Raw genomic sequence first — 72,089 nt, forward strand, 5'->3', positions numbered from 1 at the left:
AGTATCTGTTAGAAATGGTTTTTTGGTTGGCAGTCAGGTTACCCGCTGCCCAAGCAAGGACCCTCACTCTAGTCAAGGTAAGTCACGGACAATACAAATTATCCTGTGCTCACCCTCTGGTAGCTTGCCACTGAGCAGTCAAACTTAACTTAGAAGGCAATGTGTAAAGTATTTGTGCAATAAATCATGCAATAACACAGTATAGGACCACAAAAATACACCACACAGTGTTTAGAAAAATACCTAATATTTATCTGATAAGATGCAGGTTAAAACGATTAAAATGCAATAAGAATATGTTGAGATATCACTGTAAAAGTGATATAAAGGGTCTTTAGTCTTTTAAAAGCAAAAATTGTCTCTTTCAAGCACACAGTACCTGGTTTGCATTCAAAATCTCAGCAAAGAACCACAGAGGAGGAGATGCGTGGAAAACATGGAGGTGTGCGTTGATTTCTCTGGCGTACATGGTGGTGCGTCGTTTAGTTTTCACGCAGGGACGGCTGTGCATCGATTTCCAGTGCTTGGTTGTGGATCCTCTTCAGGTTGCGGGGTTTTCGGACGCCCCGGGGACGATGCATGGATTTCCGGCACTGACTGGACGAAGTCACAGGGGCTGCATCGATCTTGTGGGTGTTGCGTAGAAATTTCTACCGCAAGGCAAGTGCTGCATCGATTCCTCTCTTGAAGTCGGGCTGCCTCATTCTGGCTCGGCTGTGCATCGATCTAGTGGGCTCTGCGTCGAATTTCCAGTCACTACGCTGGCGCTGCATCTATCTTCTTGTTGCAAAGTCGGGCTGCGTCATTTCAGTTCGGCATGCAGTGAATTTTTCACCACAATGCAGGTTATGTGTCGTTTCTGGCAGGCTGTGCATTGATTTTCACTGCACAAGGAGTCCTTCTTGTGGAGATGAAGTGTTTTTGGTCCTGAGACTTCAGGGAACAGGAGGAAAGCTCTATCCAAGCCCTTGGAGAGCACTTCTCAGCACAGCCAGAGAGCAGCACGGCAGCAGAGCGAAAGCAAGGCAGGAGTCCTTCACAGAAAGCAGTCAGGTGAGTCATTTGGGCAGCCAGGCAGTTCATCTGGGCAGATTGCAGATTCTGGTTCAGGTTCTCTTCTCCAGGAAGTGTCTGAGTTGGTATGGGCAGAGGCCCTGTTTAAATGCCCAAATGTGCCTTTGAAGTGGGGGGCACTTTAAAGAGTGGCTTAGAAGTGCACAATGTCCCCTTTCAGTTCAATCCTGTCTGCGAGGGTCCCAGTAGGGGGCATGGCAGTCCTTTGTGTGAGGCAGGCTACTGCCCTTTGACATGTAAGTGTCAGGCCCTCCACACTCCCAGCCCAGGAAGACCCATTCAAAATGCAGATGTATGCAAGTGAGGCTGAGTATCCTCTGTTTAGGGTGTGTCTGAGTGAACGCACAAGGGAGCTGTGAACTGAACCCATCCAGACGTGGATTGTAAGGCACAAAAGGATTTAAGTGCAGAGAAATTCTCACTTTCTAAAAGTGGCATTTCTAAAACAGTAATATTAAATACAACTACACCAGTCAGCAGGATTTTGTATCACCATTCTGGCCGTACTAAATTTGACCTTCCTACTCCTTTCAGATCAGCAGCTACCACTCAAATAGTATATGAGGGTATCCCCAATGTTAGCCTATGAAGGGAGCAGGTCTAACTGCAGTGTAAAAACAAATTTAGGTGTTTTACACTACAAGGACATGTAAACTACATAGGTACATATCCTTCCTTTTGCCTACACAGCACCCTGCCCTACGGGTTATCTATGGCATACCTTAGGGGTGACTTTTATGTAGAAAAAGGGGAGTAGGCTTATCAAGTACTTTTAAATGCCAAGTCGAATTGGCAGTGAAACTGCACACACAAGCCTTGCAATGGCAGGCCTAAGACAAGGTTATGGAGCTACTTAAGTGGGATGCACAATGAGTGCTGCAGGCCCACTAGTAGCATTTAATCTATAGGCCCTGGGTACATATGGTGGACTTTACTAGAGACTTATGGGTAAATTAAATAATCCACTTAGATATGATCCAATGTTATCATGTTTAAAGGGAGAGAGCATATGCACTTTAGCACTGGTTAGCAGTGGTAAAGTGTGCAGGGTCTTAAAACCAGCAAAAACAGTATCTAAAAAGTGGAGGGAGGCAGGCAAAAAGGTAGGGGTGACCACCCTAAGGCTGTCAGGTCTAACAGTATCCATATAGCCAGCAACATTGTTACCTCCAGTTTCATTTTAATTGGTTTCTTCCAATAGTTCTGCACCAGAGGTGTGCTCACTGCATGGAGATGTTCTTGTTTTCTTGAATTCCCTGGTTCTGCAGCAGAAGATGGGAGCTGAGAGAGTTGCATAGAGACACTACTATCTTGAAAGGCATCCATCAGCAGTTCAGAAAAAGTAGACACAGTTGATACAGCAGTTTTTACTCTAGTAAGTGAGCCCAACTGTGTCACCAGATATGTTTGAGCCAGCCTGCCTAATTATGAGCTTGCTGGTCTTCTCTCATCACCATCTGGATTGCTCTGTGACCCAGCAGGTACACTTTGAACTAGACTCTGAAAATAGGTTTGTATTGATCATGCTCATCATCCACTGTGAGCACTGTACACCTTAGTATTTACCATAACAGTAACATTTCAGATGGCAGATGAATCTTGTAGATGCAGGATTCACAGCAGTAGGAAAGCTTACCTTTAAGTACATTTCTAAGTCAGTTAGCCGAACATCTGCAAATGGTTTGAGCTCTTGAGAAGTGGAGGGGTGTAGCTAAGCACTTGCAGCAGCCTCAGCCTACCATCATCTTTCTTTGTCCCAGATCACATCTTCAGGCAATTGACCACAGCAATATGTATTCATATAAGTTGTCAGAAGATTACCCATTAAATCAAACTTCCATAGGAGCAGATGCCTTTTACCCAACTATCTCCAACAGATGCGTGCTCAGACTTTAACTGATTATCTGAACCCTGCATCCGCTAGGCGGAAAGGGGAATGGGAATAGAAAAAGAGAGACGTCCTCCAGATCCAGTTCCAGTCTGTGTTTCCCACTTGAAGATAGGATATTCAGTGTATGTCTCTGAAAACCTGCACCTTTCTTCTTATTGGGATTTCTTTAAAGGAAGGACCTGCAGTCGGGTGATAAGAGCATAGATAAGTGCATTCCTACTGTGCATTCAACTGTTCAGCCATTCAAATTCACCCATTCTATCATTCTCTTAACCTGGATCTTTTGAGAGACTAGCCTCTCTCTAAGAGAACAATGTTAATGTAATATCTTCTTTTCTCCAGGAGACAGAGGTTTACAAGGTTCTCTGGAGAACAGTTAGAAAGTTCATAAATATACTAAGTACTAATGTCTTTTACAGTAAACAAAAACTCCTTCTCAAGGTTCAGTTTTCTCAATCACAGTCTCCAGGAATTAGTCTGAGCACTGAGGTTTGTCTCTAAGATGGACAAGTCTGCAAAGCAAAGAGTTCTAGAATTTATCTGTATAAATGTATATTGGCAAGTCTGGAAATCATACCAAAGGATTCCTTTCTGCTGATAGCCAGTTGTTGGAAGAAGGAAAACATTGAGCTTCTTCAAAAGGGAAAAAGTAGCTGGTGTGCACGCTGTAACAAGAAAAAGAATGAATTACTCAAAACTGAAAGAATTCTCTATAAAATGAAGAACCTCAGTAACACTGCTCATTCTCCTCAGGATGACAGTTGAAGTGCAAGGCTCCCAGAGAGAAACAGCTGGAGGGAAGCTCCAGCAAGAGAGTAAGTTAGAAACACTAGAGCGCTGACCTCACAAGGATTTGCGGCCACCATCTTGAGTGGCAGTTAAACCTGAATATGCTAGTTATAAAAACAGCCTCCTCAAGAGCCACCGGGAATGAGGACACCGCTGCAACCAAAGTGGGTACAAGAAAAAGGGGAATAGTTTTTGCTGAGGGAAGAACTTTAAAAAGTTGATAAAAGTTTTCCTGACATAAGTGAAGTTTTTGCTGCACCAGGCAATTTATATAAAAGTACATCCCTCTGCTCCATTAGCTGTCAACTCGGTTTCCTTCTTTGTATGCTTTAATTTTTGTAAGTCTACTGTAAATCACAGATGGTGATTGTGGCAAATGTTTGATCTCTTGGAGGCAGCAGGGTCCCATCTGTTCCCACAGAAACCAGCTTGATTCAAAATTCAGAGAATGCTAAAACTCCGCTCTACTTCACTGAACGAGATCAAAAGCCATTCTGAACCAGTGGCATAAGAAATATTGGTCTTGTTGATGGTGAATAAAAATAAAATATTTTTTGAAGTACCTCAGATTTCTCAGAAAAGCTTAACTATAACTGTAACTTTCTAGCAGAATAATGACTCAACCTATGTAGCACTTGGTAAGCCGGAGGCAGTGGTCACATTGGGCTGTCAAGGTCAGCTCACAATGAAAGTATTCGGATGATTTTATTTTCCCAACAGCTCGGACGTGCGGGAGTGTCCAGGAGCAGGGGTAAGATGGATTGTTTTGTGGATTTTCATGTTCACATAACTGGCCGTATCCTAGCAGATTGGTAAAAATGATTCAATGTTGTCACCAAAATGTGGTTTTCTTTTGATATCAGTCAAGGTAAACATACGGGTAATGACACGTTAAGATTAAGAAACTACGAGAAATCACCAAAACAATAGTCTTTAGCATCTAATAATGTATAAGTTTAAAATAATGAGCTGGAATGTTTCAGGTTTAAATCGAAGCTTGGACAGACAACTGCTAAAGGAGGTAGTATGGATGTATAAGCTCCAAATAGTTTGTCTAATTGAAACCTATCTGGCCTTTGAAAATCACTCATTACTCCTCAAGGTAGGTTATACTTTAATTGCATTCTCAACACAGCGATTCCAATATGAGGGGTCATTATTTTTGGTTTTAGGCTCATAGGTCTAAATGATATTCAGACCAGACCAGATCTACGTGGTAGCACAAATACCATTGAACTTGCGATATTTCATATGTTTAATGTGTACCTGGCAAGATGGGCCAGCAAATGTTTAGTTAATAGATTTTAGTACCATAATGAGCTATAAATGTGGCAATACTAACCTCCCACTACTTCATGTATGAACAAGAGAAGACATTCTAAAACGTGTATAATCAGAGTACATGGCTTAATAGATGTGTGGAGGGCAGTCAAGAATTACAGCTCTGGGTACACCTAATATTGAGGACGATGCTCCTCAATTCACTCCGATTCAGAAATGTATGCAAAAATATTAGCAACCATATTGCTTCATTTACCCGTTATTTGGTGAGCCCACAACAACGTAGGCTTATTCCAGGTAGGGACACTACTAATCACACAAATGTTCCAATAGAATTTTTTCATGCTGCTGGCCAGTATGTGTGTATGATACTGTCAGACACAGAAAATTCATTCAACGGGATCTCATTAACATATCTCTGGGTAGCAATAACAACATGGCTACTAGGAAAAAATACTTGAAATGGGTTAAGACTGTATCAAATTCCCATAGCTAGACTGTTCGGAGCAGGGCAAAAGCCTAAGCTGTTTAGAATATTTAAGGGCATACAGTAGGGGGTGTTGGCTATATCCAATGCATCTTGGGCTTTATACTTGCCATCTAACCAATAGTCAAGAGATATCAGTGGTTGCATCAAATGAGGTTATGATCAAACTCAGCGCTTTTGCTTATGATGTGGCACTTTGCACCTCGAGCTGTTAACTATATTGCAACAGAGTCCAAGAGTTTCGGAGCAATATCGAGATATAAACTGAACATACAAACTACTCAGATAATTCTTAAATGTGTGACAATCAACAAGGAAGCATATGTAGCTGGGGCAGCTACTTATCTTGAGATCAAGATTACTAGCTGTAAAAGTCATACATATAGGACAGCACAATTATGAGCAATTGTTAAAACAGTGTATAACCAAAATGCAGCTATGGAATCAGATTCCTATTAGTATCAAGTTCATGCCATCCCATTATGTATGCCAAACTCTTTTTTACGAGCTTGATGGGGCTGTGACCATCTTTATTTGGGGATACTGGAGAGCACAATATGCCTTCATATATATTTGGCTGCCTTCCAATAAAGGGGGGTGGTCACAACCAGACTTTAACACATGGTTCTGCATGGCTTTTGGACAGTGAATGTATTTGCTTGACTGATGTAAGGAATATGAGACATCCATTGTACATTTATACACAGCTCTTTGGGGTTATCCTTCTGTACTACCTATCTTCCAACTCTTAATTTCCAGGTCATGGTACTGTCACAAAGTAAAATATGTAGCAGAATTACATGATCATTTAGGTATCTGTACTTCTGCTGAATTACAATCAAAGGTTCAACTGGTTTAAAACATGTTTTTCAAATATCTAAAAAACGTGATTATGTGCTTCATAATTTGTCACGTTTCTCATGACTAATAAATCAGAAGATTGTTATACTCTACCAATGGCAAGAGATCTAGAAGCCGATTCTATAAAATAATGAACAAAAACAGGGAAGATGATCTAATTGACTTGGCTCATAAATGGAGCATTGAAATTACATAGACAGTCCAACTAGTAGCTGTTGCGCAAGCTCTTAAAATTACTAATTCTCTGTTTTTTTTAGTCAACTCGAAGGTCCAGAATTTTAAATCCCTGTGCATGCATTACCGTACTCCAGAGAGAATAGGTAACTGGAGTCATAATAAAAGGGACGCTAAGAGTTGGTGTCCAAAGTGTGGGCTGCAGGCAGCTGATATAATACATATATTTGTTAGTTGCTCACAACTAAGGGAGTACTTTTCAGACTTTACCCAGTTTTTATCAGAACACTCACAAAATGACCTCAAGCTTACCACAGCAGATACTAAGATGATAAATAAACATGATATTGACAAAGCATATCTGCTATCATGTCCACTGCAGTTAATGTTGCACTTTAACGTATTTCGTGAGAATGGATTAATTGAATATGCCCATCTTTGTCCAATTGGTGAACATTGTTCTGTTAGATCTAGGAAATTGAACCAGCTATTTTGAAATTAAAAGACAATAGCAGGATTAAGCAATGAAATCAGGTCTTGTCACAGATGTTCTGAAACAGGTCATAGCTTTATAACTTTTGCCACAAATGCAAACTATGCTGTAACTTTATGTACATATACTCATACACATAAGAAACTGACCATTCTTAATTTAAAAAACACAAATGCTGTATGTTATAGCATATGAAAATGAGCTATTGGTTTAGTTAAGTGGATGGCCCACTCAGACAACAACCATTAGTTTATGTATTTATTTATTTATTTATTTATATATGTATGTATTTATTTATTTATTTATAGAGTTTTATATAGTGAGACATGCCCTTCATTTGTCAGAGCACTGTACAAAGAAAGCTAATGCTGGTTGCAGTACAGAAAAGACATCTTTCACTTAAAATACGCTGTAGATAGAATTTGAAACGAAGGTTATATTAAAAAATCGGATACAATAACTGATAAGGTGAATGACAGATTTGGAAGAGTTCTCCTATATAGAGTTTGAGGAGCGAGGCATAATAAAGGCATAATAAAAACAGGTCAAAATAACAAATAGAGCAGGTGACAATTCCACAGAACAGTCCTTCTTTGAGTGAACCTAAATTAACCTTTGCTTAGCATTTGTTAACCTGGCACAAAAGCAGTCAGGCTAAACTTAAAGGCAATGTGTGAAGTATTTATGCATCACACATACAGTAGTAGAGTGAAAAAACAACACAAGAAAAATCCCAAACAAATCTGGAATAATAGAGTAGATTGCATTAAATAAAATAATTCCAGAATGACAGAAATCCCACCAGTAGAACCAGAAATATTGACTTTATTTTTTTGTTTAATAAGAATAGCTGCAAAAGCATTAAATGTCAACTGTGTCCATGTGGTCATGTTGGATTGGGACAAAGTCACATGTTCAGGCCGACCAAGATTGAGTGTGGGCTAGATACAGGGGCCAAGTTAGCCCCACTGAGAGTTGTGCCTTATGTCCTTGATACAAAGCTTTGCGTGCTCGGCATTCGTTCTGATCAGGAGCTGTATAGTGGTGTGATGCAACTCCCTATGTCAATCTGCATTGCACTGCGTTGTTTCTGATCAGGAGCTGCAAAAGTTGCAATGTGAGGTCCTGCGTCGAATTGTGGCACACTGTGTTGGTTCTGAATAGGAGCTGCAACAACTGTGATGTGAGATCCTGCATCAAGTTGCATGAGGCTGCATTGGTTCTGATGAGGCTGCTGATCAGGAGCTGAGAGGGGCTACTATGTGAGGTTCTACATAAAGTTGCAGTGCACTGCATTGGATTTTATAGAACCTACAGTTATGCAAGGAAGAGTACACCTTAAAGCCACCCAAGGGTCCAGGACCTGTTGGGTATTCATGGGGTTCCGGGTGCATTCCAGACAGAGGTCTGCAGCAGGACCAATGGCAGGTAGTGCTGGAGGCCCAGGCAGGTCAGCTGGGCACTTGCAGGGAGGCCTCTGAAGCATGTTGTATCTCTGTAGCTCACACAGGAGGTCACTTGCTTGTCCCTTGGAGTCACTCTGGTTAGCCTGCGATGAAGGCAAGCCAGTCCAGTGTCCATTCTCAGAGAGTAGGGCAGTCCTCTGGCAGCAGAGCATGCCTTCTTCTGTAACTTTCACAATTCCAAGCTTGTTCTGGATGACTGGCTCTGGAGGTCCAATATTAACATCTGGTGCTAAGCACTGTGTTAGGGAACTCCTTTCCATATCTCTACATCTAGGTTTTTGGAAAGTTCTCCCTCTGCCAAGGTTCAAAACTGGGGGTGATAACAGACAGGGCAGCTCTTTGAAGTGTAACTGGGAGTGTGTAGAGCCACTCCCCAGTCATCCTATCCATACCTACATCCCATATGTGTTACTGCCTTGAAGCAATACACAAACCCCAATAGGAAAGACATTCATAGTCATGTGACCCAGGGCCCTGGCAGAACGCAAAAACAATTCAGGCAGGAAAATGCCAACTTTCTAAAAGTGGCATTTTCAGAACTCTAATTTAAAATCTGACATCACCACCTGAGCCAATTTTAAATTATAGTTTGTTTGAGTGTAAACAGCCTATCTCTATCTGGTCCCAATCCAAAGTTATCATGTATTAAATGTAAAACTTAAACACACATGTCCTAGTTTTCAAATAAAATGCACCCTGCCCTACCAGTCGACAGGGCATACCTTAGGAGGGGCATGTGCATTAAAAAGGATAGTTTAGGCCTAGCAAAAGGGTTATTTAAAACTGCACTACCAAATGCAGTGTTTTCAAAAGGCTACTTTAGTGGGTGACACAATAAGAGCTGCCACCCTACTAGTAGGATTTAATTTACAGGCCCTGGGTATATACAGTAACATTTATTAGGGACTTAAAAGGAAATGTGCCAATTAGGTGTAGGCTAATTTAACCATGTTTGAACGAGAGAGCACACGCAGTGAGCAGTTGATCACTCGTTATCAGTAGTAAAATGCTCAGAGTCCTAAAGCCACCAAAAACAAATTCAATAATACAGGAGGAGTGAAGGCAAAAGGTGTGGGAAAATACCACACCAAGGATGCGGGATCTAACATAATGTATATGTGATCACATCAATTCTCATTAAACAGAGTTTGATCTTGGCTAGTGGAGCAGTAGTGATGGGAAGTTGCTTCTTTGTTATTATCAATCATCATTATTGTTCATTATTTCTGATGCACAGTGTGCGTGTGTCTGTGTGTGTGTGCATGTGTGTATGTGTGTGCGTTGCATTTTGTCACCTGCAATCGATTGTAGTAGTATTTTTCAGGCAGGCAGTGTTCATGTTTTGCACCAAGACACAAATACCGTGGTGAGCAGATGAATGTGCTTTACCAACAACAAATTGCTTAAAGTGAACTTAACTGGGTAGAAATATTAATAATAAATTCCAGTTGAAGAATAACAACCCATGATCAGCTCGATTATAACACTAAAAGCAACGCAACAAAATTGCTGAGATATAAACGATGGCATGATGTTTGTAAGTGTCGTTTCTGCTTCTGCCTCTGATGTTGCTTTAAATTCCGTGTGAAGCCAATCTCATTCAGACGATCAATACACGCTTGTTTTACACCAAACCTACTTCAGGCTCATACTATAATCAATTGATCTTATCAAACAGGGCAGAAGGCCCAGACTGCAAATTATGTTTCTTCAGAACTTGAAAGGAATATTAAGAAAGTGCTTAAAAACACGAGCTAGAATTGAGTGTAAATCCATTTAGTTTCAATTAGAGTGCAATTATGGTGGCTGATCACTTTGCTTTTTACAGAAGATTAAAAAATGTAGGACGTGTTCAACGGAAACACATTCGAAAATTAAATATAATTAAATATAAGTACATATCTTTCCAAATGTAGCCATCATTGGAACAGTTCCTGTTTTTCAAAAAATAGTTGCAAAACATAAAATCTTGTCTTCTGTGGTCCTCATAACAGGATGCGGCCCAGGGTGTGGAAACCATCACCTGTTATCAGTTCACCCCTGAAAATGGGGCACAACATGCAGATCTTTGGGTTACTTTACCAAACTCCGCATGTTCAGGGGTTTTCCAGGAATTTTTATCTCGATTAATTGAGTACACGCAGATGTTGCTGGAAAACATGGAATAATGAGGGCAAATGTGTCTGGGTATATGAAGTGCCATATTTATACTTTTTGACGCGAAACTGCGCTAACGCAGTTTTGCGGCAAAAAAATTAGCGCCGGCTAACGTCATTCTGAAGCGCCATGCGGGCGCCGTATTTATTGAATGGCGTTAGCCGGCGTTAGCCGACCGGCGCTGCCAGGTGTGCGTGAAAAAAAACGACATACACCAGGCAGCGCCGGCGTAGGGAAAAATGGCGTTTGGGCGTCCCAAAATGGGTCAAGTCAGGCTGAGGCAAAAAAATCGTCTTAACCCGATTTGCGCCATTTTTTTTGGGCGCCCAGACGCCATTAACATGACTCCTGTCTTAGCAAAGACAGGAGTCATGCCCCCTTGCCCAATGGCCATGCCCAGGTGACTTATGTCCCCTGGGCATGGTCATTGGGCATAGTGGCATGTAGGGGGGCACAAATCAGGCCCCCCTATGCCACAATTTTTTTTTAAAAAAAATACTTACCACAACTTACCTTTTCTTCCCTGGGATGGGTCCCTACATCCTTGGGTGTCCTCCTGGGGTGGGCAAGGATGGCAGGGGGTGTCCCTGGGGGCAGGGGAGGGCACCTCTGGGCTCATTCTGAGCCCACAGTTCCCTTAACACCTGCACTGACCCAGGCGTTAAAAAGAGGCGCAAATGCGGGGTTTTTTGCCCCGCCCACTCCCGGGCGTCATTTTTGCCCGGGAGTATAAATACCACGCACATGCCTGGGAGTCATTTTTTAAGACGGGAACGCTTACCTTGCATCTCATTAACGCAAGGAAGGTGTTCACGCAAAATAATGATGCTAACTCCATGAACTTTGGCGCTAGACGCGTCTAACGCCAAAGTATAAATATGGAGTTAGTTTTGCGTCGAATTTGCGTCGTTTTGTTTGGCGCAAACGGAGTATAAATATGCCCCTAAGTGTGAACAACTAAGAATCATAGACATCCATTAGGTAATACATTTTTTAAGCACCCTAGACAAATTAGTGCTGGTGCATTTTTGTCTGGTTATGACCTCAGTGATAAGCAGAAGAAACGGTTGTTACAACATTTTTTCTGAGATATTACTAAATCGCTCACTATTTTGAAAAGATACATTTTAGCAAGTGGTGCTAACTTTTTCTGCAAAAAGGAGCAAGCAAAATATGCGTCCAGGTCTTAATGAGAACAGGTCTATATACAACCAGTTCCACATTTACTCAGAGATACTTATGACAATGTAAGACTATGTAAGGCACTCAGGCCCTGATTCATACTTTTTGGGGCAAAACTGCACGAACAGTTTTGCACCAAAAAGTTTAGCACCGGCTTGCACCATTTCTGTGCACCACCCGGGCACCATATTCATGGAATGGTGCAAGCCGGTGCAAAGGGTAGGCTAGTGTAAAAAAAATGACGTTATTCAGATGGGGCTAGCTGTATGGAAGAAGGGTGTTTTGCACCAAAAAATGGCGTTAGGCAGGTTAGAGTAAAAAAAGATGACTCTAACCTGCCTAGAGTCATTTTCTGATGCAAAACCATCCATACCACATGCCTCCTGTCTTAAAAAAGACAGGAGTCATGCCCGCCACCCCAGTGGCCAGCACAGGGGACCAGGCTCCCCTGTGCCTGGCCATTGCACCCTGTGCCATGTATGGGGGCCCATTTCAGGCTATGGCACTTTAAAAAATAAAATAAAATACTTACCTGTACTTACCTGGGATGGGGTCCACCATCCTCTGCTGTCCCTCTGGTGTGGCTGGGGGTGTCCCCGGGGCCTGGGGAGGGCACTTGTGTGCTTATTTCATGGTGTTCCACCATGGAAATAGGCCCACAGGTCCCCCAACGCCTGCTCTCTGCCAGGCGTTAAAAAATGGGGCAAAGCAAGCTTTGCACCATTTTTTGACCCCTCCTCGCTCCCATGCACCATTTTTGCATGTTGAGGCCATAGAGTCATTATTTGCATGGGAATGCCTACCTTGCATCTCATTAAGGCAAGGTAGGTTTCCACTTCCAAAAAATGACTTTAACTCCGTAAATTTGGCTCTAGATGGGTTTAGCGCCAAAGTATAAATATGGAGTTAGTTTTGCACTGAATTAGAGTGAAAAAAAAATGGCGTTAATTCAGTGCAAACAGAGTATAAATATGCCCCCTCGTCTATCTTTCCTTAGAATTCTGATTCAAGCTTAGATGGTTTTTATCAGCACAAATATTAACAAGTGAAACCTGTTGGAATCTGAGTGGGGACAAATCTTTATGAAAATTTAAGCCGAACCTGCTGGTACTTGTCTATGTAGGTGTGGTAATACCACATCAGTTTACCACAGGTTGAATGTGAGTTCCACAGTGTCCCAAAAGGAGATACAGTTAAATTGTCATACATTATAACAAATCGTTTTTATATAGTTACTTGTATTGAAGTAATTATAATTGTTGTTAATGAGCATCTTTTGTATGATATTCCCCAGGTTTTCGGCCTCCTTTTACTGAACCCGTTTTCACTACCCAAAGGACTCTGCACACTTAACCCTTGCTAACCAGAGGTAAAGCGCTTGTGCTTGCCCTGTAAAACACTTTAAAATTGGTATGCACCTCAATGGCACATTTAGGGCCTGATTTATACCTTTTTAGCACTGCATTTGCGTCATTTTTGGACGTGTGGTGCAAACTTACAAAACATAAGTGAATTTTGTAAGTTTTAGCCGCTTTTGCATCAGAAAATGACACAAATGTGGCACTAAAAAAGTATAAATCAGGCCTTTAATTTACTTGTTAGTCCTTAGTATGTGGTTCTACATCTGCAGGGCCTGTAAATTAAATACTACTACTGGGCTGAAACACTCAATGTGCACCCACGAACCTAGAACTGTATACATCTGGCTATGGTCCTGACATTGCAGTTTGAACTACCATTTTGATCTGTTAAAATAACTATTTTAACATTCCTAAACCTTCCTCTTTAATACTTATAAGTCACCCCAACGCAGGCTTTAAAGGCCCGTGGGGCAGGGTGCATGATATTTAAAATTAGGAAATGTATACATAGGCCCTCATTATGACCCTGGCGGTGAGTGATGAAGTGGTGGTAATACCACCAACAGGCTGGGCGTCAGTTCTGCCAAATTATGACCATGGCAGTGATAACTTCCATAGACAGTCAATGTACCACACCAACCGCCAGGGCAACAACAACACTCACCATGGCAGTAGCCACCAACAGCTAGGCAGAAGACAAAGTACCGGCAACCATATTAAGACACAGCATACCTCCACCTTTTCCGGGGCAGTACCAACGTCAACAAAAGCCTGGTGGGAACAGAGCTCATAAGTGAATGGACTCACCACTGGAGACACAGGGAAGAAGTAGGTCTCCATGGAACCCAAAGTGCAAGTTTTTCTATGATCTTCTATGTAATGCTCCACTCAACCTGGAACACCAACGCCAATGAAGACAACAACGGTGAATAAAGCCACCTAGCACACAAGGGAGGGTGGGAGGAAAACAAGAGTGACACACACATGCATGACACACACCTGACATACACACACAACACCGTCACCCTCTGCGCCCTCAATGCCGGCTGCTCCCCCGCCTGCCTTCAAGGCTCCCTGCAGACCACCCGCGGACCCTTCTCTTGCTGGAACTGCACCTTCACCAGCCTCCTCGTCAATGACTCACCCACCAAGGCAGGAAGGAACCATCTCAGAGGTATCATCCTCAACACCCGCTCTGTCCACAAGCATGCAGTAGAGCTATAGAATCTACTCGACTCAGTCTCCCCAGACATCACCTTCCTGACCGAGACCTGGATGAACTCCTCCTCCATGATTGACATCGCCATAGCCATCCTGGAGGGCTACAAGATCACCCGCAGGGACCGCGCCAACAAACCAGGAGGAGGTATTGCCATCATCCACAACAAGATCCTTAGGATCACAACCAGCACCGAAGACACCCTCAGCACCGTCGAACACATGCACTTCCAGATCCTCACTGACCCAAACACCACCCTCCGGCAGGACCCTTATCTACCGGACCCCGAGCCCCCGACAGCAGTTCAGCAACTCCATCACCGACGTCATCAGCACGCACGCTCTTGCATCCACTGACTACGTACTCATCGGGGACTTAAACTTCCACCTCAAGAACACCAATGACAACAACACCTCCACCCTGCTCAACAACCTCTCCAACCTTGGCCTCAAACAGCTCGTCACGACGCCGACCCACTCCACAGGACACACACTTGACCCAATTTTCTCCACCAGCAATCATGTCTCCTTCAGACACATCACCAAACTCTACTGGACACACCACCAACCACAATGGATCCCCCGCAGTTGGAACAAGGTCACTGAAGACCAACTTATCATGACCCTCTCCTGGAACCTACCCATCAACACCACTGACAATGATGAAGCTGCCCGCAACTTCAGTCAATTGGTCTACACCTGTGCCAATTCTCTCACCCCAATCAAGAATCCCTCCTACAGATGCACCGACAGAAAGGCCTCCTGGTTTACTGCCGACCTCCACAAATCTAAGCAAACCTGCCGAAGACTTGAAAGAAAGTAACACCAAGATCAGACTCTGTGCAACCACACAGCCTTCAAAAACACCATCCGCAGAAACCACCAACTCATCCGAGCTGCCAAGAGAACCACCTTCAAAGACCGAATCAACAACAACGCACACAGCCACAAGGAGCTCTTCAACGTCGTGAAGGAACTCTCCAACCCCAGCTCCAACGACATCCTGTCATCCCAAGACCTCTGTGACTCCCTAGCCTCCTACTTCCACCAAATGATTGCAGACATCCACAACAGCTTCAGCACCCAGACTCCCCCCGGCAACCACCAACACCACAGATTTACCTCTGACCAACTGCCTGCTCTCCTGGACCCCCATCAACGACAACAACACCATCGAAATCATGAACACCATACACTCCCGCTCTCCATCTTACCACTGCCCTCACCACATCCTTAACAAAGCAAGCTCCATCATAGCACCCCAAATACGGAAGATCATCAACAGCTCCTTCGAGTTCGCCACCTTCCCAGAGAGCTGGAAACATGCCGAGGTCAGTGCCCTCCTCAAAAAACCCAAGGCGGACCCAAAGGACCTCAAGAACTTCTGGCCTATCTCCCTGCTCCCCTTCCCGGCAAAAGTAATTGAGAAGGCTGTCAACAGACAACTAACCTGCTTCCTCAAGGAGAACTGCACCCTGGACCCTTCCCAATCCAGATTCCGCAGCAACCACAGTACCGAAACCGCCCTCATCGCCATCTCCAACAACATCAGAACCATACTGGACAACAGTGAAACCAACACCCTCATCCTCCAGGACCTCTAGGCTGTAGTTGACACATTCTGCCATCACACCCTACGCTCATGCCTCAGCAATGCAGGAATCTGTGACAGAAACCTGGACTGGGTCACCTCCTATCTCACCGGCAGAACCCAGTGAGTCCGCCTCCCCCATTCCACCTGGATGCCACCTACTACATTGCCCCACTCGCTAACATCCTCCGATCCCACAACCTCAACATCATATTATACGCAGACGACACCCAGTTGATCCTCTCCCTCACCAAGGACTCCGCCAAGACCTACCTCCATGATGGAATGAAGGCCATCACTGAATGGATTAAGCACAGCTGCCTCAAACTCAATTCAGACCAGACAGAAGTCCTCATCTTCGGCTTCACGGATGACTCCTGGGGTTCTGCCACTCTTGGAGCTGCCCCCACTCCCAACGACCACACACGCAACCTAGGATTCATCTTGGACTCCTCATTATCCATAACCCAGCAAGTCAACGCCATGTCCTCCTCCTGCTTCAACACCCTCCACATGCTCCGAAAGATCTACAAATGGATACCCACCGAAAACAGAAGAACAGTCACCTAAGCCCTCATAAGCAGCAAATTAGGCCACAGCCAAACTCCAGGAGAGGCTGCAATGCATCCCGAACGCTTCCACACGCCTCATCCTGGACATCCCCCACCAGTGCCACATCAAAGACCGTCTGAGAAAACTGCACTGGCTCCCAGTCAACAAGAGAATCACCTTCAAACTCCACACCCATGCTCACAAAGCACTGCACAAAACCGGACCAGAATACCTCAACAGACGGCTGTTGTTAGAAATGGGGTTTTTGGTTGGCAGTTAGGTCGCCCTCTGTCCAAGCAAGAACCCTCACTCTAGTCAGGGTAAGTCACACACAATCCAAAATCAGCCTGTGCTCACCCTCCGGTAGCTTGGCACGAGCAGTCAGGCTTAACTTAGAAGGCAATGTGTAAAGCATTTGTGCAATAAATCATACAACACCATAGTATAACACCACAAAAATACACCACACAGTGTTTAGAAAAATAGAGAATATTTATCTGGGTACTTGTAGGTCAAAACGATCAAAGTTGCAATACGAATTTGTAAAGATATCACTGAAAAGTGATATTAAGTGTCTTTAAGTCTTTTAAAAAGCAATAAAGTGTCTTTCAAGCACAGAGTACCTGGTTTCTGGTGGGAAATCTCCTCAGAGGGCCACAGGAGAAGAGATGCGTGGAAAAAGGGGTGTGTGCGTCGATTTCTCCTCAGCACACACAGACTTGCGTCGTTCTTTTCCACGCGGGGAAGTCGGGCGTCGTTTTCCGGCGCGCAGACAGTCTCTTTTTGTGGATCGCGGGGATTACCAGATGTCCCGGGTCTGTGCGTGGATTCTCCTGCTTATTTTCCGGCTGCGCGTCGTTCTGCGGGGCTGCGCGTCGAAGTTTCGATCTCACGGTAGGCGTCGCGTCGATTTCTCCTTGGAAGTCGGGCGGCGTTGTCCTTGCGAGGCCGTGCGTCGAAATTTTGGTCTCACGGCAGGCGTCGCGTCGATTTCTCCTTGGAAGTCGGGCGGCGTTGTCCTTGCGAGGCCGTGCGTCAAAGTTTCGCACTCACGGTAGGCGTCGCGTCGATTTCTCCTTGGAAGTCGGGCGGCTTTGTCCTTGCGAGGTTGTGCGTCGAAGTCTCGATCGTCCCGAGGGCGTCGCGTTGATCAGCGTCGGTGTGCGGCGTTTTTCTCGCCGCGAAACAAGCTGTGCGTCGAAATTTTCGGCGCACGGAGCGTCCACGTGAAAGGCAGAAGTCTTTTTGGTCCTGAGACTTCAAGGAACAGGAGGCAAGCTCTATCCAAGCCCTTGGAGAGCACTTTCACAGCCAGACAAGAGTTCAGCAAGGCAGCAGGGCAACAGCAAGACAGCAGTCCTTTGGAGAAAGCAGACAGGTGAGTCCTTTGAGCAGCCAGGCAGTTCTTCTTGGCAGGATGTAGTTTCTGGTTCCGGTTTCTTCTCCAGCAAGTGTCTGATGAGGTAGGGCAGAGGCCCTGTTTTATACTAAGTTGTGCCTTTGAAGTGGGGGTGACTTCAAAGAGTCTCTAAGAAAGGCACCAAGTTCCCTTTCAGTTCAATCCTGTCTGCCAGAGTCCCAGTAGGGGGTGTGGCAGTCCTTTGTGTGAGGGCAGGCCCTCCACCCTCCCAGCCCAGGAAGACCCATTCAAAATGCAGATGTATGCAAGCGAGGCTGAGTACCCTGTGTTTGGGGTGTGTCTGAGTGAATGCACAAGGAGCTGTCAACTAAACCTAGCCAGACGTGGATTGAAGGGCACAACAAGTTTTTAGTGCAAAGAAATGCTCACTTTCTAAAAGTGGCCTTTCTAGAATAGTAATATTAAATCCGACTTCACCAGTCAGCAGGACTTTATATTACCATTCTGGCCATACCAAATATGACCTTCCTGCTCCTTTCAGATCAGCAGCTGCCACTTCAACAGTGTATGAGGGCAGCCCCAATGTTAGCCTATGAAGGGAGCAGGCCTCACAGTAGTGTAAAAACGAACTTAGGAGTTTTACACTACCAGGTACATGTCCTGCCTTTTACCTACACAGCACCCTGCTCTAGGGGTTACCTAGGGCACACATTAGGGATGACTTATATGTAGAAAAAGGGGAGTTCTAGGCTTGGCAAGTACTTTTAAATGCCAAGTCGAAGTGGCAGTGAAACTGCACACACAGGCCTTGCAATGGCAGGCCTGAGACAAGGTTAAGGGGCTACTGAGGTGGGTGGCACAACCAGTGCTGCAGGCCCACTAGTAGCATTTAATCTACATGCCCCAGGCACATGTAGTGCACTCTACTAGGGACTTACAGGTAAATTAAATAGTCAATCATGGATAAACCAATCAATAGTACAATTTACACAGAGAGCATATGCACTTTAGCACTGGTTAGCAGTGGTAAAGTGCTCAGAGGTCAAAAGCCAACAACAACAGGTCAGAAAAAAATAGGAGGAAGGAGGCAAAAAGTTTGGGGATGTCCCTGTCAAAAAGCCAGGTCCAACATGACCCCCCACCAGCCTAAAGCCAGGGGAGAACAATCACTATCCTGATGTACTTCCCTGTTTGAGGCGACAGAACAAGGACCCAGGCCCACAACAGCAGGGGCATGCTCCAGTTCTTCGCCTTCCTGACTCCCATTGGATCCCTCTGTCCATACTCTCAGGGCCCACTAAGCCCATCCATGGGGAACCTTTCTCCTTTCCTGCGGATCCCATCTGTGTAGCACCTAACCTTACTTTGCTCACAGATGTATCCCAGGAGCAGGATAGTACCACCATGACCAACATAGTGGTGTTGCCCACTCTACCCCTGGGGTGTGACACTTGTCCCCTCCCCAGGGATAACTCTGTCCACCCGGACAGCAAGCCACAGTGATTACTGACAGCTGTCAGGGATGAGAGCCAGGCCCCAGGCCTCTCAAAGCTCTCCAACCACTGTGGCTGTGGAGAGTGGGGGGCGGTAGCCCCAGGTGCTGGGCACCCTTTAACCACTCTCCCTTCCACCAGGTCAGGGATGACAGCCTGAACCTGGTCCTCCCCTCTGGGGCTTTGTACCCTCCCTCCTGGAGCGGTACCCCCAGGGTCCAACATGGTCAGGGTGCTTACAGAAGTCACCCTGTACCATTCCTCCACCAGTGCAGGGCTGTTAACCTGCCACTGGCCCTCCAACCTGGGGCCTGGACTAGGGCCCGGGGTGAGGCTTCCCTCCCCCTGCCCTCCCTTCTGGGGTCCAGCACCCTCCAACTAGGAGTGGCCTCCTCAGAAGACAACATGGTAGGGGCACTGTTATCAGTAGCCCCTCCCTCCAGGTCCGGGGGGACACCCTGAACCTGGTCTTCCAGCCCAGGGTCTGTACCCTCAGACTGGATCACTGCCTGGCAAACCAGGACTTCCTGGGAGGCACACCTACCCCCCACCAGGTCAGAGTTTAACCTCTGCACCTGCCCATTCAACTCAGAGTCACCACCCTGAAGTTGAACAATCGCCTGGCATGCCAGGACTTCCTGGAGGGCACCCTGACCCTCCACCAGGTCAGAGTTTAACCTCTGCACCTGACCATTCAACTCAGAGTCACCACCCTGAAGTTGAACAATTGCCTGGCGCACCAGGACTTTCTGGGAGGCACACCTACCTCCCACCAGGTCAGAGTTTAATCTCTGAGCCTGGTTCCCCAACCCAGGGTCACCACCCTGAGGTTGGGCAATTGCCTGGCACGCCAGGACTTTCTGGGGGGCACACCTACCCCCCACCAGGTCAGAGTTTAACCTCTGAACCTGGTCATCCAACCCAGAATCAACACCCTGAGGTTGGACAATTGCCTGGCACAGCAGGGCTTCTTGGGAGGCACACCTACCTCCCACCAGGTCAGAGTTTAACCTCTGAACCTGGGTATCCAACCCAGAGTCACCGCCCTGAGGTTGAACAATTGCCTGGCACGCCAGGACTTTCTGGGGGGCACACCTACCCCCCACCAGGTCAGAGTTTAACCTCTGAACCCGGTTATCCAACCCAGAGTCAGCACTCTGAGGTTGAACAATTGCCTGGCACGCCAGGACTTTCTGGAGGGCACACTGACCCTCCACCAGGTCAGAGTTTAACCTCTGAACTGGGCCATTCAACTCAGAGTCACCACCCTGAAGTTGAACAATCGCCTGGCATGCCAGGACTTCCTGGAGGGCACACTGACCCTCCACCAGGTCAGAGTTTAACCTCTGAACCTGGTTCTCCAACCTAGGGTCACCATCCTGAGGTTGGACAACTGCCTGGTACACCAGGGCTTTCTGGGGGGCACACCTACCCCCCACCAGGTCAGAGGTTAACCTCTGAACCGGGATATCCAACCCAGAGTCACCACCCTGAGGTTGAACCATTGCCTGGCAGGCCAGGACTTTCAGGGAGGCACACCTACCTCCCACCAGGTCACAGTTTAACCTCTGAGCCTGGTTCTCCAACCCAGGGTCACCACCCTGAGGTTGAACCATTGCCTGGTATACCAGGACTTTCTGGGGGGCACACCTACCCCCCACCAGGTCAGAGTTTGACCTCTGAACCTGGTTAGCCAACCCAGAGTCACCACCCTGAGGTTGGGCAATTGCCTGGCACCCCAGGACTTTCTGGGAGGCACACCTACCTCCCACCAGGTCAGAGTTTAACCTCTGAACCTGGCCATCCAACCCAGAGTCGACACCCTGAGGTTGGACAACTGCCTGGCACGCCAGGACTTTCTGGGGGGCACACCTACCCCCCACCAGGTCAGAGTTTAACCTCTGAACCTGACCATCCAACCCAGAGTCAACACCCTGAGGTTGGACAATTGCCTGGCACAGCAGGACTTCTTGGGAGGCACACCTACCTCCCACCCGGTCAGAGTTTGACCTCTTCACCTGGTAAGCCAACCCAGAGTCACCACCCTGAGGTTGAACCATTGCCTGGCATTCCAGGACTTTCTGGGGGGCACATCTACCCCCCACCAGGTCAAAGTTTAACCTCTGAACCCGGTTATCCAACCCAGAGTCACCACCCTGAGGTTGAATCTTTGCCTGGCATGCCAGGACTTCCTGGGGGGCACTCTCACCCCCCACAAGGGACACGCCGTCCCCAAGGGCCACACAAGAGTCTGGTTGGCGCAGGTCTCCCGACCTCTGCCCATCCGGCAGAGTCTGGGTTTCCCCCAAACCAGAAACGGTTTCACCTGGGTCATTCCTGGGGGGCTCTGCTCTCAGAGCTGACCCCTGACTTTCAAGATCCTCCACTGGGGTCGGCCACCCCCTCTCAACCCTATGTCTGGACTTCTGCACCCCCTCACTAGGAGTGGTACTGCCAGACACCAGAACTGTTGGGATGCTGTCTACAGTCATCCCCCCAAGTTCTTCTGACACTGCGGGGCTTCCCTCAAAAGGTAGCCCTACGGTACAGGTTAGGCTCTGAGACCTACCTGGGACACTACAATCCTCTCCCACCTCACTTGGTCGGGAACCACCTAGACCACTCCCTTCAGGAGCACCCCCAAATGCCTCTTCAGACTCTCTGGTACTCACCCAAAAGTCTGCCTCCACTGTAAGTTCCCTGGGGTCAGAGAACTCACACTCCACCTGGTGTTGGCGTAGCTCTGGAAAATAAGGACCAGACATATGCTCTCCAGCAATTACATCACTCTGCCCTTCACATGTATTAACCACAGTACCCTTCACCCAACCACCCAGTAACTCAACCTTGGAAAAGCACTCTACTTCACCCTCCTGAGACTGGTGAGACAGTATCTGTCTGTCCCTGACACTCAACCCAAACTCTTCTGGGATGTCTCTACACTCTATATCCAGGACGTCCACCAGGGGGGAACCCTTTTCTCTGTCACTCTCTGCTAGAGTCAGTAAAGTGTCCCTCCCCCCAGTAGGAATATGACTCCCTGTGCCAGTTCCCCAATCCTTCTCAGGGACCCTGTGCATAACGGGAACTACCTCATACCCTTGAACCGCCTGGGGTGTGTCAACTCTCTTCTTCAAGTTGGGTACCACATCTCTGGGCTTGTGCCCTTCTTCAGCAGTACTAGATGCAAGATTTTTGCTGCCACCATCTGAACTGGACTCAGCCCTTCCGGCCTCCAGTTTCAGCTCTTTACAGCTCATCTCTTGAGCTGCAATCTTTTCTTCTTCCAGGGCTAAGAGACTTGCTGCCTCAGCCCTTTCAATAAACTCATCTAGCTCTTCCATCCACCGTGCTTGAGCCATGAGCCATTCTTTTTTCACTGGGTCTCTTTCCTCATCTGAGTCGTCCTCCTCCTCCTCTGAGGGGTACTTAGTCATTTGGTTTCTTGCTGCCTCTCTCTCTGCCCATCTGTCTTCCTCCCAGACTATGTAGGCATGTAGCATCTCTGCTTTAGTAGATCTCTTTGCTACAGCAAGGCCACATTCTCTGCAAAGCTTCCTTAGGTCAGCCTTAGTGAGGTGGTCAGTAGGCAAAAAGAATAAGTAGGTAAGCGATCCCATTCTGATAGGATCTTACCAGCAAAAACCAAAATCCAAAGTCCAAAATATCAATAGTATATCCAGGAGGACATCAGAGACCAAAAGTCAAAAAAGAGATAAAAAATCAAGTTGACCTTCAACTGTGGGTAGGTAGTGAAATACTTAGCTACTGTATGTCACTGCACAAACACAAGTCCTATCCTCACCGCTGATCACCAATGTTAGAAATGGGGTTTTTGGTTGGCAGTTAGGTTGCCCTCTGTCCAAGCAAGAACCCTCACTCTAGTCAGGGTAAGTCACACACAATCCAAAATCAGCCTGTGCTCACCCTCCGGTAGCTTGGCACGAGCAGTCAGGCTTAACTTAGAAGGCAATGTGTAAAGCATTTGTGCAATAAATCATACAACACCATAGTATAACACCACAAAAATACACCACACAGTGTTTAGAAAAATATAGAATATTTATCTGGGTACTTGTAGGTCAAAACGATCAAAGTTGCAATACGAATTTGTAAAGATATCACTGAAAAGTGATATTAAGTGTCTTTAAGTCTTTTAAAAAGCAATAAAGTGTCTTTCAAGCACAGAGTACCTGGTTTCTGGTGGGAAATCTCCTCAGAGGGCCACAGGAGAAGAGATGCGTGGAAAAAGGGGTGTGTGCGTCGATTTCTCCTCAGCACACACAGACTTGCGTCGTTCTTTTCCACGCGGGGAAGTCGGGCGTCGTTTTCCGGCGCGCAGACAGTCTCTTTTTGTGGATCGCGGGGATTACCAGATGTCCCGGGTCTGTGCGTGGATTCTCCTGCTTATTTTCCGGCTGCGCGTCGTTCTGCGGGGCTGCGCGTCGAAGTTTCGATCTCACGGTAGGCGTCGCGTCGATTTCTCCTTGGAAGTCGGGCGGCGTTGTCCTTGCGAGGCCGTGCGTCAAAATTTTGGTCTCACGGCAGGCGTCGCGTCGATTTCTCCTTGGAAGTCGGGCGGCGTTGTCCTTGCGAGGCCGTGCGTCAAAGTTTCGCACTCACGGTAGGCGTCGCGTCGATTTCTCCTTGGAAGTCGGGCGGCTTTGTCCTTGCGAGGTTGTGCGTCGAAGTCTCGATCGTCCCGAGGGCGTCGCGTTGATCAGCGTCGGTGTGCGGCGTTTTTCTCGCCGCGAAACAAGCTGTGCGTCGAAATTTTCGGCGCACGGAGCGTCCACGTGAAAGGCAGAAGTCTTTTTGGTCCTGAGACTTCAAGGAACAGGAGGCAAGCTCTATCCAAGCCCTTGGAGAGCACTTTCACAGCCAGACAAGAGTTCAGCAAGGCAGCAGGGCAACAGCAAGACAGCAGTCCTTTGGAGAAAGCAGACAGGTGAGTCCTTTGAGCAGCCAGGCAGTTCTTCTTGGCAGGATGTAGTTTCTGGTTCCGGTTTCTTCTCCAGCAAGTGTCTGATGAGGTAGGGCAGAGGCCCTGTTTTATACTAAGTTGTGCCTTTGAAGTGGGGGTGACTTCAAAGAGTCTCTAAGAAAGGCACCAAGTTCCCTTTCAGTTCAATCCTGTCTGCCAGAGTCCCAGTAGGGGGTGTGGCAGTCCTTTGTGTGAGGGCAGGCCCTCCACCCTCCCAGCCCAGGAAGACCCATTCAAAATGCAGATGTATGCAAGTGAGGCTGAGTACCCTGTGTTTGGGGTGTGTCTGAGTGAATGCACAAGGAGCTGTCAACTAAACCTAGCCAGACGTGGATTGAAGGGCACAACAAGTTTTTAGTGCAAAGAAATGCTCACTTTCTAAAAGTGGCCTTTCTAGAATAGTAATATTAAATCCGACTTCACCAGTCAGCAGGACTTTATATTACCATTCTGGCCATACCAAATATGACCTTCCTGCTCCTTTCAGATCAGCAGCTGCCACTTCAACAGTGTATGAGGGCAGCCCCAATGTTAGCCTATGAAGGGAGCAGGCCTCACAGTAGTGTAAAAACGAACTTAGGAGTTTTACACTACCAGGACATATAACTACACAGGTACATGTCCTGCCTTTTACCTACACAGCACCCTGCTCTAGGGGTTACCTAGGGCACACATTAGGGATGACTTATATGTAGAAAAAGGGGAGTTCTAGGCTTGGCAAGTACTTTTAAATGCCAAGTCGAAGTGGCAGTGAAACTGCACACACAGGCCTTGCAATGGCAGGCCTGAGACAAGGTTAAGGGGCTACTGAGGTGGGTGGCACAACCAGTGCTGCAGGCCCACTAGTAGCATTTAATCTACATGCCCCAGGCACATGTAGTGCACTCTACTAGGGACTTACAGGTAAATTAAATAGTCAATCATGGATAAACCAATCAATAGTACAATTTACACAGAGAGCATATGCACTTTAGCACTGGTTAGCAGTGGTAAAGTGCTCAGAGGTCAAAAGCCAACAACAACAGGTCAGAAGAAAATAGGAGGAAGGAGGCAAAAAGTTTGGGGATGTCCCTGTCAAAAAGCCAGGTCCAACAGCTGTCCTTCTACACCCAGACCCAGCATCTCCACTCCACGACCTCGCCCTCGCAACCGTCACACGTAGCTGCAGAACTACAACCGGTGGTAGATCATTCTCACACCTGGCCACCAAAACATGGAACACTCTTCCTACCTACCTGTGCCAGACCAAAGACCTCCTTACCTTCAGGAAACTTCTCAAGACCTGGCTGTTTGAGCAGTAACAGCACCTCACCCCTTCCCCCCCTACTCAGCGCCTTGAGACCCTCACGGGTGAGTAGGCCCCTTTACAAATTCCTGATTGATTGATTGATTGAATCAGCTGCACACATAAACCAATGGCACAGGACACATGGCATAATAAAACATAGACAAGATTGCTGAAGTACTGACAATGTAGTAGCATAGCAAAACCCACCACACAAACCAAATATATTTACAGATGTACATATAGGGCCAATGCCCAGTCCAAAGTCATAAGGGCACACAAGGACACAGGGCAAAGTCCAAGGCCCAACCGGTATCCTGACACATCTGTAGAGAACACAGGGGCATAATTTTGCAAGTGGGAAGGCACCTCAGGGGGACGGGGCACCTCAGCTGAATACAGAAACTTCCCCACTGGTTCATGCCCTTTGCTCTATCCTGGGGAGTGCAAGGCCACAGTCTCTGGAGTGGGTGACTTTCCACTGGTTCTGGAGGGGGCAACATGCCCATTACTCTGGCCTGGGGAGTGAAAGGCCACAGACTCTGAGTAGGTGACTTACCCACTGGTTCGGGAGGGGCCAACATGCCCACTACTCTGTCTTGGGGAGTGCAAGGCCACAGTCTCTGGAGTGGGTAACTTCCCCACTGGTTCTGGAGGGGGCTCCATGCCCATTAGTCTGTCTTGCAGAGTGCAAGGCCACAGTCTCTGGGGTGGGTGACTTCCCCACTGGTTCTGGAGGGGGCAACATGACCATTGCTCTGTCCTGGGGAATGCAAGGCCACAGTCTCTGAAGTTGGTGACTTCCTCACTTGTTCTGGAGGGGGCAACATGCCCATTGCTCTGCCCTGGGGAGTGCAAGGCCACAGTCTCTGAGTGGGTGACTTCCCCACTGGTTCTGGAGGGGGCAACATGCCTATTGCTCTGTCCTGAGGAGTGCAAGGCTACAGTCTCTGGAGTGGGTAACTTCCCAACTGGTTCTGGAGGGGGCTTCATGCCTATTGCTCTGTCCTGGGGAGTGCAGTGCCAGGGTCTCTGGAGTGGGTGACTTCCCCACTGGTTCTGGAGGGGGCAGCTCGCACAGCAGGCCCTGGAGTGTGGCCTACATGGCATCCGCTGGCGGTGACAGCTGCACTGCGGTGGTGGATGGAGGAGCCTTCTGGGCAGCCCCTGCACTCTCTTATGTCTGCAATGTGGTGGTGGATGGAGGAGCCTCCTGGACAGCCTCTGCACTCTGATGGCTGTACTTCCTTAGCTGGCGGTGGGGGCCCCGGGACAGCTGGTGGTGGTGGAGGTGTAAGCCTGACATCCTCCACTGGCGTAGAGTGCTTCATCTCCTCCAGTACATGGGGCATGGATCCTTTACCCTTTCTGGCAGGGTAGGATGGGCTCTTCCCCTCTCTGCCTGGTGGTGCAGGCTCCTTCCCCATCTTCACAGGTAGTGCAGGCCCCTTTCCCTTCTTTCTAGGTGTTGCAGGCTCCTTACCCTTCTTCACAGGTGGTGCAGACTCCTTCCCCTTCTTTGCAGGTGGTGCAGACTCCTTCTCCTTCTTTACAGGTGGTGCAGGCCCCTTCCACTTCTTCCCTGTTGGTGCTGGCTCCTTCCTCTTCTGCAATGAAGGTGTGGTATCCTTACCACCACGAGTAGGTGGTGCTACCACTCTACCCGTGGACTGTTTGGCTAAGGTGCTGGGCTATGTCCTTGGTACCCTGCCCATATGGGCAGGATGGGGGAGGAGGAAGGAAGAGGTCAAATTGGGAAAGGAAAAGCTTTTTAGGGGCAGTGGCAGGAGGAGAGAGGAGTAATGGGAGTGGAGGATGAGGGAGTGGTTGTTGGAGGTGTATGTCTGCTGGACTTGGGTACAGGTGCATGGGCAGTATGCTTATGTGATGTGGATGGCTGTTGGGTGTATCAATGCTTGCGTTTGTGTCTTTTAGGAGGGGGAACAGACAGGTTGGGAGAGTACACAGGGGACACATGCATGGCTGTTGTGGAGGTGTCTACCAGTGCTGTATGTGTTCTGGTTGGTGTGGTGATGCTGGTAGTGGATGTTGATGTAGTGCATGCAGGTGTGAGTGTGGACGTGACTGGGAGGGAGGTGGTGGAGGAGGAGGGGGAGACAGAGGAGGCAGTGGATGTTGTTGTGTCTGCAACTGTATGGTGTTTGTGTGAGTGCTTGTGGGATGAAGTGTGGTGCTTGTGTTTGCCTGTGCCACTCTTGGGTGTTTTCTTGTGTGCATGCTCGTCTGTATGTATGCCTGAGTTGGGTTGGGGTTGAGGAGAATGGGAATGGGAAGTGGGAGTTGGAGGGGGACAGTACAAACAGGGACAATGGCTGCCATCAGAGAGGAGGCCAGAGCCTGAATCGATCTCTGTTGGGCCGCCAATCCACGGTGAATGCCCTCCAGGAATGCATTGCATTGCTGATTCTGGGATGCCAGCCCCTGGATGGCATTCACAATGGTTGACTGCCCTACAGAGATGGATCTCAGGAGGTCCATTGCCTCCTTACTCAGGGCAGCAGGGCTCACTGGGGCAGGGCCTGAGGTGCCTGGGGTGAAGGAGATGTCCACCCTCCTGGCTGAGCGGGCATGGGAAACTCGCTGAGGGAGGGTGGTGCTGGTACGGGGGTGGCAGTTGTACCTGCAGCTGGGGTGGTCACAGAGGTTTCCGCCACCACCAGGGAGCTCCCATCGGTGGAGGTATCAGAGTTTGTGTTGTCTCCTCTAGTCTCTGCCGTAGTGCTCCCTCGCCCTCCGTCCCACTGGTTCTCTCAGCACTGGTGGACTCTGCCTCCAGGCTCCTGTGGGATGCAGCTCCCTCTTTCACCGGTGCCCCTGCTCCTTTGCCAGATGATGCTAATGCAAACAAGGACTGGATGACAAAATAAGAAAGGGTTGAAGACAAAGGATACACTTGGGTAATGATTGCACCAACACCACCATTGGCATGCACATCACCATCACACACAGGGAACAGGATTTCGCACTATGCATTGCACTACCAGTGATATGACCAGTCACTAAGGCAAGATGAGGACCACACGCCGCCAACTGCAGCACACCTGGGACCTACAATGCCCTGCCTGAAACGGACTATTAACAAGCTAGGTTACCTGTATTTGCCATGCAACCATTACCCTGGAGATGACCCACACTGCAATGTCTGGCCTGGCCTTATGGGCACCCACCAACACTCATTCACCACCCAGATACCACCCCACCAGCCAAAAATATGACATGAAACCCTCTGTACTCACCCCCTTGTGGCTGCTGTGATTCCCTCAAGCGCCCATCCAGCTCTGGGTAGGCCACCACCAGTATGCGGGCCATCAGGGGGTTCAGGGTCCGGCGGGCACCCCTTCCTCGTTGGGAAGCCATCCCCAGCTGGGCCTCCGCGCTCTTCCCTGGTCAGCATCTCAGGTCCTCCCACTGTTTTTGACAGTGGGTGTTCCACCTGCCATAGACCCCTAGGACCCTCACGTCCTTGGCGATGGTACGCCATAATCCCTTCTTTTGATGGATGCTGACCTGCAGAGGTAATACATACAGGAGAACTCCATTAAACAACAGTCCAGCCTGTCACACACATGGCCCACCATACCCGATTCTATCACCATTGGCACGCACAAAGGCCATCTCACAACATGTACACCGCCAACAGAGAATCCCCCCAACCACCCTTACATGATGTCTTGACACACATCTCTATGCATCCATGCCACATGCATCGTGCCCAAAGTGTACTCACCTGTTGGTCTGGAGGCCCATACAGCTTTCCGTACTGGGGTAGGACCCCATCCAACAGTCGCTCCAGCTCCTCTGAAGTGAAGGTTGGGGCCCTTTTCCCAGTCACACAGGCCATGGTAGGTTCCAGACACAGGTCACAGCAGCACACGCAGTGCAGGTCTTCCCCTTTTGAAGGTCAGGAAACAAGTGAGGATTGAGATAGAAAATGGCAGTCAAATCCGCGGCAGTGTACACTGTCACCGCTGCCGTACTTCCCCATTAGCCACTATGCTCCATAGGGCCCAATATTATCCAATAAGGAATTCCACGGTGGTGCAAGACCGCCTACCGCCACGATACCCAACGTCAGCAAATTTACCTCACTTCCACCTGTCCCTCCATACAGGACAGGCGGTCGCCATTTCAGGGGGGGAAACAGGCCTATCAACATTGACTGCGTCACAGGTTAAATAGGCACAGACTTTGACATTTGCACTGTGCCAATACATAGGTGCACCATGTGGACTGATGTTGTGGTTTACTTGTTCAAATTGTGACAGCCTACTCACTCTTGAGTCCCTTAGATACCTACTGCTGTGGATGATTAGGAGGTGAAAACAAACCCCTATGTACAGACCCCTGGTGGACTTAGCTACATTGGAGGACAGGCACATTATCCACACCTATAGACTGGACAGGGCCACAATCACAGAGCTGTGTGCCCAGTTGGAGCCTGACCTGATATCTGCGATCCATCATCCGACTGGGATCCCCCCTCTTGTGCAAGTGCTATCAGTGCTCCATTTCCTGGTGACAAGTTCTTTCCATATGACAGTGAGCTTGGCCGCAGGAATGTCATAGCCAATGTTCTCAATAGTGCTGCCAAGTGTGTTGTCTGCCCTGGTAAAACACATGTGCAGCTACATACCTTTCCCCAGGAGGAAGATTTGGCCTCTGTGAAGGCCGAATTCTGTGCAATAGGACATATCCTCAATATTATTGGGGCGATTGACGGGACACATATTGCTTTTGACCCATCCCTGCCAGAATGAGCAGGTGTACAGGAATCGTAAGAGTTTCCACTCCATGAATGTGCAGATGGTGTGCCTTACAGACCAGTACATCTCCCACGTCAGTGTTAAGTATCCTGGGCCGGTACATGATGCCTTTGTCCTGAGGAATATCAGCATCCCAGCTACAGAGACACAGGGTGTGGCTTATAGGTGAGCCTTGGTCCCCACCCAGTGTATGTTAGTGAATGCCTCTGGTGTTAACCTCATAGTATAGTGCGTGGCTAAATGTTGTGCTTCAATACCTGCATGTGACCGTGACTACCCAAACCTATTGTGGCTGCTGACCCCTCTGAGGAATGCCAGGACAAGGGCTGAAGAACATTATAATGAGGCACATGGGTGAACCAGAAGGGTCATCAAGAGAACCTTTGGCTTCCTGAAGACCAGGTTCAGGTGCCTCATCTGACAGGTGGATCCCTGTGCTACTCACCCGACAAGGTCTGCCAGATAGTTGTCGCATGCTGCATGTTGCACAACCTGGCCCTCAGATGCCATGTACCTTTTCTGCATGAGGAGACTGGAGATGCCCCTGTGGCTGCAGTAGACCCTGATGACAGTGAGGATAAAGAGGCTGAAGATGAGGATGAGGACTACAGAACCACAGATATATGTCAGTACCTCCAATGTAACACAGGTGAGTCAGTGCAACTTCACATTTCAATGACTATTGGTGTATTCTGTGTGGCTGTGGAATGATGGCACTACCCACTTTTTACATATACTTACTGTCGCCTATGGATTCTCATTTTACAGATGTTGGTGCAATGACAACTGTGTACTGATGTGGTGACTACAGCCAGCTACAGGTCATTATTTGTATGCTTCCACACTGTACAGTTCATTTGCAATGGATGTAACTGTTTCCGTTAAAACACAATTTCCACACATGACATACAAGTATTTGAGTTGTGTTCAAGGATATTTACTGTAGTGCTAATAAATTGAGGGGAAAGTGCAATGGAATGGGGTGATGATGGAAGAAAGTCCAGGTTATTGTTCCAGTCTATTTGTAGCACAGGTGCAGTGTCCAAGGGGAGCAAAGGCAGTTCAAGGTGTTCCAGTCTGTTTGTAGCACAGGTGCAGTGTCCAAGTGGCCATAGGAAGGGGATCAAAGGCAGTTCAAGGTGGACAAGATGACAGTGTGGGACACAAGGGGGACAATCAGGAGAGTCTCATTTCTTGGCGGTTTCTTGGCAATTGTCTATGGCTTCTGTCTGGGTCGCAGCGAATGTTTGCAGGGTGGTTCACCTTCTGCAGGTGAGGGATGCTCCTGGCCTGGGGTCCTGTGGCCTTGCCTCCTGGCCACTAGCAGCAGCAGAAGTGGAGGGCTTTTCAGTTGACTAGCTAGTCGTAGGGGCCAGTGAATGTGCTGTTGCCTCCCTCATGATGTTGGCCATGTCTGCCTCCACCCGCTATGGAGATCAGAGTGGTGTTGATGGCCTGCAGGTCCTCCCTGATCCCGTGATACTGTCCCTCCTGCAGCTGCCTGTTCTCCTGCACGTTGTCAATGACCTGGCCCATCATATCCTGGGAAAGTTGGTAGGCTCCCTGGATCTTGGAGAGTGCCTCCTGGAGAGTCGGTTCCCTGGTCCTGTCCTACCCCTGGCACACAGCAGTCCTCCCAGTGTCCCTGTTGGCCTGTGCCCCTGTCCCCTGAATGATGTGGCCACTGCCACTGACCCCAGGTCCTTGATCGTCCTGTTTTTGTGGGGTTGGCTGGGGTCCCTGATTGTCTTGGGGGTGATGTGTGGCCTGAGGTCCCTGTAGACGTGAGCACACTGTTAATTGACGTGTCCAGGGGATAGAGGTCTGCGTATGCTGGCTGGGTGCTGTGGTGTTGGATCCAGATGGGGGAGGCTCTGTGGTGGACTGTGATTGTGCTTGGGTGACTTTCTGTCCAGTGGTTCTTGATGGGCCAGGTAGGTCCTCCAGATCCTGAAGTCTAGAGTTACTGTCATCACTGGGGGCATGTTCTGTAGTTGTGGCACCTCCTCTCCACTGACATTGGCTGGGGTACCTGTGGGGATGTGTCAGAGTCACCAGATCCTCGGGGTCTGCGCAAGTTCCCAACACGTCCACCACTGACCAGCTCCAAGACTCTGATAGATACATCACAGAGGCTAAGAGAGTTCAAGAGGGGAAGAGGGGATTAGGAAGGGAAACAGCTGGGAAGGAGACCTGTAGTAAGAAAAAGGTTAGAACACACAATATGAAAATTATATCTCCTGAAATCAATACTAGACTATGATTCTAAGCATAGTCATTCTGAAAACATGAACAATCTTCGAATTAAGTTTAAAATGACTAAGTTTCAAGATGGCCGGATACCTGTAAGGGAATCAAGATGGATTAAATGAAAACTTTCTTATTCAAGTACTTTCCTTTACATGAGAATCTTAAAAACATTCTGACTAAATTTTAAACCAGTCATAAAAATCCTTTTTTGAGAATGCATACTAGGACCATACAATATTGCATCTAGAAACTCTGATCTTCTGTGTACTCTTAAAATGTTTCAACACAAATTGCGCATATTGTATATTAATATATATATAGTAAACACCATAAAAGGATTGTGCACCATGAATAACACAATATGGATTCGGGAAAAACAAATCACATAACTCGAATATTACATGATAAATATTTTAGAATAGTGGCATACAATAAACAACATGAATTAAACTCGAGGAGAGAATCGTGCGTCTTGCCGATTCAAGTGTCACCATGTAAAAAGCCAAGAAATTGTAGTACGCAATGAATATCAAAGTCAAATCATCATTAAACGAATCGCGCGTCTTGCCGATTCGTAAACCACGATGTAAATGCCAAGAAATAACAGCTCACAATGAATAACAAGATCAAAGTGCAATGAAACGAATCGCGCGTCTTTTGCCGATTCTTAAGCCACCCTGTAAATGTCAAGAACTGTTAGCACGCAATGAACACCAAGGGTAGGTCGCTCCCCCTGCCGCTGCAGCTCCTCCAAGTTCCCGAGTTCCTGTGTTCCTGAGACCCACCTAACTAAGTACCACCCTCCTCCCAGCCCCTCGCCCTGCCCCGCGCCACTCACCTTCTCTCCTGCTCCTGCTTCTTTTCCTCCTCTCTGTCTCTTCCTCCTCGCCCCCCCTCTGCAATCTTCTTCTGTGTTCTTCTGTTCTTCTCTTCTGTTCTTCTGTTCTTCCCTTCTGTTCTTCTGTGTTCTTCCGGTCTTCTGTGTTCTTCTTCTCTGTTCTTCTCGGTGCTTCTGTGTTCCTCTTCTCGGTTCTTCTGTGTTCTTCTCTGTTCTTCTGCTCTTCCGATCTTCTGTGCTTCTGTCTTCTGTTCTTCTGTTCTTCTGCTCTTCCGGTCTTCTGTTCTTCTGTTCTTCTGTCTTCTGCTCTTCCGGTCTTCTGTTCTTCTGTCTTCTGCTCTCCTGTCTTCGGCTCTTCTACCTCCTCCGTCTTCTTCCCCCGAGCCTGCCCTCCTGCTCCTTCCTCATCCCCCTCCCTCACTCGCCTCCCCCTCTCTCACCCCTAGCTAACCCGTTCGCTATCTACCTCCCTCACTCCTCCTATCTTCCTATCTCTCTAGCTCCCTATCTCACTATCTAACTCCCCCACTCTCCACCTCCTCCTACCTACCTATCTGTCTATCTATCTATTTCCCTATCTATCGACTTCTCTATCTATTTTCTCTATCTATTTCTCTATCTCTCCCCCCCTCCCGCCACCCCCTCTACTACCTATCTCCCTATCCTCTCACTCTACCTCTCTCCCTCACCCACCTCTACAACCCCCCCTCCCCTATCTTCACAACCCTACTCCTATCTCTCTCCCTAATCTCCAAACCTCCTAACACTCACCCTCCTCCACCCTAATCCCCCTCCCCCAGCTCCTCTCACTCTACCTGTCCCCCCCCCCTCCCTCGCGCTTTCCCGCCGCGACCTCCTGCACGCCCCCGCCCCCCAGCTCCCATTCGCCCCCAGCTGACCCCTCCCCCCCCTCCTACCTCTTATGGCGGCCGCTGCGCGACAGTGGTAGCGACCCTTGACCCAAGGGTAGGTCGCTCCCCCTGCCGCTGCAGCTCCTCCAAGTTCCCGAGTTCCTGTGTTCCTGAGACCCACCTAACTGTAAGTACCCCCCTCCTCCCAGCCCCTCGCCCTGCCCCGCGCCACTCACCTTCTCTCCTGCTCCTGCTTCTTTTCCTCCTCTCTGTCTCTTCCTCCTCGCCCCCCCTCTGCAATCTTCTTCTGTGTTCTTCTGTTCTTCTCTTCTGTTCTTCTGTTCTTCCCTTCTGTTCTTCTGTGTTCTTCCGGTCTTCTGTGTTCTTCTTCTCTGTTCTTCTCGGTGCTTCTGTGTTCTTCTTCTCGGTTCTTCTCTGTTCTTCTCTGTTCTTCTCTGTTCTTCTGCTCTTCCGATCTTCTGTGCTTCTGTCTTCTGTTCTTCTGTTCTTCTGCTCTTCCGGTCTTCTGTTCTTCTGTTCTTCTGTTCTTCTGTTCTTCTGCTCTTCCGGTCTTCTGTTCTTCTGTCTTCTGCTCTCCTGTCTTCGGCTCTTCTACCTCCTCCGTCTTCTTCCCCCGAGCCTGCCCTCCTGCTCCTTCCTCATCCCCCTCCCTCACTCGCCTCCCCCTCTCTCACCCCTAGCTAACCCGTTCGCTATCTACCTCCCTCACTCCTCCTATCTTCCTATCTCTCTAGCTCCCTATCTCACTATCTAACTCCCCCACTCTCCACCTCCTCCTACCTACCTATCTGTCTATCTATCTATTTCCCTTTCTATCGACTTCTCTATCTATTTTCTCTATCTATTTCTCTATCTCTCCCCCCTCCCGCCACCCCCTCTACTACCTATCTCCCTATCCTCTCACTCTACCTCTCTCCCTCACCCACCTCTACAACCCCCCCTCCCCTATCTTCACAACCCTACTCCTATCTCTCTCCCTAATCTCCAAACCTCCTAACACTCACCCTCCTCCACCCTAAACCCCCTCCCCCAGCTCCTCTCACTCTACCTGTCCCCCCCCTCCCTCGCGCTTTCCCGCCGCGACCTCCTGCACGCCCCCGCCCCCCAGCTCCCATTCGCCCCCAGCTGACCCCTCCCCCCCCTCCTACCTCTTATGGCGCCCGCTGCGCGACAGTGGTAGCGACCCTTGACCCAAGGGTAGGTCGCTCCCCCTGCCGCTGCAGCTCCTCCAAGTTCCCGAGTTCCTGTGTTCCTGAGACCCACCTAACTGTAAGTACCCCCCTCCTCCCAGCCCCTCGCCCTGCCCCGCGCCACTCACCTTCTCTCCTGCTCCTGCTTCTTTTCCTCCTCTCTGTCTCTTCCTCCTCGCCCCCCCTCTGCAATCTTCTTCTGTGTTCTTCTGTTCTTCTCTTCTGTTCTTCTGTTCTTCCCTTCTGTTCTCCTGTGTTCTTCCGGTCTTCTGTGTTCTTCTTCTCTGTTCTTCTCGGTGCTTCTGTGTTCTTCTTCTCGGTTCTTCTGTCTTCTTCTCTGTTCTTCTCTGTTCTTCTCTGTTCTTCTCTGTTCTTCTGCTCTTCCGATCTTCTGTGCTTCTGTCTTCTGCTCTTCTGCTCTTCCGGTCTTCTGTTCTTCTGTTCTTCTGTTCTTCTGTTCTTCTGTTCTTCTGTTCTTCTGTTCTTCCGGTCTTCTGTTCTTCTGTCTTCTGCTCTCCTGTCTTCGGCTCTTCTACCTCCTCCGTCTTCTTCCCCCGAGCCTGCCCTCCTGCTCCTTCCTCATCCCCCTCCCTCACTCGCCTCCCCCTCTCTCACCCCTAGCTAACCCGTTCGCTATCTACCTCCCTCACTCCTCCTATCTTCCTATCTCTCTAGCTCCCTATCTCACTATCTAACTCCCCCACTCTCCACCTCCTCCTACCTACCTATCTGTCTATCTATCTATTTCCCTATCTATCGACTTCTCTATCTATTTTCTCTATCTATTTCTCTATCTCTCCCCCCCTCCTGCCACCCCCTCTACTACCTATCTCCCTATCCTCTCACTCTACCTCTCTCCCTCACCCACCTCTACAACCCCCCCTCCCCTATCTTCACAACCCTACTCCTATCTCTCTCCCTAATCTCCAAACCTCCTAACACTCACCCTCCTCCACCCTAAACCCCCTCCCCCAGCTCCTCTCACTCTACCTGTCCCCCCCCCTCCCTCGCGCTTTCCCGCCGCGACCTCCTGCACGCCCCCGCCCCCCAGCTCCCATTCGCCCCCAGCTGACCCCTCCCCCCCCCCTTCGCGCAGCGGGCGCGCGCAGCGGGCACGCCGCTGGCGCGCCAGAGGCGCGCCAGAGGCAAGCCCGTCTGCGCCCGTGCGCGCCTGGCCCGCGCCCAGCGCCACGACCCCTGGTCCCCAGCTCCCCCAAGCCCCGCTGATCCGCTACGACCCCACCACCCTCCACGCCCTCAACCCAGGGCGCTCCAAAACCTGCTTCCTAGCTCACCCCAAACGCACCCATGGACCCTTCGCCTGCAACTCCTGCAAACGCATCTTCCACCACGCAACTACCACGACCACAAGCCCACGCGCCATCAACCACCTCAAGTGCATCCTGATCAACGCTCGTTCCGTCCACAAGCACGCCGTTGAACTTTGGGACCTCCTGGACTCCACAGCCCCGGACGTCGCCTTCATCACGGAGACATGGATGAACGCCTCCTCTGCTCCAGACATCGCTACCGCCATCCCCGAAGGCTACAAGATCTCCAGAAAAGACCGCACCAACCAAGTAGGAGGAGGTGTCGCCATCATCTTCAAAGACTCCATCAGCGTCACCACCTCCACCGAAGACCCCCCCCTCGCCGCTGAACACCTGCATTTTCAGATTCGCACCGACCCAAGGACCACCCTCAGAGGATCCCTCGTCTACCGTCCTCCCGGACCTCGCGCCTCTTTCAGCGACGCCATCGCCGACTTCATCTCCCCGCACGCCCTCGCCTCACCGGACTACATCCTCCTAGGCGACCTCAACTTCCATCTGGAACAAAACAACGACCCCAACACCACCACCCTGCTCGACAACCTCGCCAACCTCGGCCTCAAACAACTGGTGAACACCGCCACCCACATCGCCGGACACACGCTCGACCCTATCTTCTCCGCCAGCAAACACGTCTTCTTCAGCCACACCTCTGCCCTACACTGGACCGACCACAGCTGCGTCCACTTCACATTCCGACGCGAGACCTCCCACCTCCGCACTCAACCCATCCCTCATCGACAGTGGAACAAGATCCCTGAAGAGCAACTCTTCTCCGCTCTCGCCGCCAACCAACCCACCCTCACCACCGACCCCAACGACGCAGCTCTCAACCTCACAAACTGGATCTCCAACTGCGCTGACAACCTTGCTCCCCTCAAACGCACGCATCGACAGACCAACACCAAAAAACCTCTCTGGTTCTCTGACACCCTCAAAGAATCAAAGAAAACTTGTCGTGCCCTTGAGAAGGCCTGGCGCAAGGACCACACCGCTGACAACATGACCGCCCTCAAGAACGCTACACGCGAACACCACCACCTGATCCGCACTGCCAAAAGGAACTTTTTCACCGACAGACTAGACAAAAACAGCCACAACAGCAGAGAACTCTTCAGCATCGTCAAAGAGTTCTCCAACCCCAGCGCCAGCGCCAACGCCGTCACGCCCTCACAGGATTTGTGCGAATCCCTCGCCACTTTCTTCCATCGCAAGATCAGCGACCTCCACGACAGCTTCGGACACCAGACCCAACCATACACCACTGAACCCGCTTCCCCGGACATCACCCTCAACAACTGGACCCACATCAACACGGAAGAAACCAAATCCATCATGAACTCTATCCACTCCAGCGCCCCTTCGGACCCCTGCCCGCACTTCATCTTTAACAAAGCCGACGACATCATCGCCCCGCACCTCCAGACCGTCATCAACTCTTCTTTTTCTTCTGCTACCTTCCCCGAATGCTGGAAGCACGCTGAAGTCAACGCCCTACTAAAGAAACCTACGGCTGACCCAAGCGACCTGAAAAACTTCCGCCCCATCTCTCTTCTACCTTTCCCAGCCAAGGTAATAGAAAAGACCGTCAACAAACAGCTGACCACCTTCCTGGAAGACAACAACCTGCTCGACCCTTCACAAACCGGATTCCGAACCAACCACAGCACGGAAACCGCCCTCATCTCAGTCACAGACGACATCAGAACCCTGATGGACAACGGTGAAACAGTTGCCCTCATTCTCCTCGACCTCTCAGCTGCCTTTGACACCGTCTGTCACCGCACCCTAATCACCCGCCTACGCTCCACCGGGATCCAAGGCCAGGCCCTGGACTGGATCGCCTCCTTCCTCGCTAACCGCTCCCAAAGAGTTTACCTCCCTCCGTTTCGCTCAGAACCCACCAAGATCATCTGCGGCGTACCTCAAGGCTCATCGCTCAGCCCGACACTCTTCAATGTCTACATGAGCCCCCTCGCCGACATCGTACGCAAGCACGACATCATCATCACCTCCTACGCCGACGACACCCAACTTGTACTCTCCCTCACCAAGGACCCCGCCAGCGCCAAGACCAACCTACAAGAGGGTATGAAGGACGTCGCAGATTGGATGAGGCTCAGCCGCCTAAAGCTGAACTCTAAAAAAACGGAAGTCCTCATCCTCGGCAACACCCCGTCCGCCTGGGACGACTCCTGGTGGCCCACGGCCCTCGGCACCGCACCGACCCCCGCAGACCACGCCCGCAACCTCGGCTTCATCTTGGACCCTCTTCTCACCATGACCAAGCAAGTCAACGCTGTGTCCTCCGCCTGCTTCCTCACTCTCCGCATGCTCCGTAAGATTTTCCGCTGGATCCCCGCCGACACCAGAAAAACCGTGACCCACGCCCTCGTCACGAGCCGCCTGGACTACGGCAACACCCTCTACGCCGGGACCACAGCCAAACTCCAAAACCGCCTGCAACGCATCCAAAACGCCTCGGCCCGCCTCATCCTCGACGTACCCCGCAACAGCCACATCTCCGCACACCTGAGACACCTGCATTGGCTCCCAGTCAGCAAAAGGATCACCTTCCGTCTTCTCACCCACGCACACAAAGCCCTCCACAACAAGGGACCGGAATACCTCAACAGACGCCTCAGCTTCTACGTCCCCACCCGCCCCCTCCGCTCCGCTGGCCTCGCACTTGCTGCCGTCCCTCGCACCCGCCGCTCCACGGCGGGTGGGAGATCTTTCTCCTTCCTGGCGGCCAAGACCTGGAACTCCCTCCCCACCAGCCTCAGGACCACCCAGGACCACTCCGCTTTCCGGAGACTCCTAAAGACTTGGCTGTTCGAGCAGCGATATCCCCCCCTCTCCCCCCTAGCGCCTTGAGACCCGCACGGGTGAGTAGCGCGCTTTATAAATGTTAATGATTTGATTTGATTTGAAGGTTAAAGCACCATGAAACGAATCGTGCGTCTTGCCGAATCTTAACCCACCATGCAAATGTCAAGAAATGGTAGCGCGCAATGAACAACAAGGTTAAAGCATCATTAAACGAATTGCGCATCCTGCCGATTCGCAAGCCACCATACAAATGTCAAGGAATGGTAGCGCGCAATGAATAATTGTATTGTATTGTAATCGTATTTATATAGCGCTTACTACCCCTGACGAGGCGTCGAAGCGCTTTTCGATGAGTAGCACGCTACTCTGGTACCCAACAAGAATTAGTGATGGATTAGTATAATTTAATAATGAGTACAGTTTTTGTATTATTATGAGTTAATTTGAGTTGCGGATATGAGAGTTTGTTAGTTAGATTGACTGGAGTAATGGAGGGGTGGAGGAGGAAAGAAATCCAGAAGTGTTAATTGGGAGTTTATCCTTCATTTACTCAATCCAAAGGCTTGGGATGAATAAAAGGGGGGAGGAGGGGAAGAGGATGTGGAAGGGTTAGGGAGAGCATAGTAGCAGGGTGAGATGAATGCAGGAGATATATATACATATATATAGAGATTTATTTTGGGGAAGTCACACACTGTCTCTATATATGTGTTTGAAAGTCATTGTCATCCGAATATGTACACACACCGTGTGACAGTGACTTGCCAACATTTTTAAGTACAGGATTTAAATATGGTTTATCAAGTATAATGGTGTCCAACACAGGTTCGGTCTGAAGGTTTAACTCTCTTGTTCTTGAACGCTTCAGAAGGCTTGATTTAGAAAACATTAGCTATGGCAGAATGGTGCGACCTGTTACTAACCTACATCATCACTGTGAACCACTACCTATAACATCACGCCAGGCCCCAGAACCCTAGCAGCCACATCGCCCACGAGTCCCCCTACTTAACACATTACAACAAGACACAGAACCCCATCCACGACATTTCTCGCGCCACAGGTCCCTCAGCCGCAAGACAATTCCCCAACCAATAGTAATCAATGAATCACTTCCTGTCTCAGCACATAAGCAACACTGCTTTCTTCCCAAACTTCACGGATATCATTCCCTGCACCTGCGACTACGAGAAAATCGTTTTAGGGACCAGTAACCTTTACAAATCCATTACTTCTTGCCCTAAACTCCCCACATCAATACTTATCACACATGCCACCCGTAACACCCCGACCAAGCCACATATATACTTCCTGCAACCTACGTGAACGTCTTAATTACATTATGTCTTCCTAATCCTATGACATCTTTTCCTGACCCAGACCATAGGATCATATCTCTTTCCTCCCACGTCTTTGCTCCGGACGACTCACACTACGACAACCTGGAGAGAGACCATGCGTAATTTCTTTACTTTGGGAACTTACAACAATACTTACTGCACTTTGAAATCAGTCTAAATCACCCATGCCATTACTTTCTAGCACAGAGACGGTAGATCAATTACTTAAGCGCACAGAAAGACATGTCTTCCTGGTGCAGACCATTTTTCGTGGCTATTCTTCCCAGACCCCCACTGCATTCCTTGAAACGCTCAACCTCACTGCACTATTTTCTTTACAGAAATATCACACCTACTGCCCTGAATCCAATAACATCCCTAACTGCCACAAACCCCCGTGGTGACAAAGCTTGCAAAACAGACCCCACAGCTTAAAGTTTTGCCCGACCTTAGTGCAATCACTTCCTGTCCCCAGACAACCACACAACACCACTTTCTTACAGCAGACTCTACCCTCCCCCGCATACAATCCTTTCCACTCCCGATCCACATACCATGAATGGGTGTCCAACCCACGATAGGCTAGTTCCTTTACAGACCCTCGTGATAATATCAATTCAAAAGCTCACTTTCTTTAGGCAGTAATCACATTTTCCCATGACCAAAATTGTATCTTTCCTGTTCCAGAACCCAATAACACTGGCTTTCTGAAACCCACCCAGGACAAATTCTAGATTTAAGAGTCGGTCCCACTTTTTATCTGCCCAAAAATCTCGTAGTATCAAGTCAAGGCGAGCTGGGTATGACGTCAATTCCGGCCCACTCACCTGCGTTGCTGCCCCGTCTTCTCGCGGAACCATCGCCCCCTGGTCCTCCACCATCTGCTCCATTTTCCTCCGGGGGCCTTAACAAGATTAAATCAGCATGAAACGAATGGCGCGTCTTGCCGATTCGTAAACCACCATACAAATGTCAAGAAACGGTAGCACACAAAGTAATCTGTTAATCATTAAAGAATTAAGCTAAGAATATGAAAGTTCTCAATAACGGCGACGGGAGGCCAGCCCAACCACTGTCTTACCGCCCAGAACAAGGATCACCAATGAAGAATGAAGGGCAGAGGCCTGGAAGATCAAATAGGCCACCGGGACAGGAGCTCAGGAAGTAGCTGCTGCTCTGCACCGGGACCTCTGAATAGTGAGCACTTGGAGCTGGGCTGGCTCCCTTTTATGGAGTCTTGGCCCAGCCCACAACCACACCCAGGCATGCTGCAGGGAAAGTCTCTGGAAGGCCCTGGAAAGGGACCACACCCTAACACACTCTGAAAGCCTGCAGCAATACATTGCAAATGAACAGTATTTGTAAACACATTAAAAATAAGTCTTCAGGATTAAACTCTGCAATGCAAAAGGTTAAACAACAACATATCAGCACAATGCATAAACTACGTTGTTTTGAGAGTGCTGGGTTTTTGCATTCTAGTCGCCAATAGAGCGTGCACTGCCCTGGTGTTGACAGGATGTAAATGATGTTTTTTGTCTCAAGTGTATGACATTGAACATCTCTGGCTTCCCCTCTATCGTTGGTGTGGCCCTGTCACCTTTAGCTTGTGTATGGTGATGCATTGTGGGAATGTTATTTTCCCTATGCTGTGCATGCTTTAGTGATGGTGTCCATGCAGGGCTGGGAGGGGTGTGGGGTCCATGCATTGATATAGCAGGCAGGGCTTGGCATTGTGGTTAGTCATATGTGTAGGTGCAGTGTGTGGGATGGAGTGGAGTTATGGGAGTGAGGGTGCGGGTGAGGGTGTGTGATGACATGCAGGGACGGGGGGTGATAAGTGGTAAAACTTGACTCACCAGTGTCCAGTCCTCCAGCTACTCCAAGGAGTCCCTCAGGATGCAGTATTGCCAAGACTTGCTACTCTCATGCTGTGATCTGTGGGGGTCCACCGCCTTGTTCTTGGGTACTGTCCCAGGGTGTTCACCCTGTCCACAATTCTCCGCCATAGCTCCACATTCCTGCCAATGGAAATCTGTTGTACCTGTGCTCCAAAGAGCTGTGGCTCTACCCTGACAATTTCCTCCACCATGACCCTTAACTCCTCCTCAGTGAAACGGGGGTGCCTTTGTGGTGCCATGGGTGTTGTGTGCTGTGTGAGTGGATGAGAATGTGGTGGTGTGTGTGATGTTGAGTGGGGGAGGGTTGTATGGGTGAGTGGCGTATGTGTCTAGTTTTCTCGGTGCTGTTCGTGTCAATCTCCTGGCAGTAATTGTTGTTGGTAAAGGGTTGTGGGTAATGTGGGTGTGTGTTTTATACTGGTGTGCGTGTGTGGGTGTGGTGTGTGTATGGATGTCAGGTGTGGGTTTTTTTGTATTGGCCAATGTGGTGTTGTTTTGTATGGGGGTGTCCATTCTGAGCGCAGCGGTGTGTACCGCCAATGGTTCACTGCCGTTGAATGTCCACCATGGTGATTCGTGGGTCATAATGTGATGGGCGATGTTTTGTTGGCATAACGGTATAGGTGTTGGGTCTGCCACTTTATCACTGACCTTTGGTCTGGCGGATTTGTGTATGTGGCTATAGTCTATCAGACTGGGGTGTGTGTGTCATAATATGGAAAACAGATATCCGCCACTGCAGCGGTATGTTGGCGGCCGTCAGTGTGGAATTGAGGGAGATTTTCCACCAATGTCATAATGAGGGCCTTAAAGATTTTACATGTGGCAGTGGAAAACCTCCAAAGTTGTTTTTCACTGTGTTAAGACTGTCTCTCCCATATGCCTACACTGGTTTACACTACTAAGGTTGGATTATACTGTACTCTTTTGAAAATACCCTTTTAGAAAGTTGTCTTGTTCCTGCATACAAACAAATTGCCTGAATCAGAGACTCATAATAAGAAGGACTGCCCTGGTGTGCGAAGAGCCAGAAAGAAGATTGGACATTATTGCCTTGAGTCTAGGACCTCCTGTTTGATCTGCAGGAACTCAACAAGCTTACAGAGGGCTTTTCCTTCTTTCCAGTGGACCAGTCCCAACTATACCTAACCTGGGGCCAGATGTAGGTAGAAATGGTTTTGCGACTCACAAATTACAAAACCATATGCAGAATGGTGTCCCTGACACCATCTGCGAATCGCAAGGGGGTCTCAAAGACCCACCTCATTGATATTAATGGGGCGGGTCGCAATTTGCGACCCCCATGCGATTCCCTGCACTCACAGGGATGCTGGCCTGCTGGAGACAGCAGACTACCATGTCTGTGACTGCTTTTTTTAATAAAGCTGTATTTTTTTTTTTGTATTTCAGCCTGTTTTCCTTAAAGGAAAACGAGTTGCAAAACCCTAGAGAAAATGAAACCATTTGGTTTCATTTTTTCAGAGTAGGCAGTGGTCCATTGGACCACTGCCTGCTCTGAAAAGAATATTTTTGGTGCCAGTCACAAAGGGGAAGGGGACCCCTTCCCTTTTGGGAATGAGTTAGCACCCACTTCACATGGGTGCTAACTGCGAATTGCTTCACGACCGTGTTCGCGGTCACAAAGCAATTCTGCGTCACGGTGCGAATCGCAAATAGGAAGGGGAACACCCCTTCCTATTTGCGAGTCGCATTCCCATTTTTCGAGTCGGTACTCGCAAAATGGGAATGTGCATCGCATTGCACGTTTTTCATGGTGCAAACTGCGAATTTCACAGTTTGCGCCATGCAAAACGATTTGTACATCTGGCCCCTGGTCTCATCTGAGTTCTGTTCACCAATTATTGTTCTCAAGGTTATGGACACTTGGCTGCAGTCAGAGTGTAATCCTCCCTGACTAGCTGCAAACTTCACCAGTTTCGATGGCGAACATCAGTGAAAACAGTTATTTTTGATTGCTTCACTGGGCTTGATGCCAAGCAGCCTCTGATTGACTCTGGGAGCTCACTCTTCAGGAGTCCAGCTCTCGCCATTGCAGAGTCCTGTTTTGGATCCAGCTTGAAGCTTACCCCACTAACGGCTCTCTGATAACCACTTTTTGTACAGAAAACTTTGAAAGTTGGAAGTAAACTTTTTACAGAGGCAAACCTGGTCTCTGTATCCAACCTGTAGTAACTGATTTAATGCTCTTGTGTTGCACTGTCAACATTTCAGCCTCCAAAAATAAAACAATCAAACACAGTTAAGTTGTCATCATCTCTAGGTCTAAAACGCCTGACCCTGTCATTGTTGAAGCACTGAGTTACTACATAAAAAGCCTCCTACACAAGTGTCTGCTTCTTTTAGCAGGCTGTGTTGTGTCCAGTCCTGACCTTTGGTCCTCTGACTCCTGAGGGAAATCTGAGAGAGGGAACACTGCAGCTGTGTATCTAGATGTCACAGGTGGTGTCAATATCAATGTTGTTGCATTATCTTCCTTCATGCCTGAGGGAGTGTTGGGAATGGCCTTCTCTGCAGGGGGACCCCTACATTTTTTTTCTTTTTCTCTCCACATTGTGCTGAATTAGTTTATATTGGCATAAGGACTCTGTGCACTGCTAACCAGTGCTTGTGCTCTTTCTCTAAAGCATGGATGACTGGTATACACATAATTGGCATTTTTTATTTACTAAAAAGTCCCTAGTAAAGTGCATTACATGAGAACAGGGCCTGTAAATTAGATGCTACTAGTGGGCCTGCATTTGTTGCTCCAGGCCTGCCTTTACAGCCTGAATGCAGCGTCACACTACCATGTCGACTTTGCATTTAAAACCCCTTGCCAAGTCTTAAACTCCCCTTTTATTACATATATGTCATCCTTGCAAAATGATCTAGGTAGACCATAGGGCAGGGTGCTCAGTAATTAAAAGGCAGGATGTATACTTTTAAGTTCCACATGTCCTGGTAGTGAAAAACACTCAATCCATTTTTCACTAACCCCCCCCCCAAAGAATAACATTGAGGATTCCGTATTAAATGTAATAAGTTGTAATTCATGATTGGGAAGGGATAGACCTGTCATGTTTAGTACGTATGGAATTGTAATGATAAATCCTCTAGCAGTAAAATCTGATTTTTTGGCAGCAGCGGCTTCTCCGCAATGGCGGAGGAGCGTTACCCTGGTGGCTTAAAGCCGGTACAGAAAAATAAACCATTATTTCACTATTCTTTTTTCCTGTTGCTGTCTCAGCCAGTCTGTGCAGGGAGGGTGGGGTTGGACTATGGGAGAAGCAAGTGAAGTGTGCCCTTAACTGTGCATATCTGTGTGTCTGGCTGTTCTAGGCCAGCCAAACAGACAGGCACAGTTAGGTTTCTCCAACTCAGCTGTATTTGACAGCTGGGTTGGAGAAACAGCACAGACTCCCTGTGCATGAGTGAGCTGCAAACCAGCCTGCTTAGGCCAATCCCTGTGTTGATCTCATGCATGAGTGCAGCGCAGGTATTGCACAGGGAGTCTTTGATGCTGGGAACAGGAAGCAGAGGAGCACAAGGCAATTGGCAGCACCAGGTAAGTGTTTTTTAATAACCACCCCATGCTGTCAAGTTACAGTAGGAAATTAGTGCTTTGCTACAGCAACAACTAAAAGTAGCAAACCAGTCACCAAGAACCACTGCAAGACTTGACCTGACTGCTGGGTATCTGCCACTTGGTATACAAACGTGTTAAGATGCTTGGTCCCCCAAGTTAAAAGGCAATTAAAAATATTCAAAGTGCAATGTGCAAAGGACCATACTTTGTTATTGGGTTTTGCCCTCAATTGTGCCATGGTACAACCGCGCTAGTTAAGCAGAGCTGTTGCCTAAACATTTTGACCAATTTAGAACATCTTGCTGGTGCCCGAGGAGCAAAGTTTTTAAAACAGATTCAAGAAGCTTCTTGGCATGTGTGTACCCTCAAGAACAAGAATACCGGTTTAAACAGCAGTTTTCTTTGGTGGTCTAAAGAGGGGCAGCATCCTAGCAGATGTAGGCAAATTTCATGCATGCACTTACATAACCTGCAGTCCATTTTACCTCCTCAGACAACCCAGGCTAGACTAACGCATTTTATTGTGAGCACTAGTAATCGCATGCACAATATCTGTCTGCACTTTTCCTCATATATGGCCTCCAAACAATAGGTTTGCAGCTTCCCAATGAGGTAGGTGTCAATCAGTGGCTGCACCATCATCTAGTCTCCTACTGACGGTAGGTCTTGCTCCTCTTTTGGTCTCCTTCAGTTGCGGATTGATTGCTTTTTTCTAGGCGGAATATGGTACATCCCCTAGTTTATAAGATTGCTTCATCTATCTGGAGGGACACAATCACACTTCTTACTTAGTGGACAAAGGATTACCTGGAGCTTCAAATATGATTTTCAGATTATTGAGTTCATTCGCGCCTTCCAAGACCTGGTATAAAAATTAAACATGGAGGCCTTGCAGTGTAATGATTGGTTAACTAGGCCCAGTTCCAGCCTTAACCTTGAGCAATGTGTATACCATAGCTGTTGGAAGATTTTCTGTAAGAACTACAGTGAATTTGCTCCAAAGCTGAGTCTGGAGTACCTGGGTTAGCATGGTGTTCATAATGTAATGTTGAAAGAAGTATTGCCTTCATTACTCTTAGGATGGGGGCTGCTGAGGCACGCTTAGTAGTCAATTCAGTTGAACAACTCCAAAAGTAATGGTGACACCTTTCTTTCTAAGAGCTCTCACTTGTTCCTACGGTGTGCCATTTTCCTTGAACCACATACTGAGGTAATTGTACTTAGTCATTGCATGAATTGTCTTGCTGTCCAAGTGCCAGGTCACATTCTTCTAGTTCTGATATCTCCCAAAGATTAGGGAGCTGATTTGGAACTTGTCAGACGGCTTACCTGTCACAGCGTTTACGGATATCCTGTTTGCCAAAATCTTACTCTCATTATGTCCTATGGGATTTAGATTTTGGTGGAGAAGATATCAGTCACCGCTGTGATAGAGTAACCTGGACACCAAGTTCAAAATCAGGCCCTAAAACTTTTGTTTTCTCTTGATTTATCTGGAGATGGTTGGTCCATGATCACAATGTCATCTGTATACTGTATTATTTGCAGATTGGTATTTACTAGCTTAGGAGGAGCCAGACAGCCGATTGCAAGGATTTTCCCAGATCAGCAGGGTAAAGTTTAAAAGGCAGGGGAGCCAAGATGCAGCCCTGCTTTAGGCCTTGGTGTTGATTTTACGAGTAACTGTGCTGAGCCCCTTTTTCATTTGAACCCATGTCTCAGTGTATAATAAGATTACATCTCTCAGTAGCAATGGGTGTATACCGCAGGTGTCAAACTTCCTGCATAGGGTTGCACGGTCAACCATATAAAATGCTGCACTGCAATCAATGAAACAGCAGAAGAGAGGGAATTTGTTCTATTGGATATATTGATATCTCAGGAAGGATAACACAAGGATGGTGTCCACGATGGACACCCTGGCCCAGAATCCAGATTGAAAAAATGTCAGAATGTCCTGCTCACATACCCAGGCTTCTTGCTGCTCCAACAAGACATGAGCGTAGGGTTTGGCTACTACATTTAAAGGCACGATCAGATGATAATTTGAGGCCAGTGACTGATCCCCTTTTTGTATATAGACCAGAGGAGAGACCCTCTCCAGGCTTCAGAGATGGTTGCTATTTGATAGGAGGAGTTGAAAAGAGGAGTTAGCAACCTGGCTCAGTTGTCAAGGACACGTATAAATAGGCTTGTAGCTAGGGCCGGGTGCCCCATACTTTCTCCATTGGCTAATTATGCTTACAACCTCATTAAAGGTAGTTAATTTAGCTGTGGCGCATCAGAATTGATGACTGGTTCTTGCCCTGGTTCACCTCACTTTGGCAGCCAGGTGGCTGACTCCCGGTTGTTTATTCTAGAATGGAAGTTAGCTTGCTGTCCATTGTCATGCCCTAGCTGGTCATCTATGAGGCTAAGGGCTTATCCACATACAGCTCAGTTACATGCCTGACCTTGTTGCTAATGAAATACCATTCCCCCTGGTTGCTTTGCTGTCTTTTAGTGTATTTGCATGGTTTCAGAAGTGTGCCTCGTTTGCATCTTTGAACAGCTGAAAATAGTAGCCCATTCTTTTTGATTGCTTTCCTCCTTGCGTTCCCAGACAATTTGTATGAGTTCATATTATGAGTTTTACTGCCGTTGCTGTGATGTTTGAAAGGTTTTGTCTATAGGCCTGTTGGGCTTTGTGGAGAGCTCTTCTTGTAGAGATGATGGCCTTATTATGTTGGGATACAACAGTTCTCCTATCTCGGCAAGTCTGTAGAAGTTAGGCTTGGTTCTGTTACCCAGCAGAAGCATTCTGAGATCATCAATGCAATTCACCCACATCAGGAAGGCTGAATCTGAATAATTCAGAACTAGTAAGGTCTCCTGTTTTCATAGGACGCCGGTGACTGTTGCTCTGTGTTCTGGCCACCATTTAATTCTTCTGACTACATTTACGTACTGTTCCTCCGTTGAAGAGCCCACATGTATTCTCTTATCCCTTGTTTGTGATGATAAATTCATAGTGTACTTTAGAGGGTTATATTCACTTTCTGTTCTAACTGCAATTTCAAAAACTACAAGCTAGGTTTCTAGCCGCTCAGGGAGAAAGACATAGTAGATGGTCGATAGACCTTTGCATATCGGAGGGAATGACCGTTCCTTCTCTTTCGCCTCAGCTATCTAGTTGTGCCGACATCAGTTTATGAGTTGACAGGAAGTCCTGTATATTAAACCCCACTTTTGACCAAATGTGACATTCAAAAGGCAACCCCAAACCTTGAGCGTTGAAGTCTCCCACAATCACAGTTTAATTACAAGGGTAAGCCAATAGGAGCAGGTAGTAAAGTACCCTCTTTTTGGCATGCTACCCCAAATTTTTGCCTGATGTCATTGTGTTTGACTGTGTCACTGGAGTCATGCTAACTAGAACCCCAGTGCTTCTGCTCTCTCTCCTCTCAAATGTCTCACTACATACTGGTAACCCAGTATTTCATCTCAAATTGGCATATTGGTGCCCCCTTATAGGTCCCTAGTATATGGTACTTAGGTACCCAGGGCATTGGGATTCCAGAGGATCCCTATGGGCTGCATCATTACTTTTGCCACCCATAGGGAGCCCATGCAAAGACTTCTGCAGGACTGCCATTGCAGCCTGCGTGAAATGGTGCATGCACCATTTCACAGCCATTGACACTTCACCAAGTCACTTATAAGTCACTTATATGTTAGGACTTCCAACTCTGAATGCTGGGTGCAAAGTACCTGTGTGTGAGGGCACCCCTGCACTAGCAGAGGTGCCCCCACGTTGTCTAGGACCATTTTCCCAGACTTCGTGAATGAGGGGGTGCCATTTTACTCGTGCTCTGGACAAGGTTAATGCCTATGTCCAGCTTCACAATGGTAACACCGAATATGGCTATGTAAGGTGTCTAACATCTGGGAATTGTACACCAATACTGGTTCTAGTATTGGTTTTACAATTACATACACTGAAGGGGCTCCATAGTCGACCCCCAGTACTGCCATACCAGCCTTCTGAGGTTTTCCAGGCTGCCCCAGCTGCTGCCACTTCATAGACAGGTTTCTGCCCTTCTGTTGCTTGAGCAGCTCAAGCCCAGGAAGGCAGACCAAAGTATTTTCTTTGGGAGATGGGTGCTACACCCTCTCCCTTTGGAAATAGGTGTTACAGGCATGGGAAGGGTATCCTCCCAGAGCCTCTGGAAATGCTTTGAACGGCACAGATGCCCACCTTTCATTATCCAGTCTACACCAGTTCAGGCACCCCCAGTCCCTGCTCTGGCACAAAACTGAACAAAGGAAAGGGGAGTGACCACTCCCCTGTCCATTACCACCCAGGGGTGGTGCCCAGAGCTCCTCCAGAGTGTCCCTGGGTTTTGCCATCCTGGATTCCAAGGTTATGGGGCACTCTAGGAGCATCTGTGTGGCCAGTGCCAGCAGGTGACTTCAGATCCCTCCCCTGATAGATGCTTACCTGTATAGCTAGCCAATCCCTCTTTTAGGGCTTTTTAGGGTATCAACTCTGGGTGTTTCCTAAGACTTGTATTGCAAGAGTCTAGCAGGAATCCTTTGCATCCTTTACTTCATCTGCTTACCGACTGAACTGCATCTGGACCCTCCAGGAACTCTACAAACTGCAACAAAGAAGCAAAGATGATTCTGAAACATTGTATCTTCAGCTCCTGCCAGCAACTGCAACTGTTTCCAGGTCATGCATCCTCCGAGGGCTGCCTGTCTTCAGCCTGCACCAGAAGAACCAAAGGACTCTCCCTTGAAGTGAAGGAGTCACTTCTCCGCTTCAGGAGGAACCTCTCTGCAATGACGACCGGTGGCGTGGGTCCACTCTCCTGATGAAGTGCATGGATCCAGCAGCATGGTTGGTGGACTGAAGATGTCCAGATGGTCCTAAGGTCCAGCTGTCCAACTTTGGTGGAAGTAAGAGCTTGCCTTCCCACGCAAAACAGTACCCCTATGCACCATGTGATTTGCAGCTGACAGGGCTTGTGTGCGACCTTCCTCAAAGTTCTTCATGCACAGGACAGCTCCAGACCCCAGTATTTCTTCCTGTGATGCACAGCTTCCTGAGTGGTTTCGCAGTGGCATGGGATTCCTTTGTTTAGTGCTGCATGGGCCTCCTTTTGCACCTTCTTTGTCCCCGTGCTGTGGGACACCTGTGCATGCTACCTGTTCTCATGAGGGCTCTCTGAAGTTGCCGAGAGCCCCCTCTGTCCTCTCCTTCTGGGTAGAGGCCAACCGAACCCTCCTAGTCCCAGGCAGCCCCATTTACCACTAACCGTGAGCTTTGCATTTGCCAAGGCTTGTTGGTGGAATCCAGCAATGCAATCCAGACTGCAATCATCCATCCAGCGTAGGATATCTTCTGCACCAACCAGGAACCTGCGTTTGTCTCCTTGGGTGCATAACTGACTGTCTTCTCACTGGTGGTTCTTATTTTGCACCTTCATCCGGGTTAGCAGGTGCTCCTGTTCTCCCTGGACTCTTCTGTGCTTCTTGGACTTGGTCTCCTTCTTCCACAGGTCTTCAGGTCCAGGAATCCATTGTTGGTGTCTTGCAGTCTCTTCTGGTTCTTGCATAATATTCTATCACATCTTCTTGTGTGTTCTAGGAAACCTACTCTGATTTACTCCTGTTTTCCTGGGCTCCGGGGTGGGTTCTATTACTTACCTTTGTTGTTTTCTTACACTCCCAGCACACCTCTACACACTACACCAGCCAAGGTGGGAAACCAACTTTCGCATTCCACTATTTTAGTATATGGCCATTGCAACCAATTGTGATTTTCACCATTTGCACTATTTTTTAACTGTTTTTACAGCTATTTCTGCATTCTAGCGTACATACTGTGTATATTATTCACCTCCTAAGGGAGTATAGTCTCTAAGGTAGTTTTGCATTGTTTTACTAAAAACTAAAGTACCATTATTTTGTAACACTGAGTATTTTCTTTCATATGTGTAAGTACTGAGTCACCACTGTGTATTGCATGAGCTTTGCATGTTTCCTAGATAAGCCTTGGCTGCTCAGCTACAGCTACCCTGCCTGGCTTCTAGAACACTACTACATTTCACTAATAAGGGATGACTGGACCTGGTATAAGGTGTAAGTATCTTTGGTACCCACTACAAACCAGGCCAGCCTCCTACAGAGCACCTCCAAGCTGTCGAGCAGATCACCTGCCATCGTTGTCATGTTATCATCAAATTGCTCACAAATTTGACTTTCATAATTTGCAATTACTAAATACCAATTTGCAATCTAGTGAAATTCTCTTAAGAAATCGCTAAATTGTTACTGCAAGTCATACAAATTGCCAAATTGAGGCAGTGTTACTATGATACATCAAAAATACTGATTTCTAAATGTATTACCCATTGTTTTGAGATCAACCTTCATGTTGTGTTCTCATGGATATACTCACTGCATTTCTGGAAATGTATGTGTCCAAATCATATTGCTACCTATGTTCGTTTGTTGTATTTAGTCATGCAAATGTTTTTTGCAAAATGGTAACATCTGAATTCATACCATTGTGCAGAACATTTTGTAACCACTGCAAGTCTTCATTCTATTTCCATTTTTGTTTCTGAATTGTGCCAAAATAAAACACCTATTGAAAATGGATTTCCACCTGGAATACAGGATCAAATCAAGAAAAATATTAAAGAAAAGAATAGAATAGCTATATACATTGTAAAAAGATTTCAATTTAATGATAAGATACCAATGGAGAATAGTAATATGTAGTGGTGATCAACTGCCCTTTAAAATGAGATGATATTAAATTTAGACAATGTGCGTGATCCAAAAGAAGATATGTTAATTTTGAGGTCTTTGAAGTCTGATTTGAAGTCCATCCTGATGGTGTCCACTCATGAACTGTTGCTTTTTAAAAAGGGCTACAAGACGTTTGAAGAGAGTTCAATGCAATGCATATGGTAAGGAGGGTTGAGTGACATGGGCCAGAAGTTACTGTTTGTTTTCATGATAAATGCAGCTCAGTAAATATATGTAAGACAAAGGATTTCTACTGAAAAGATGTTTATAGCCAATGCTGTATCTTACAGTAAATTATGAATTGATACAATATGCAATGCCTATTTTCATATTTGTTTTTATTTTTTACTTTTAATGCACAGGAGGTTTTCCTTATTGCAATTTATGAACAGGCTTGAGGATTGAACCCTGCAATTCCTGGTCTCCTACTGTAATGCAAACAACATGTATTATTTGGAGAAATGGGAGCAAAAATATTAAACAAGTAATCAATGTCTTCATACTCAATTGCCAAATTAATAGGGGCCACTCGATCTGTTATCTGCTGTGAAGATTGAGTGGTGGCCATTCTTGGGAATAAAAGTTCTGGTAACAGATGCAGAGGTATTGTAGTCGCTGTCTTTAATCAAAACCTAAAACCTATAATATAAAAAAGCAGAGGGCCTGATTTAGATCTTGATGGTATTACCACCAATCCACTGCAGCGGCGGTCGCAGGTACTCCGTCAAGCTGACGGTGTTCCGACTGCCACATTTAGATCTAATGCTGCTCAACCGCCATCTACGTCAACAGAATGAACTCAGTCATGCTAGCTGTATCCAGCAGCCAATGCTACAGACTCCAATGCTGGTGAGTATTACTCCATTGCGTCTGGATGGCGAGATTGCACCAACCAAATTTAGATAACACAATCGTGCTTGTGGTGCACCAGTGGTGGTCCCGTGACAGCGAAAGTCCATTACAAGACCCATTCAGCATTGGACTATGGATATTAAATGGATGCTAGCAGCCCACACCCGATGAATTTTGGACAATCGTGAATACCTGAAAAACACACTATAAAAAGCAATCCATTTCAGACCACGTTCCTTTGCCATTCCATTGCTGACCACTGACCTGAGGACGACCTTTCCACTGAAAAGCCAGGTTATTTTCTTTTTTCAATTCCCTCTCTAATTTTTTTCTTCACTTTTTCGTTTCTTTATTAGTTTTCAAACCACTTTATATTTTTTTTTTAATTCCTATAGCAGGGAGGAGGAACCCATGTTTTACAGAGGGAGAACTCACAGCCATTATGGATAGAATTATTAGAGTACGGCCACAATTGTTTTGAGCAACAGTACAAAATACTACTATATTTCAAGAAAAGCAGACATGGAACAGAATGAATGCTGTAGCTAACAATCTACGCACACAGGAGGAAATTAGGCAGAGCTGGAATGACCTGTGGGGGAAGTTTGTTCCTTGGTCTTCAAGCATCACCTGAAGGCCCAGAGGACAGGAGTTGGTTCTCCCAGCCCCCCATTACAACTCTTGCCCTGGGAGGAGAAGGTCTTGCAGATCTTACATTCACATCCTGAAGGCTTGACAGAAATCTCTGGTGGGGTGGAGACTGGTAGGTTACACCTATGTATGCCTCACTAAGCACAAATGGCATCATTGCCCTTAACTTAGCTGTTCAGAATGTTTCTAGATACCTATCAAACATATATCTTTGAGTTTCAGAAATATCTTGTGTTATCCAAATTAGTAGCATGATGGTTGCTTCTCTCAATTTAACAATGAACAATATGTATTCTCAGATTGTGTGTTGTTCCCCAAAGATCACCCCTTGCATTTGACAAGTACCCTGCTTTCTCTCAGTGTAGGTTGTTGTACTTCAAAAATCAGGTTCCAAACCCCAACCATATGCCCATGAAGGTATAGTGCTTGTAAATGGTATCTTTACCTATTCACATTACACACATATGCGTGTATATATTAAAAATGTATATTCATTTCACTGCAGTAAGTTGTGTGGGAATATTTAACTCACTTTTTTCACAAGTATTGGCAATAGTGTTTACATGTACAACTACCATGATGCCCTGCTTTTGTCTGTGCAAAACAATAGTGCAACATGAACCTCTCTTTCCTTCCACATATGCACAAAAGTCAAAGCTGTATATAGTTGTCATTCACCATTTCATGGCATGTATTATGATGGAATCTGCTGTGTTGAACCAGTGTGTTGTCACCTTCTTGTTACTCCATTAAATAGACCTACTTGCTTGCATATTTCATAGTTTATGTATTCAAATGTTTCCAATCATGCTATATGGCATGCTGATTGTAAGTAGTGTTGATACACAATTTACTTTGCATTGTTCATGTGATAAGTTGCACCATGGTTTGTTTTTGAGACTGGTTGTATGAGAGTGTCTGGCACTTGTAATGTATACTTCCTAAAAAGCATTTTACATTTCAGGACATCTCTCTATCATTGTTACTGTGTACATTAACCAGCATGAGTAAAATGCTGTCCTTAAAGACACTATTAAACTTTTCAACCTGTCCATTGCCCTGTGGTTCATATTATGCTGTCTTAACATGTTTAATGTTACTGTATGTAAAGAAACTCTGTATTTCCTTTGCCATTAGTTGTACTCCATTGTCAGTTATTAACATTTCTGGATATCCTATCCTTGCAAAACAATTAAAATTAGAAACTGGTGGTTCTTGTCATTTCCTCACTCCTTTCCTCGACCTACAGTTTCATAGATTCATTCAGCAGAGATAACTCCTGTATGCAAGACCATTCTGCCCCCAAATCGAGCAAGTGACCACATCACATGAATCACTCCTTGCGTGAGAGTTTAATAGTGTTGAATGTTGTGCTCTTCGATGTTTTTTAAATGTTAGATATAAAACAAAGAGGGAATTTTTCATTTAATGTATGTTTGCAACTTACTTCCATGATGTGACTGGATGTGACAGTCTGTATCTTCTGTATAATTAAATCAGCCGAAGAGGCACCTTTTGTGTATACACGTCTTCCATCTGAGGTTCTTTGGGCCAGATGTATGACCTTTTGTTTTGCAACTCACAATTTGCCATTCGGTTGCAAATCGGAAATTGCGTGTCACAAAACAAATTGTACCACAGTGTTAACCACTCTGTTTGCGGTACCCAAATTGTTCGTAAGGGACCTGTCTCTTTAGTATTCATGAGGCAGGTCGCAATTTGGGACCCATTTGGGAATGGCCGCACTCACAGGCATGGTGGCCTACTGCGGTCAGCAGACCACCATGCCTCTAACCACTTTTTAAATAAAGCAGTTTTTTTTATGCATCCTCGTTTCATTAAAGTTTCTTAGCATTTTTTCAGAGTAGGCAGTGGTCTGTAGGACCACTGCCTGCTCTGAAAAAACATTTTCGATACCATTCACAAAGGGAAAGGGGACCCTTGGGGACCCCTTCCCATTTGCGAATGGGTTACCACCAACTTCAAGTTGGTGGTAACTGTGAATGTTTTGCAACTGCATTCCCAGTAGCAAAACATTCTCCTGGAAGTCACAATTAGGAAGGGATGCCATTGGCAACCCCTTCCTTATAGCGAGTCCCAAACACATTTTGTGAGTCGGTAATAGGTTCCTGACTCACAAAATGGGGATGGTACATGCCAAAAGGCATTTTACCAATCACAAGTGGCCCAATGGACCATTTGCAACCGGTAAGAGACTTTGTAAATCTGGCCCATTGGTCCTGAACTCTTTTAGTAGTTTCTTTAAGCCCCTGCTATCGACCCTGAACCAGTGTCATCAGTCCTTTGAAGTCAGGCATTAGTCAAAACCTTTGATGTTACCATTACATAGTGGCCGGGAAGAGGCACTGAATCTTCCCTCATCGCCATCCAGGATGATCTTAAAAACACAATAGACCAGAATGGAGTTGCTACACTTCTTCTGGACCTCTCGGCTGCCTTTGGCACAGTTGACCACAACACCTAATACATATCCTCTACGAAGCTGGCACAGAAGAGACTAGATCACATCCTACTTTTAAAAAATGACAAATGTCATCCCTCTACTTCCCCTTTCTCATCCAAACTCTACTTCACAAAAGCAGGGGTCTCTCAAAACTGAATCATCACAACTATGCTTTTCAACATCTACATAAAGCCACTACTGGAAATGATAAATTAATTTCAATTCACATGTTACAACTATGCAGATGACACACAAACACTCCTTAAACTGGAATGTCCCAAAAACAATGGAAACTCACAAATCTTCAAATAGCACAGAGCCGTTGATCAGTGGATGATATGGAGCCATCTCAAACTGAATGCTTCTAAAACAGAAATACCGACATGTGGTGATTAGAAAAATTACAACCCAATCTGTGCCTGGCCTGATAATCTTGGACTACCTCCAAAAGCATCTAAGGAAGTTAGAAACCTTGAAATTACCATGGACTCCAACATAACAATGAATGTTCAAGTGGACAAATTAGCAAGATCAAGCTTCATCATCATGAAAACTCTGAAACACATCTTCCCCAACCTCTGATTTCCACACAAGGTGGAGGTTACTATCGCTTTTGTACTATCTAAACTGGATTAGGTCAATGACCTCTACTATGGATCATCTCTATCTACTATGAAAAAACTACAACTCATTCAGAACTCAGCTGTCAGACTACTCCTACATGTAAAGCCACAAACCCACCTCTCCCCTGCCTTGAGGGTCCTACATTTGTCACCGGTTGCCAGACATCCACTTTCAAGATGCTTTGAATCATCCACAAAGCAGTACATGGAATAGGACTGCTTTTCATCAGGAATAACATCACAAAACAAAAATTTTAAAAATAAACCTCCACTCAAGATTACCACTCCACCTCAAAGCACCACCGTACAAGAAAAACACAATAGGTAGTGCATCTTCCTCTGATTAAGCGTCCAAACTATGGAAATTCATCACCCCAAAATATAAGCTCCAAGGATAACTATTTTTTCTTCAGAAGACTACTCAAGAGTTGGTTCTTTCTTACATAACTACCATACTCAAACAGCAATGTACTGCATATCCCTTTATATGTAAGCATTTATCATTTTATTATATGTACATATCTAGATATGTGCATTTCTTTGTACAAATAGGTATAATAACAATTTTATCTTAAAATATATACATACTCTTTATGCCTGTTTTAACAAATGTATATTTTACTTACAGTTGCATGCATATATTTATGTATGTGTATTTGTAGATATATGTATAAATATATAAATTATGTATATATGTATATATGTATACATATGTGTATATTATTCTACACTTAACATGTTCATTGGCCATTGCATAATTGTACATACAATGTTTGATTAGATACTGAAGAGTCTATTTCTATTTTATCTATCGCAGTGGTCAAAAATGATCTTAACTATTTATCTACAAGCATTTTCCTATTAAAATATTGAAGCAAAATGAAATATTGTCATAAAAGTACACAAATAAATTAAATCCAAATACTGCAACTCTTAAAAGTCTGTGTTTATATGATATGACTGAAATCTTACTACATTATGGCCCTCATTACAACCCTGGCGGTCGGTGTTAAAGTTGCGGTAAGACCGTCAACAGGCCGGCGGTATAAAAAAATGGAATCACGACCATGGTGGAAACCGCCAACATAGACAGCCACTTTAACAATCCGACCGCCACGGCGGTACAAAGAAACAGTATGTCCGTCACCGCCGACAGGCGGAAGACAATGTACCACCCACCCTATCACAAACCGGCAATCCGCCAACTTTTCCGGGGGGGAACCAACGCGAACAAAAACACGGCCGAAACAAGACTTGGAAGGGAAAACACTCACCTCTACACAACCCACGAGGAACCTGGACGCCATGGAGCCAGAACTCCAAATCCTCCCTGCGATAGTTTTCCTGCTCCTCTACCAGTAGCACGAACGACGGCGGCAAAGACCACAGTGAGTACTGCACCTACAACACAGGGGAGGAGGAGGGAAAAGTGAGTGACTCACACACACGCAACACGCAACACCCCCACCCCCACCCCCACCCTCACCCACAACACCATACACACAAATAAATGCTGCAACAGTACATTTACACCCCCAAGCCCCCCTGGAAGAATGCAATGACAAAAGGAAATGATTGTAACAATTGGAATCAATAAAAATCCATTAGTCAAAACTTGAAATACAGTATAAACAATTATGTACACCAACTATACAAGTCTGGATAGTGCACCATTCATAGTCCGTGGACCACTGGCCCCAAAATGCATGGGCGAGGCCCACACTCGATACCAGACATCAAACGGAGAGAACACTGCTGGAGCATCAGATCCAAATGAAACAGGCACCTCAGGGGGAAGGGAAGGAAAGGGGGGGCACCTCAGCCGGATGAGTGCACGACGCCAGCTCCATGAGGGGGCGCCATGTCCATTGATGTATCCTGGGGAGTGCAAAGCCACAGTCTCTCAAGTCTCTCCAGTGGGTGGTTTGCCCACTGCTGCATCCTGGGGAGTGCACAGCCACAGTCTCTCCAGTGAGTGGGTTGCCCACTGCTTTATCCTGGGGAGTGCAAAGCCAGTCTCTCAAGGCTCTCCAGTGGGTGGTTTGCCCACTGCTTTATCCTGGGGAGTGCAAAGCCACGGTCTCTCAAGTCTCTCCAGTGGGTGGTTTGCCCACTGCTTTATCCTGGGGAGTGCAAAGCCACAGTCTCTCAAGTGGATGCCTTTCTCCACTGGTTCTGGAGGGGGCTTTGTGCCCAGAGTGCTTCATCCTACCAAGGACTGAGGTAGTGGATGCCTTTCTCCACTGGTTCTGGAGGGGGATTTGTGCCCAGAGTGCTTCATCCTGCCAAGGACTGAGGTAGTGGATGTGAATCTCCACTGGTTCTGTAGGGGGCTTTGTGCCCAGAGTGCTTCATCCTGCCAAGGACTGAGGTAGTGGATGTGAATCTCCACTGGTTCTGGAGGGGGCTTTGTGCCCAGAGTGCTTCATCCTGCCAAGGACTGAGGTAGTAGATGCCTTTCTCCACTGGTTCTGGAGGGGGCTTTGTGCCCAGAGTGCTTCATCCTGCCAAGGACTGAGGTAGTGGATGTGACACTCCACTGATGGTGGTGCAACATGCAAGCTGGCCAGGCTCCTGGAACTGACCACCAGCCTCGTATGACTGACCACTGCAGATGACAGACATGTCTGCGGTGGTGCCACTGGCTCAGGATGTTGCGGGCCCCTGGCGGTGCTGGCGGCGGTGTCAGTAGCGGCGGTGCTTGCGGTGGACTCTGTGGCATCGGTGCCTGTGGCGGACTCTGTGGCGTCGGTGCTGGCGGCGGGCTCTGTGGTGGCGGTGCTGGTGCCGGTCTTTGTGGTGGCGGTGCTGGTGGCGGGCTTAGTGTCTGCGGTGCTGGTGGCGGGCTCAGTGTCTGCGGTGCTGGTGGCGGGCTCACTTACTGCAGTGCTGGTGGCGGTCTTTGTGGCGGCGGTGCTGGTGGCGGGCTCAGTGTCTGCGGTGCTGGTGACGGGCTCAGTGTCTGGGGTGCTGGTGGCTGGCTCACTGACTGCGGTGCTGGATGCCGGGCTCACTGCATGCGGTGCTGGTGACGGAGTCGCTGACTGCGGTGCTGGTGACGGTGTCTGTGGCAGCGGTGCAGGTGGCAGTGCTGGTGGCGGTCTTGTCCGCCATGCAAGTTGGCGTCGACGTGGACCTGCCTTTGATTTGCGCCTTCCCCACCTTGGATGGTGGGGCAGCTGTCTTGCCACTTTCCATTTTTCTGTTGCCTGAGCCCTTGGTGGCTGGTGTTTTCGCCATCTCCCTCTGGGATGTGGGGAACTTTTTCAGTTTTGGAGGTGGGGGAATGTCCTTGCCCTCGCTCCTTGGGACACTGGCAGCCCTGTTGCTTGACGCACTCCAAAATCCCGCTATTGCTGGCACCACTGTGCCCGGTGATGTGGTGGCTGAGGTGCTGGGTTGGAACCTGGAAAGGCAAGCCCTAGGGGACAGACAGGGGGGGAGGTGTAGTGAAGAGGTTAACATTTGATAGGAAAAGCTTTTTAGACACACTGGGACAGGTAGATGGAGGGGGGTTGGGAGTGGAGGAAGAGGTAATGGTTGTAGGAAGTTTACGTTTGCTGACTTTGGGTGAAGGTGCATGGGCTGGAGGCTGTTGTGAGGTGGATGGCTGTTGGGTGGGTGTGTGACTGCGTTTGTGAGGAGGGCTCACAGACACACTGGGAGAGGACACAGAGGATGTGTGAATGGTAGTGGGGGTGGTGAGTGCACGTGAGCGGTGTGTGGTGATGGGCGTGCTGGTGATGGAGGTAGAGGCTGAGGATGTAGTGCATGCAGGTGTGAGTGGAGACGAGACAGGGAGGGAGGAGGGAGACGTGGAGGAGGGGTACACAGTGGAGGCAGTGTCTGTTGGTATGTCTGCATGGGTATGATGCTTGTGTGAGTGCCTGTGGGATGTGTGGTGCTTATGTTTGCCTGAGCCACCCTTGTGTGTTGAGGTGTGTGCATGCTGGTCTGATGGTGTGCTTGGGATAGGCTGAGGTACAGGGAATTGGGTCTGGGTGGAGGAGGTTGGAGGGGGGAGGCTGGACACAGGGACAATGGCTGCCATCAGTGCAGAGGCCAGAGCCTGAAATGCTCACTGTTGGGCTGCCTGGCCAGAATGAATGCCCTCCAGGTATGCATTTGTCTGTTGCAACTGCCTCCTTCCACCCTGGATGGCATTCAGAATGGTAGACTGCCCAACAGTGAGGGATCTGAGGAGGTCAATGGCCTCCTCACTGAGGGCAGCAGGGCTGACTGGGGCAGGGCCTGAGGTGCCTGGGGCGAAGGAGATGCCCACCATCCTGGGTGAGCCTCCACGGGGCACACGCTGAGGGGCTGCTGGGAGGGCAGTGCTGGTAGGGGGGGGGTGGTGGCTGTACCTGTAGATGCAGTGGGCACAGAGGGGCCCGCCACCGCACGGGAGCTCCCATCAGAGGAGGAGTCGGTGTCGCTGGTCTCTGCTACTGTCCCCGCCGTGGAGCTCCGCTCGCCCTCCGTCCCACTGGTGACTTCAGACTCCGTTGTCTCGCCCTCCAGGGCCATGTGGGATGCAGCTCCCTCCTGCTCCGGTGGCTCAGCTCCTACGCCTGATGATGCTGATGCACACAAGAACAGGGAGACCACAATGAGGGGGGGAAAGAAAGTAGAAAGACATGTTCAGTGCATGCAATACCGCTACCGTTGGCGGACACTACAGACACAGCAGCCCTCTGCACTACGCCTTGCACTTAGAGTTCCCTAATTAATCAGAGGGACATGGGGTACAAGGCCTATGCCCGATTGCTGCAAACATGGAAGTCACAGGAGCCTGACTAGGTGTAGATGGCTCTTACCACTGGTGAGGTTGGGGTGCCACATAGCCTGCCTGACAAAGGGTCCTTGCCTACAAAGCTTGCCCTGGCCTAGGGGAACCCACTGCCCACCTCCCCCACCCAGGCACCTTGTATTGCTCGCAGAGTCAGATGGATGTGACGGTACTCACCCCCTTGTGGCTGCTGTGATGCCCTCAAGTGCCCATCCAACTCCAGATACGCCACCGCCTGGATCCGGAACATGAGGGTAGTCATGGTGCGACGTTGGGAGGCCATCCCCAGCTGGGCCTCTGCCGTCTTCTTGCTCCAGCAGCGAATGTCCTCCCATCTTTTCTGGCAGTGGGTGATCCGTCTGTGGTGGACCCCCAGGGTCCGGACGTCCTTGGTGATGGCACGCCAAATATCCTTCTTCTGGTGGGCACTGACCTAGAGGAATAGTACAGGGGAAAAGGATGATCTTTAACTGTCTGGACCATCACAGTCATTGGCCCACATTCCCACCCTTGCCCTGATGCACATACACTCACTGTCCGCTCATGAAGGCCTCAGTCCCCCCTTGTATCTTCCATCCACACCATTCCAAACAGGCATCGCTCACACAGCATGCTCACAGTACCCTCACCTGTTTGTCTGGAGGACTGTAGAGTAGCGTGTACTGGGGGAGGACCCCATCCACTAACTTCTCCAACTCCTCCGAAGTGAAGGCAGGGGCCCTTTCCCCAGACACAGGAGCCATCATCGCTTTCAGACTGAGGTCACAGCGGCACTTGCAATGTAGGTCCTCTCCTGTCGAAGGTCAGGTATCAAGTGAGTGAACAGACAGAAAATGGCAGTCACGCTGCGGCTGTGCGTACCGTCACCACCGGTGTACATCATCATTGGCTCCTCAGACCGATATGGCCCAATGTTAACCAATGCAGGATTGCGCCAGCACAGTTACCTCATATCCCCTTGTCCCACATTACAGGTCAGGCAGCCGCCATTTCAGGTGGTCACATGGCATTATTTTTAAATGCGTCACACCTATCTAGGCCTTGCATACACACAGTGACAGGCATATTTCGGATTGACAAATGTGTGCAATAAATTCATTTTTTATTACCGCTGTGTTGGCTGACTCTGTGCTTGCTGTTCTCGTCCATAGGGCACGTCCGCTGGGGCAGGTGAGGAGATGGCGGCATCCTCCGGTGTACAGACCACTGGTGGACCTGTCAACAATGGAAGACAGACACATCATTATCACTTACAGACTTTAGTGCAGGTCCTGTCAGTACTCCATTTCCTGGCAAGTGGGTATTTTCAAACAACAGTGACCATTGCATCACGGGTGTCCCAGCCTATGTTCTCAAACGTGTTGTCCAGAGTGTTGTCTGCCCTGCTAAAACACATGCACAGCTACATCGTTTTCCCTCAGGTGGAGGATTTGCCCACCGTGAAAGGTGACTTCTATGCCCTGGGACATATCCCCAACATCATAGGTGCCATTGATGGGACACATGTGGCCTTGGTACCCCCTGCAGGAGTGAACAGGTATACAGAAACAGGAAGAGCTACCATTCGATGAATGTGCAGATGGTGTGTTTGGCTGACCAGTAGATCTCCCATGTGAAAGCCAAGTTTCCAGGCTCAGTGCATGACGCTTACATTCTGAGGAATAGTAGCATTCCTTATGTGATGGGGCAACTCCAGAGGCACCGTGTGTGGCTAATAGGTGAGGACAAAGACCCTATACTGTGTGAATGATTGTCTGGGGTTGTCCCTAGGGGTTAGTGTGTGTCTAACAGTTGTCCCTCGACATTTGCAGGTGACTCTGGGTACCCTAACCTGTCATGGCTACTGACCCCAGTGAGAAATCCCAGGCAAGGGCAGAGGAACGCTACAATGAGGCACATGGGTGAACTAGGAGAGTGATCGAAAGGACCTTCGGCCTCCTGAAGGCCTGGTTCCGGTGCCTCCATATGACAGGTGGTTTTCTCTACTACTCACCAAAGAAGGTGTGCCAGATCATCGTGGCGCAGTATGCTGCACAACCTGCCTTTGTGACAACAGGTGCCTTTTCTGCAGGAGGATGGTCTAGAAGGAGGTCTTGTGGCAGCTGTGGAGCCTGTGGACAGTGAAGAAGAAGAGGCAGAAGAAGAGGATATCGACAACAGAAACAATGTGATCCAGCAATACTTCCAGTGAGACACAGGTAAGAAGACATCACTGCCTCCTACATCTCATACAATTGTGAGACCTATCTGTCACTTTCACCCAGTGTATGGACCCTGACTTATCACTTTGCCTTTCCATTTCACAGATGTGGGTCCCACTGTGTGACCTCTGCTATATTACCTCATGGACTAGAGCTGTGTGACATAGGTGTGTGACAATGCAATGGACATTGCTATTTTCATTAGTTATAGCAAATACACATTTGTAAAAGCACAGACTGACTCCAGCTTGCTTTGTGATTCAAGGGTGTTTATTTAAGTGCAAATTAGTGGAAGGGGTTGTAAAATGGTCAGGGGTGATGGTGGAGAAATGGCCGTGGCAGAGTCCAGTTATTTGTCTCATAGGTGCAATGTCCAAAGGGGCATAGGAAATGGAGCTAGGGCAGTTGATGGATGGACAGGGTGATGAAGTGGGACAGAAGGATGACATTCAGGGTGGTCTGATTTCTTGGCGGGGTCTTGGCATTGTTCTCTGTCTATGTCCTGGATCTCAGGGACCGTTTGCGGGGTGGTTCTCCATCTGCAGGGGGTGGGGTGCTGGTGTCCCGGTCCTGTGGCGGTGCATCCTGTCCACTAGCGCCGGCGGAGGTGGTGGGCTGTTTATCATTGAGGCTAGTGTCAGGGGCCCCTTGTTGTGCCACAGTGTCCCTCCTGGTGTTCACAAGGTCCTTCAGCACCCCTACAATGGTGACCAGGGTGGTGTTGAGGGACTTGAGTTCCTCCCTGATCCCCAAATACTGTTCCTCCTGCAGCCGCTGGGTCTCCTGAAACTTGGCCAGTACGTTGCCATCGTCTCCTGACAATGATGGTACGCTCCCATGATGTTGGAGAGGGCCTCGTGGAGAGTGGGTTCCCTGGGCCTGTCCTCCCCCTGTCGCACAGCAGTTTTCCCAGTTCCCCTGTTTTCCAGTTCCTCTTTCCCCTGAACCATGTGCCCACTGCCACTGCCCCCAGGTCCCTGCTGTTCTTGGGTTGGTGGGTTTGCCTGGGGTCTCTGTAGTGGTGGACACACTGCTGCTTGATGTGTCCAGCGAACAGAGGTATGGGCCCACTGGGTGGGTGCTGTGCTGGTGTTTCCTGAGGGGGTAGGCTCTGTGGTGGCCTGTGACTGGGTCAGGGGAACCAACTGTCCTGAGGTCCCAGAGGGGCCAGGCTGGTCATCTAGATCCAGTTGGACCGAGCTGCTGTCATCACTGTGGGCCTCTTCTGTGGTGGGAGTGGACATGTCTGGAACCTCCTGTCCGGTGATGTTGGGTAGGGGTCCTGCAGGGGTGTAAAGGCATGATTATTGCATCTGTGTGTACCATGGTGTGCAATGGGTGGGTGACCCTGTACCCCAGTGCTTACATTCTTGTGTAGGACCTTGTGTGATAATTGTTTTGGGGTCTGTGTGGGTATCTGTAGTGGACATGCCATGGTGATGGGTGTCCATGCTCTGTTGTTGAATGCAGGGCTTGGTGTTGGGATGTGTGGTATGTGATGGTGGTCCATATGTGAGGAGTTGGAGTGATGGGGTGAGGGTGAGGGTGGGGGTATGTGATAGCATGCAGGTAGGGTGGGGGATGTAATAGTTAAGAGTTACCTTACCAGAGTCCATTCCTCCAGCTACTCCTGCAAGGCCCTCAGGATGCAGTATAGCCAAGACCTGCTCCTCCCATGTTGTTAGTTGTGGGGGAGGAGGTGGGGGTCCGCCGCCAGTCCTCTGAACCGCAATATAGTGTCTTGAGACCACGGAACGCACCTTCCCCTGTAGGTCGTTCAACCTCTTCCTGATGTCATACCGTGTTCTTGGGTGCTGTCCCAATGCGTTGACCCTGTCCATGATTCTGTGCCATAGCTCCATCTTCCTAGCTATTGAGGTATGCTGCACCAGTTATTCGAATAGCTGTGGCTCTACCTGGATGATTTCCTCCACCATGACCCTGAGCTCCTCCTCAGAAAACCTGATGTGTCTTTGCGGTGCCATGGGGGGGTTTGGGTGATGTGTGAGGTGGTGTGTGTTGTGATGTGTGGGGTGATGTTTAGGGGTGTGTGGTGTTTTGTGCGTGGATGTGTATGAGTGATGGTGTTGTGTGCCTCTGCATGCTGGTGTGGTCTTTGCTTTTCTGTCTCTCTGCTTCTTCCAAATTTTTTGTTGTAAGGGTTTGTGGGTAATGTGGGTGTGTGTTTTATATTGTATTGGGTGTGTGGGAGTGGTGTGTGTATGTGTATCAGGTGTGTTTATTTTGATTTGTCCAATGTGGTAGTGTTTTGTAAATCTGTGTGTATTTTGAGCGCGGCGGTGTGTACCACCAATGGAATACTGCAGTTGAAAGACCGCTGCGTGGATTCGTGGGTTGTGATAGTGTGGGCGTATTCCTGTTGGCGTGACAGTGGAGGTTTTGTTATCACCAGTTTATCACTGACCTTTGGTGTGGCGGACTTGTGTGGGTGTCTATATTTTGGCGGATTCCGAGCTGTGGGTCGTAATAGCTGTGGCAGAATTCTGCGGCCGTGGCAGTGTGCTGGCGGTCTTCTGCACGGCGGTAAGCGGGATTTACCGCCAATGTTGTAATGAGGGCCTTTGTCTGCTTGCCTCACATTTTTCATTTTGTTGACCTTACCACTTTGAGCACTTTACCACTGCTTACCAGTGCTAAAGTTCACGTGCTCTCTCCCTAAAACATTGTTCTATTGGTAAATACCTAATTGGCTTTTTTTATGTACTTATATGTCCCAAGTAAAGTGCACTACATGTGCCCAGAGCCTGTAAATTAAATGCTACTAATGGGCCAGATGCCCTACTTGTGCCACTCACTTAAGTAACACTTTAAAAGATGTCCCAGGCCTGACATTGAAGCCTGAAATTAGTGTTATTATGTGATGTCAGCCTGGCATTTAAAATCCCTTAAATTCTTCTTTTATTACATATAAGTGACCTCAAAGGTAGGCCCTAAATAGCCCATGGGACAGGGTGCTATGAACTTAAAAGGCAGGACAGGTACTTTTAATTTTTACATGTCCTGGTAGTAAGAAACCCTCAATTTCTTTTTCACTACTGTGAGGCTACCCCTCCTATAGCATAATATTGGTGAATACTTCTTATATTTAAAATGGTGTAGTTCCTGACTGGGAAGGGGTAAACCTATTATGTTTAGTACCTATGTAACTGTAATGGCACATTCTCTCTTTAAATATATTGTTGGAATTATTGTTGCAATTTTGAAAATGCCATTTTTAGAAATTTGACATTTTCCTGCTGTCAGCCCTGTGCCCAATACCCGTCTAGTGAGGGTGAGAGCTAGGCTTTTGCATTCACTTTTGACAGCCACACACAAAGGGAGCTTAGGTGTGACTGATGGGCCATCAACATCCTGATGGGTCACTGGGAAAGGATGGGAAAGAGGAGCTGGCCATAGCATCATATGTGCATCTGAATAGTCTGTGCCCTTATCCCTCACAGAGTACTATACCCCCCCTGTTGTGAGTCCTAACCCAGGGCAGGAAGGGAGCACCTCTATGCATTTCTAAGTCCTTCTTTAAAGTCCCCCCCACTTTAAAGGCTTCACTGTGTATAAAATCAGGCATCTGACCCTACTAACTTAGTACACTTCTGGACCTGTGGATACTCAGCCAGGAAGAAGGATTTCTGTGCTGCTACAAGAACTGCTACTCTGCTGGACTGCTGCTCAGGAAAAATGGGTTTCTTGCTGTGCTGACCTGCTTCCTGCTGCTCTACTTGCTGGGTGAGAAGGACTGGACCCATAACTCTTCAACTCAGAACCAGAGTGACTCCAAGGACACACAATACTTCCAACTCATCACCTACAGCTCCTGGATGAATAGATGCAAGGTAGGCATTCCAGGGCACAAAATGACTCTAAGGCCCTAGCGCCTTATTTATCTTCCTGTGCAAAAATCATACACGGGAGGAGGGGGAGGGCCTTAAATAATGGCATTAAGCCTGCTTAACGCCACTATTTATCGCCTGGGAATGGGCAGGTGTTAGGGGACCTGTTGGCCTTTTTCCATAGTCATACACCATGGAAACAGCCCACAGGTGCCCTTCCCCGCCCCAGGGGACACCCCCATCCACATCCCCTCCTGGAGTACATCTATGGATGGGGGGACCCATCCCATGTAAGTCCAGGTAAGTATTTTAAATTTTATTTCAAAGTGTCATGGGGGGCCTAACTTGGGCCCCCCTACATGGCACTGTGCTCAATCACCATGTCCAGGGGACATAAGTCTTCTGGGCATGGCCATTCACCTGGGGGGCATGACTCCTGTCTTAACTGAGACAGGAGTCATGTCCATTGGGTTTTAACTTGAAAAAATGACGCTAGTCTGGGCAGAGGCTTTGTTTTGCCTCTGCCAGTACTAGTGTCATCCTCTGACGCTAAACACCCTGTTCCAGCTGAGCCTCCCCACCCGGCTAGTGTCCTTTCTGTGACGCTAGCCGGACCATACCGCCGGCTAGCGTCGTACCATAAATATGACGCCCGTCTGGTGTTGTGGTATGGCGCTAGCGGGCAGTTATTTTTTGACGCTGAACTGTGTTAGCACAGTTCAGCGTCAAAAAGTATAAATCAGGTCATTAATCCAGCAGGTGGAGAACTCAATGTCTTCAGTGGAGCCACGATTGCAGTAACTTCACAGAAACATGGCATCCACTCAGCAAAAAAGTGTTTGTTTACTCAAAACAAGGTCTGAGAGTGGGAGTTTATTTTCAGAAAAGAAAAAAAAAGCCCCAAAAGTGCAGAGAGTTTCTCCCTTCATATATGGGCCATTGTGATTTTTTCTTGCCCTTGTTTGCCATGCCTCTCATAATCGTCTTGGGCTAGGTAAAATGGTTAATAGTTACCCCACCCTAAATAGATGAAACCAATTATAAACTAGAATTGGCAGCTCAGAGGCAGACAAACTGCCATCTCAGAGGTTTATGAAGAGTGAACTGCAGCTACACCAGTGTAATCCCAGCACTTACCCCAACAATAAATAGAGCGAGGTGGTCAAAGGTTGGGGTGACTAGAGCACTACCAATTTACAGAGGTTCTCTGGCCTCACCTAACTTTAAATAGCCATCAAAGTTGGTTCATGTGGAGAAGCAAAGACATAACTTGTATGTAGTTTAATTAGGTGGAGCAGTGCCTTTCTCACTCCCTACCCAAAAAGGATTTTCACCACATTGTTTACTGTGGTCCTCTGCTTTTGCGGAGATCAAATATGTTGAGCTTTTAGTGATTCAGCAATCTTTTGTGCAGGTAACTGTTTCTTTGGTTACATGACTGCTTTAATCATGCATCAGTGGAAAACCAGAGAATTAGGCCACGGTTTTGAGGGCCAAATTACCCTCTTTTCCATGACTGGTGGTACATTAGGCTAGACACTATTCAATGCTGTTCATACTTCTCCGCTGTAGTACAACATTTGTATAATTTGTTGTTTGCCAGGATCGTATTGACCAAGAGGACTACTAAAGATAAGCTGTCATGTGCAGCAAGCACACACAATCCTTTTGGTGACCATGTTAACCTGGGCAACAGAGTTTTTTCATTCATGTCTTTTTACCAGACTGGTAGACATCGTTGTGGGATTCCTGACTACTAATGTAGACTACTGCATCATTAAGACCGATTACCATTGGTATCAACTAATATCTTAAACTCAACCCATCAGACTTCTTTTTATGAAACAGGTTAGTAAAATGTGTGAATTCACCAGAAACCCAACCCCATATGCGCCACTTTCTATAATCGATATATACGAATCAATAAAGCAAATATTTTCAACTGAGTATCTGAAATCAGTGTACCGCTGTGAGAATTGTGCCCATAATACTTAAACACTCTTTTTCTGCATCTACCTTCCTTGTTGTGACCTAGAATAGAAAACAGCAAGCAATTCAAATGCATTACAACAGAAAGTGCATATTCCATAGTTTTCATGGTCATTCGTTCCTCTGCAATCAAACGAAGGACACTGCGGATCTTAATCGTGACATACAATTCAACAGTTATGTTTTATGCAACTTTCCTCTTTAAATGGTAAAAGGAAAAACATTGCTTACAAAAAAAAGAAATGTGAATTACAGATACAATTACAAGGGTAGAATCTATAATGCTAGTATTTTGATCCATAATTTGAATAATTATTGCCCTCCACTTCGCCGTTGTCTCAATTTACAATTTATAGCAAGAAAAATACTCGAGGAGCCAATATACCGCCCAGAAGCCTGGTTGTGTCATCGGAATGGTCAGAAACTGTCTTTGCACTTTTAAAAACACATCCCTAAACCTTTACTTACAGCATGCATGAGAATGTTATTATACAGCATATATTTTTAGGCAAAATAGGATGCCCCTGTTCAAAAACAGTAACACTTAAAACATATCCAATACTGAACCTATGCCAAATAAACACGCCTGCTGCTTGTGCCAACGCCATATTTTAAATTCCAAAAATATGAATTTTAATAACATATTTCTTCCTAGAGGGATACATGTTCCTTCTGTGCCAATGCAGATTAGGAGCAAAAACTTTCTGAAAGATGTTTGAAGTGCTCGAATGTGTGTTCTGCATGTGTTCTGCGGCACTAATCGCCAGCATTCTGTGTAATGAAGTGATAAGAAATCAAGACAGATCTAGCAGCTTTACGTGAAGGAAGTAATTCATGTTAGAGGGAAAAAGTCATAGAAACAAGAAACATTTCTCTTGAGCTGATAAACCAATTTCAAAAGTAAGTGTCTTTACAAAAAGTGGAAATGAAAGGCTACATACACAATGAAGCACTTATTACGTACTGATGCACCCAATGCAGTCATATAGATTCAGGGTTCACGTTTCACGACTGACATACGTTATTCATTATAATTAATGTATGATTGACACAGCTTGATGTTTGTTGTAAAGCTGTGGTTCAGGCAACAAAAACAAATGATTTGTATTTCACAATTAATGTAACATAGCCACCCTCCTAAATGTCTGAGGCTGATGAATTTTGTATCCACTCAATTTTAACCCCTTAGCTGCTGGGCCTTTCACCCCCACCTCCCCAGTGCTGAGCCCTTTTTTGGCTATTTGGGGT

The sequence above is a fragment of the Pleurodeles waltl genome, chromosome 9 (genome assembly GCF_031143425.1).
Source record: "Pleurodeles waltl isolate 20211129_DDA chromosome 9, aPleWal1.hap1.20221129, whole genome shotgun sequence".
Lineage (NCBI taxonomy): Eukaryota > Metazoa > Chordata > Amphibia > Caudata > Salamandridae > Pleurodeles > Pleurodeles waltl.